We start from the raw sequence: 72089 nt of genomic DNA on the forward strand, positions 1-72089 counted from the left end.
CTAATCAAATTATATTTAGTTTTATATTAAGAATAACTATATTTATTATTTAATTAAGATTATGTTTATGATATATTTTATATGTGGTCGATTATAATAAACGTAAACGTTTGTTAAGGACTAAGTCCAGTTTAATGTTTCAAGGCTAAGCCTTGTTGTACTGACCAGAGTAGGTACAGTACCTAACCTAGCTAACATTGCCAAAGTCAGCTTATTTATACAATTCAGTATTCACTACAACAATTTGATTGGTTGAAAATGATAATGTATATACCATGCAATAAGTAAGAAAGATAGTAACTCATAACTTATAGATTAACTGTTAACTTAGATTACCGTAAATACCCATCCTATTACAATTCTAATATAATGCATTTGTTTAATTTGTATCATAAACAAAACTGACCGAACATTTTATTCGCCAACACATTGTAATCAAACTATATATACTAATATGTAGTAGAAACCTCATATTATTTAAAGTCAAACGATGTTCTAAGATAACCATCGTCAAATTTTCTATAATACCATGCCAATACAATAATTAAACAATGATGATAACAGAAACGTTAGTTTATCAACAGTAAGGCATTGTATTTACTTTTGCTACTGAAATATGCAGGCTACAAATCATGATATTTATTTGTGGGAAGTTAGCTTGTACGGAGATACATCAAACATAACGGCCCGAGAGACACATAACAGTGTTTGTATACGTCAGCTATAGTTAAATGGTGATGAGTGACCCGATTACGAAAAGATTAAGAATAGACGTAAAATCGTGAACGTGAAATAATATGTAAATTGTATACTGTTTGTGATATTACAATATATTTACTAATTATTTGTCTGACAAATCAATGATCTGACAACAACAGCGAAAGGGGTTCATAATATTATCTTTTTCTTACTTGGTTACTTTTTTGTTATTTAGAAGAAATTAAAATATCTCGAATTCTTTTATAAGGATATGAAAGCTAACTTCCTAAATTTTTGCTACTATTTATCGTAAGATGAACATCAGACAAAACTAGATAAATATGATCATCAAAAGTAAAAAGGCCATTACCAAAAATTATACACGACTGAAAACAAGCCAAATTATGAGCCGGTAATAGAAAATACTTGCCAAATGACTATACAGATCATGAGGAATACTTGCTACAAAATTATTTTTACTGTAAAAATGTAGACCTTAGATTAATATTTGAGGGAATGATTAACAGCAGTTGTATATGAGACAGATATACCAAGAATAATGCCTATTGAAAACATGATTGCCGGCTACAAAAATGTTGCTCACTATTGTCGTGAAGATGAAAATGATTTATAATAAATAAACCATATATATATATACACGTACTTACAACAAGCATCATATCTATCAAAGTCCATTAGATATTAAACTACAATTCATCCGCTAGTTTAGGCACAGGGTCATCAAATATTATGGAATATGTAATAGAATTTGAGAAAAAACTTGATAAATGATCATTCAGATCTATACAATTTTCTAGTTATGATATTGATTTGCTGTAAACAGTAGAGAAATGGACATATTTGCTATTGTGAAAGTAGATTCAGACACAGGAAAATCACAGCATTTAATCCGATTCAATCATGGATTGATTAATGTTGGGAATTCACTAAAACTAACAAGTAACATATGATAATCAATCAACTACCGCAGAGAAATTTGCCACCTTTGTCATTTTATGATATACTGTACTAGAAAATAATACACATTTTAAAGGTCTATGAATTTCAAGTTTGTGGTCAGTATTTCAATTCGTTGTATATCAGACTATTTCAGATTCATGTAGATCTTTCAGCACAATTCCGTTGCCGTATTGTTTGAGGTATCTTTAGTTCTTGCAATACAACTTTTCCTCGTTGGATGGTTTAAGTAAAACTTTCTGAATATAAATAAATCACTTTATGGTTTCAAATTTATATTATGGCAACTGTGGTGAGTAAACCGTGTTATTCATGATCCTCATCCCCTCTAAAACATAATTAAAATACTTCCGCTTATTGTTGTCTTGTTTAAGGCCCATGTTTTCTTTTACTTCGGGACCATTCGCCGCGTTTAATTGAATAACACAAAAATGTCGATGCAATAAAGGTTGCATGATTTAAAACATGCGCATGCATATAAGTTATAAAACATAAAACAATTTTCATTTAAGATATTGAGCTCTGCGAATGGCGTGGACTCTAGCCTCAATTTACCTTTGTAGACAATGCACATGTTCAATGCTCATTTTGCCATGTCATCCGAACTTTAAGGATTTCATTTATGACAATTTAAATCATAATTCAATATTTTCCGAAACGTGTACATTGATTGCAACTGCACGTTTGTCGTCCTTTTGTGTTTTATTATAAGCAAGGAAAACGCGGAAGAGTTGGGGGATATTGCTATAGCAATTGATTAGCTTTCAAAAAATGATGTGACTTGGAAACCGGTAATTCTGACCCAATGACATTTACATGAATAATGTTAAACAAAAAAATGGAAGAAAAGATACAATGATAAAATGAATCGAAATAAATTGGTTTGATAAAAGTAGTGCCAAATTTGGAACCAAATAATTTAACATTGAATATACATTTTGTAACCTTTGCAGAAGCTACTACATTAAGATTTAAAACAACTATAAATAGACCTCGGTAAATGAACATATCATTTAATATGAATGTTAGTCATGTCAGTCATCTACTATTACAAAACTAGCACGTACGTGTTATGTTAGCTTTATTGTCGAAAAACATTATCAGCTTTCTCGTAGAATAATTATCTTATACAGTTAAAAAGTATGTTTTTGATATAAGTATTTTAAAAAATCGCAGCTATCTTTTAAATACAATACATTAGAATATTATCTTATCATTGTAAAGCCATTTGACACCTTATTATGTTGACCGTGAAAATATATCCTCTATCAAGTACATGCCTAAATGAACTATTTATACTGAGAAAGAATATCGTAATGAAACAAGTAGAATTTATACATAAATGTTAATTTCCCTAGAATGATTTCCAATAAAATAAGATTGATTAGGCTTTCTGTTATACAAAGATGACACAGAATAAAAGAAGAAGTGGATAACTTTAAGAACGGATCATGGTACGCTCAAATATACGTAACTGTAAAGTTATCAAGTAATAACTTGGACAGATCAAAAACCTTAATGGGAAAATCCTATTTTAAAGATAGTAATAAATTCTACAATAAAAGTTCTTCTCTTATCATCAAAGAATGTCAGAAATTATTCTGATTTTTTAGAATATAATGCCCAAAAATATACCGTATGAGATAACTTTTGCACACAATATAACTTGACATGTTCTTGAGTTTTGAACATGGTAAGTGCTAAATCTTGTGTCATGCAGTTTTAATAGTAGGTAGTTTAATTAGGCAAAATAACAATAACGTGATATATGGTAGCTTGTAAAGCTACATGTTGGTGTCTCAGCAAATACAAAGATGCTGCAACTTCACATAATTAGTTATGGGATAGACAAGTACTTAAAACTATAAAAAAAGTATCTAATATGCTATTATTTCATTCTGATCGCAAAGCGCTTGATATAAAATGTTAATCACGCATAATCCTGCTACAAAACAGGGGAAAAAACAAAGCTGTTCAAAAAAATATTTATTCATATTAGCCAAAACTGTGGAAAAAGTGATAAACGTTTGCAATGATGTATCTGACATTTTTTAATTTTAAACTGTAATAACGCATTTCTATTCATTCATTTTTAAAAGTGTTACCTGTGTACATTTGCTTGACCGTGCATGTCGGCATTCTGGTTAACACAATATGACAGACACAATATTGATTGAATTTATATTGTGCACATACTTTCTTTTGAAACAAACTTTCTGAAGAAAAAATCTGGCATAAATTCAAAAAGGTATTTATCCTTTAAGTGTCTGTCTTTTCAACATGTATTTCCTCAAATTCTGTCAGTTTCCGTATAGATCTACATGTATTTAAAAGTATATGAGACCATGCATCATGATCAATACTCAAACCTAATTAGTGTTGAGGTATAAAATTTTGAAACAGCACAAGGTAGCCCCCTTTTGATATCACAACATAACTCAAACTTACCTCAGTTTACTCGAAACTGACTTTTATAATCTGACTGTCTTGACCGTTAGGCCAATTATATGGATTTACCGATTCTGAATCGGGCCATAGTCCCACTACTATTTTGAAAATTACCTCCCCCCTCTGGTTTCTAACGCGCAAATACTTAACGGTACCCATACATGAAAACTCGACATCTTGCTTTGTTAAAAAAAATCCCAAAATATCCTTAGGATTCTTTCTCCTTAGAGTTCACAAAGTTCGATTAGTATTTTTAGTTTTTAATATTCTTCAATTGGTATTGTTTTTCACCTAATTAAGGAAGGTGGAATGTATGATTTCCCATTTAAAGTGTGGACCATGATACAGATTACAATTTTAAATTGTTGTGGCAATAAAATAAAGAAGACAAGTCCTACATCATTTTTTGGCTTATGAGATTTAACAAATATGACACACGAAGTACGTTGTCACGTTTCAAAAACATTTAGAGGGAATGATTTGTCTCCCTGATATGTGATTTAAGTCTATTAAAACACTTAGATAGTGGTAGTTTTTTAAAAATACAATTTTTAAAAATGACCTTTAAGTAGTAATAAAATGCATATTTATTTTTTAAGCCATTAAATAAAATTATTTGTGGATTGTCCTTAACAAGTAAACACTAAAACTGTTGCAAAACCTACATTCTACCCCAAATTATATTTTATGGGAGGGAAAAACTATAAACTAGGATCTGAAATGCGTAAAGTATTTTAATTATGCATGATCGCGTTGTCTTCGCAAAATGTTTATGCACTGATCCGACATAAAGAACCTCATTTTAAAACAAATAATTCATGTTTGACGAGATAGTGGAATAAAATATTATTATTTCCAAACTATTACGTGTATAAATTCTTAATGTGAATAGGGCTCTCTTATGTAACATCCATAGTATTTGAAATTATTCCCATTTGTAAAAAACAAAAAGTTTAAAGGGTGCAAATTATTCATTTTAAGATATGATTTAAGTTAATGTTAAAGTAAAATTGTACAAAAACGGATTGTTTTATGCCAAGCTATTACTCGTATATAATGATTTATACTGTATTTTAATTGTCAGCGTTTTATTAAAAATAAGAGAAATAACTCTTTCAAATGTACACAAAAACATTGAAAGCAAAACATTCGAATCGGATAAAAGTCAGTTCAAGGGTAAGTTTTGTTCTTACTTGTCACATTTCTCAATTAAATCAAGGTTACATTTTTTCGTTTCCCAATTCAGTTAATGTTCCAAGTTTGATATACATTTCTCAATGAAAAATTATAAACGTATATTAAATCATAATAAGATGTTATTTTTCCATTCCTCAATTAAATCAGCACTCTATTTATTAGAATAATAAGTAAGTTCATAATAAATATATCGTTTCTACTTATTTTCATTCAGCGTCAATAAATAGTTTATTATCGGAAAGAAATACGTACTCACAATCGGTTTTGCCAACAAGAAAAAATCCAATATTATAAGACAAGTTCTGCGTCTGCTGACTCCAAGATTACGGATAAGCTAATGTATAAATCCTGACCAATTACTATCACAAGATTATCTAAAGCGGCTTTTTCATATATCATACTATATTTTTGTTACATGTATTACTATTTAAAATTTGTTTTAAATATATCATCTTCATTTTTAAATGACGGTGGTTAACAAATTTTTCCCCACATGTAAAACTGTATGATAAAAAATGTTGATCTTTTTTGATATGCAACATATATGTACAAGAATATCAACGCTGTAATTTTTATACAATCATTCCATGCAGAAAAGTGTTTTTAAACAAGAATAAAGTTGTAGACTATCATTGTGAGACAGGGTATTGATTGTACCCCTTTGCTACTGTAACAGTTAAATAGTGATGATTTGTCCAAATAGTAAAAATGACATCGACTTTAGTTTTTTGTGAACAAAATCATTTTCTTATAGTTTGTAGGATAATCGGTATAATATGATATACTTGTATTTACTTAAATAAAGGTAAAAATGAATTAATATGATTGTGGCAGGTAGTGGCATGCAAACCTTATATATTACAATGATCTGACAAAACATAAACAAACAAAAAAGCTTTCCTTTGCCGCACTGTTAGGACTATCGTATTCTTACGTAAACGATTTTCTCGCCTTTCAATTCTCATTTAAAACTATATATATTTATAAATAAATACAAAAAGAATCATCAGCTGATTTAGGCTATAATTATCAAATGAATGTATATGCATCGTGTTATGTAAAACTTATTAATGTGTTAAACAATCATATGAAACTATCATCCCGGATCTATACATGTATACAAAATTGATTCGCTGCCAACATACCAAGTTAAGTTGCAGGTAAACACTAGAGAAATGGACATACTAATCATTGTAGTATTGTAAAAGTAGATTCTTATACCAGGAAATTGTACCAGGAAATCACGGCATCTAATCCGATTAAATCATGAATTAATTAGAGTCGGTACTTCAGTCCAACTGATGAGGGAATTATTCACATGTATATGTTAATCAATCATCTACCGTAGAGATTTCACAAAACTGTCAGACAAGTAGCATTCTATGCCATATTATTGTTTCTAGGTTCTAGAATTATTCAAGTGTACATTATATATCCACTAAATGCGATCAGAAAAAAGTAATAGAAATTCACAAAGAAGAAACGAAAGAATTATTAATTATGTGCAAAAACGTTTTTATTGCATTTGGTAGATTGAAAATTGTATTCTCGCCATTTGAAGTACATATTAAAACCAGACAAGCACTGCGCTTGTCTTGCTCACAACGAGGATTAAAGCAAAAAAGGGTATATCTTCGTTTCTATGAAGACTTTCAGATAATAATTTACGCAGAAGTCTTGTGGGCATCTGTTTTAGTTTAGAATGCACAAAATTTCACCAGAATCGACGTGTTCAATGTTAAATTTGGTCCGGAGAGAAGTTGTCTCTGGACAGTTTTCCAGCTACCCCGAGTGACTGCGTCGCACGGTATTTCTATCAAATTGTCCACCAACAGGCAATAATTTTACATGTGCATACTCGGAAAACACATCGCTAGCTAACTGCATTCCGATATTTTTACATAAATGCCTGTTATCTTCAAAAATTATGAAAAACTCACCTTGTTTATCGTGTCATACGTCATAGATGGGTGCTCACAACGAGGAACGGAAGACTCATTAATTCTCGGAAACATTTTTGTTAGTTTCCATAATTTATTACGATTAACTAATTGATTTTTAATCATAGGAATATTGTCGATATTTTATTTTATACTAACGTCCCGATGGCCTAGTGGTAAGGATCACAGCATAGCAATCGCGAAAGTGCAAGTTCGAATCCTCGACAAACTTTTTTCAGACGTCTGAATTTTTTTCTAATTGTAAACAGCATTAATGGATGAATCATTTCTTTACTTTCTTTTGTCCTTTCTTAAAACTTAAAAGAAATCATAATTTTGATACAGAATAAAAAAAAGTTTCATAATTTCAATTTGTACAGTCGTACAACGGGTGATTGGCAGGCAGTAGTCAAGTTCCGCAAATTTAAATATAATTTGAAAAAGCATAAAAAAAATTAAGATTCGAACCTACAACCTTCATTTTGAAACTAAGAGTCTTAACTCCTTATCACCGAGGCTAGTTAGACAGGTGAAGTGCCGGTAACTTTAAGTTCTAGTATACATAAACCATGTGAACCGTTATGCCATACTTTAAAATTCGTACGATTTACTTCAGAATCCGACAATTACCGACAGAGGGTCATTGAATATTCAAATGTCTCAGGTCAATATTGCCAAACAATACGATAGCAATAAAGGAACTTATTATGAATGGCTACATCCTTCTGCATTACTATCATATTATACTAGTTTTGTATTACTTCCCAATAATTTATTGATATACATTATAGATTCTACATTTACTTTTGTCAGCAAATGCAACTTTTCATTTACTCATCATGAAGTCTTTGTGAATAAAGTAACACCTTTACGTTAAAAAAGTATTATAATTAATAAGCTTCTCTTTGTTTGTGTTTGTTTTTCATTAGTATAGTCATACATGGTCAAAGGAATGATTAAAATGAGTTGTCAGTCCGTCTGTGTCGTATCTTTGAACTGGTTGTTAAGTTGAAAAGAAACTGCATGATTTTAATATAATATTAAAATTAGAACAAAAATGATGCACATCAAATGCCCCCGATATCCACATTTCAGTTATTCTTCTGTGTACTATAATAACATAAAAACAAACATTTTCTATACGAAAGAGGTTATTCCCTCACTTCGTTTTTCCAGAATCATTATTATTGTGCAAAATAACCCAAAAACAGAAAAGCGTTGCAACACTTTTCTTTCAAATTGCACAAAAAACAATTTTCAATTTAGTTCCGAGTCTATCATTTTAAGCATGCATCTACAGGATTTTTTTTTTCAAAATTACTTTTCTCCCGAAGGCGTATTTTAAAGGAGCCGATTTGATTACAATACAACTGGCATGATTTTGTATATGTATAATGGACGAGAGCATGGTCGTATGTAACATAACTCAAACAATTCTTTAACCCGTTATTGACGTACGATCCGTTATTTTTAAATATATACTTTGACATAAAAACTTCGCTTATTTATTTGAAACGAACCTACCATTCTGATGTGTCACTTCAATAAAAAAAAAGTCAGATACGGCTAAGTAGTGTTTTTTATAAGGTGTGATAAAAAAATTCTCGGCCCGATATACTTCTAGCCACTACACGTACTGATATTTACACACGGTACGTCCTTACAGATATCTTATTGGAGATTACTGACCGAGTTACACGCGATTTTACACATATTAAGTAACATAAAACACACTTTGATCACTTGGGAAGGAATCCCCTCCCTATAGCACTGTGAAAAGATGGGCTGCTGAATTTAAGAGGGGCAGGGAGAGCATTGGAGATGATGGGGGGTCTGGGCGGCCAAAAGAGGCCACCAACTATGAAACTGCTGAAGCTGTGCACAATCTTGTCATGTGCGACAGAAGGCGAGACCTGCGAAGCATTGCTATGGAAGTGGGTATAAGCTTTGGTTCAGTTCAGGCAATTCTGACTGATGTTTATGGCATGTCAAAGGTTTCCGCTAGATGGGTCCCCAGAAAGTTGACTGACGACCAGAAACGAACCAGGCTTGACATTTCAAGATATCTTTTGTCTCGCTACGAGGATGAACCATATTTTATCTACAGGATCGTAACTCAGGATGAAACATGGGCCCATCACTTCGATCCAGAAAACAGAGCATGCAGTAGAAGCACCATGGCTCACCCCCTCCGAATAAATTCAAGAGGGTGCCATCAGCAGGGAAGATGATGGCTTCAATTTTGTGGAAAAGTCAGGGGATAATCATGATTGACTATCCTGAGCAAGGTCATACCATAAACGGTACGTATTATGCAGTCAAATTGAGACGTCTGCGTCAAGAAATCGCGCGTAAAAGGAGGTGCAAACTGACTCAAGCGTTCTGCTCCTCCACGCTAATGCGCCAGCTCACACATCCAAAGTTGCGATGGCTGCTGCAACTGATTGCAGCTTTGAAATTCGTTCCCATCCCCCATATTCTCCGGACTTGCCACCCTCTGACTTCTACCGGTTTCCGAAACTGAAAACAAAGCTGCTTCGTGGTAGTCGTTTTGGAAGCAATGAAGACGTCATGGAGGCGGTCAATGAGTTCTTTGAGGACCAAAATAGAGTTTTATTTTAAAGGGATAAACAAATTGAAGCACAGGTGGGCATTGATGTAGAAGGCGATTATATTGAAAAGTAAGACCATTAGTTGGGTTCTCTGACTACCGTAAGTACATCGGGCCAAGAACTTTTTGATCAATCCTTGTAAGTGTGTTTTATAACTCACAGGGTATGCCTAATTTAAATTAGAATCATACTTTTTCAGCGATCAAGTGTAACAAGAGAGAGATGAAACTAATATATGCAATCATGATACAGACATAATAATAGGGGTCTGAATAAATGTTAGAAAAGACAGAATAATAAACAATTCTATGATTAAAGTCATTTTAATATGTAAAAAAATATATATTGCTGTATACAAAGTTACAATTATGATTGATGTATACAAATAAATCAAATGTTCACATAAAAATGGAATGTAGAAAACAACCTGTACATTAAATGTACAACCAGCATTATGATATATTAATACAAATGTAATAACTTGATATGTATACATTAATTTCATGAGCACTTCAAATGTAATTAACATTGACTATTTGCTACGATTTTTTCAAGCTTTGTCCAAAAATATCTGGTTGTGGTATGCAGAAAAATGATGAAAAGGAAAACCATTGATAGATACAATATTTGTTCTGTTTAATAAGTGAAAATTTTAACCATATGCACTTAAAAATCTGAAACAATGAATGTATTGTTTTTCATCCTAAAAAAATATTCTTCAATTTCAGGAAGTAACGTTTTCTATATAATTATGTCCAGCTTTAAAGTGACATTATGTTCATCTAATAAAATTATATTTCCAATTTCATTTTCTTCTTTTAATGAATATTCAATAGCCCACGTGACACTCAGAAATTTCCATTAATATCCTTCAGAATGTATAGGTAACACTGTGTTGGTGAAAATAGTGGGACAGTCTTTACATATAGGCAGTTTTTGTCCTTAACATTAAAATTTTGTAATTATCAATTGTTGGTCAATTACTATTAAAATAGATGATCTTTTGAATTATAATTCCCTTTAACTGAGGATAATGTCATTTTAAGAATGCAATATTAATTCTATGTATTTTGCTGACAAATAAGACAGTTTACACTTTTGACCTTCAAGACAACAATGATTACAACTCTAGTTAGTGACTCCACTAGTTGACTCATCTTACAACACCATCAAACAGAAAGTAGTATCATTATGAGGCTCAGGTAAAGTGTTCAGGTAAAAATGTCAAATTTTAGTATGATAAATAAACATGTCTTTGATAAAAAAATTCTAACAATATTTATGTCTAATTACATAAGTGTAAAAATAGACTATGTACATAATTATAAAGAAGTTATATAAAAAAATCTATATACAAGGAAAATGATATCATGTCATTTACACATGAACTATTTACATAAATATATAAACATCACTAATTGTTTTAGCTCTGTCAAGTGATCAAATCTGTTCAACGGTTTGTGGATATTACTTACAGGAAACATATAACTCTGAAATCTCATAATTTTAGTTTCTTATAGTTATAATTTTCAATCATTTTTTCCAACTTCTGATAAAACTTGAATCTAATACATAGATATGTAATAACAACAATTCTGAAAGTTTTAAATTATAAATATAACAAATAACATCTATTGTTATTCACATGATTCACATTTCTAATTGAAAAAAAAAATTTCAAGCATAATTTTTACAAAAATTTACATAAAAGCTAAATATATCAACAGAGTACATGTTGAGCTTACTGTGTACTAAATTACAACCATCCTACACTATCACAAGGAGAGAAAGATACAAACAGTCAGATAATCCCTGGATATAAGCACTAATAAATGATATGTAAATTTACACATGATATGTTTTAGTATAGCAACAACAAATTTCATAGAGAAACTTAGATCATCAATCAATACATCATTTAATATAACAGTTTATCACATACCCTTGCCACTTTTGCAACTCTGTGAAAATGGTATTGCACAGATGTGCATATATTTTGATCTGACGTCATATGCATTATATCAGGGCTAAATATTAGCGTTTCACTATAGATGTGTCAATGAAATATTTTTTACTTTAGACAGTCTTTGTTTTTTGGGTATGTGATAAATAGAATATTATATTTGTGTAGGTTTAATACAGAATTTATTGAACTCATTGAATGAAATAATATTGTACTCGCCAGAGACTGGAGTATATATAATTTTATTCAACTTGTTCAGTAAATTCTGTACTGAACTTAAACTCATTCAATATCCTTTATATGGTATCATTGACACACTTTGTTTAAAGATTTTCTTTAGAAAAGGTTATCAGTGCCAGGGTTAGATAGTTTCATTTTTTTCTTTCACTTTTCTGCTTACATGCAGCCGAGTAAAGTTGGTGATAGAACGAGTGAAATTTTGCAAACATAAGTATGAAATTTACAAGTTTTAAAACAAACGCTTATATCACTAATATCTTTGTCATATGATATAAATAAACAAGTTTGTTAATATTCTTAATTCGGCAATTGGTGTTTGCATCAAAAATCAAAATTGTAACTGGAATTTAAGTTTGCATTTACTATAATTGCTTTATTTCCAATATTCTAGTAACAAACACAAAATTTACAATTTTCTAAGAACAAGGCAGTATTCACTAAAGGTGAGTACTTCTTTTTTTGGTCACTTGTCCTGCAAGGCTTGTAGTAGTATCCTTTTCGAAACATTTTTATGAACCACTGAGCACTGTAAAGCTATTGTAAGATACAAATCAAGTACAGTACTGCTGATGAAGGAAGAATGATATGTGTAAAGAATGTCAAATAATTATGTGTAGTTTTTACATGATAAATTACAGTAGAATGTTCAAGAATGTCACAACCAGCACAATGACCAATGACATGTGCCATGCAGGGTGCTTGAACTGCAACGGGACACACTGATACTCGTTTAGGTTCTCTATTTGATTGATGAAGTCCCAACCGAGATAAGATTCAAAGTTCTGCTCTTCTGGTAATAGAGGTACAAGTCTGACAGCCTCGTCTGAGAAGATCAGGTCAGAGTAGAACATCCCCGAGTGAAACATGTGGAAATCACCATCACTGTGGATAAAAATAATGAGAACAGTTCAGAATAGAATGAACAAGTCTGAAAAGGGAACATCCAAATTTTTTAAATAATGGATCGTTTTCAGAAAGAACATTGCAAATAACAAGCAATATGTACATTCAAAAAGTTACTAAACAAATTTTATCAAAGTAAAGAAAAAATCCTTTACAAGATCATTTTTCATACTTCTATAGAATTTTTCACAATCTTAGAAGAGGTAAAATATTATGTACATTATACATGTATCTTACTTCATGTTTAAACGAAGAGAACATTTATATTTGTTGAAATGAATCAAAAGTTTAACAACAAGAGTCATTCAAATAAATCACAAATGAGTTCTAACAAGAATTCAACACATTGGTCTTGTCAAAGATTGGTTTGTGACTCTATTGGTTTGGTTTGGTTCTAAGATGTAATATATCAAAACCATCACCAATATTGTCCTTTCAAATCATTAACAGGACTAATATTCAGACTAGTATCTCCCTTTTCTCCTTTTATCAATTACAATAATATAAATTCATATTGGTACAGAAAGTACTACAAATATAAGTACATTTACTTACATATCTGATGAGAAAAACTGTTGCCCATAGCTGAAAATATTCCAGTAAATATCACGTTTTGATTCCGGCACATAGCCACCAGTTACTATAGCAGCACCTGGTACTGTACCAAGGTAACAGTTTTCCCAGTTCTCTATAGCAGCTCGGGTACCATCCTTACATAACAACTCATAATCATCTGATCGCCGGTTCCTGGCCCAGATAGCCTGGTTCCTACCATCAGTGTTATCACCTACTGTTAAGTGATGTACAAATGCAACATCTCCTGCCACTGTTAAAATGAGAAAAAAATAATTTTCTATTATATAGTAATAGTTACCTGGATTTGAATACCAACAAAAAATGTTTAATATCAGTACATGTTAAACATTACCGGTCTAGTTTGATTTGTTTCCTGTGAAATAATGTAAGCAAGAAATTTTTACATTTGCGCACATATATTTATCTTTAGAAATAAAATTAAGGTGGTATCTAAAAATTATTGAGATATATCTTTAGACTGAAATAAAATTAAGGCGGTATCTTAAAACTATTGAGATTATGTCCCCCTTTAGAAATAAAACTGAGGTGGTATCTCAAACAAGAGGGCATGATGGCCTGAGGTCGCTCACCTGTTATATAGCCCCCCCCCCCCCCCCCGGCCCAATTTTTACCCAAGGGCTTTTATTTTGTTTATTTGAACAGACTTGGTAGACACCCATAAGAAGATGTTTCATGCAAAACATCTAAGTTCTAGCTCATTAGGTTTTTTAAAAGAAGAATTTTTAAAGTTTTTACTATACACATATAGTGACACCCCTCGGGCAGGGCCAGTTTTGACCCCTGGGCTTTTATTTGAACAAACTTTGTAGATATTTTACTTAAAGATGTTTCATGCTTAATAATCTAAACCTAGCTATTTGGGTTTTTTTCAAAGAAGATTTTTAAGTTTTTGCTAATACACATATAAGGAAAATCAATGACCCCGGGGCAGGGCCATTTTTTGACCCCAGGGCTTTTATTTGAACATACTTGGTAGACACCCATTAGAAACATGTCTCATGCTAAATATCTTAGCTCTAGCTCTTTGGGTTCTTTAAAAGAAGATTTTTTAAGTTTTTACTTTATGCATATAGGGAAAATCAATGACCCCCTTGGGCGGGCCAATTTTGACCCCAGGGCTTTTATTTGAACAAACTTGGTAGACACTCACTAGAAGATGTTCCATGCCAAATATCTTAGCTCTAGCTCTTACGGTTCTTTAAAAGAAGATTCTTTAAGTTTTTACTATATGCATATAGGGAAAATCAATGACCCCCCGGGGCGGGCCAATTTTGACCCCAGGGCTTTTATTTGAACAAACTTGGTAGACACTCATTAGAAGATGTTTCATGCCAAATATCTAAGCTCTAGCTCTTAGGGTTGTTTAAAAGAAGATATTTAAAGATTTTTCTTTCGGTTGCCATGGCAACCAGAGTTCTGCATGGAATTAATTTCTTTGAACAATTTTTAAAGGTGACCACCAAAGGAACATTCCTGTGAAGTTTGGATGAAATTGGCTCAGTGGTTTATGAGGAGATGTCATTTAAAGCAAAAGTTTACGGACGGACGACGGACGGACAGACGACGGACGGACGACGGACGGACGGACGCCGGACGAAAAGCGATCACAAAAGCTCACCCTGTCACTTTGTGACAGGTGAGCTAAAAATTATGTGGTCAGATTTCATGTGTTTTTCAAATATCATAACAATCCATTCCATTATTCAATTTCGGTATAGTTTTTTTTTCTTATATTATCAATATAAATGAACAACGTTTATAACCTACTATCAAAATAAGTAAATAATTGAACATATCAAATATATACATTCATTTATAAGTTTAGCATTCCTATTAGTAGTTCTGATACACAATAATTCCACAAGATAGTGGATATCAGTGTACAGTCATAAAAGAATGTACTTACTTTCTACGAGACATCGGAAAGCTCCTGTCGCACCATAATAAAGTTCCTCGCTATTTCTCTGGCATTTTCTGTAGCCTCCACCTTGACAGCCCTCACACAGATTGATCGGTTTCTGGCTAGGGTTATAGTCCTTGTCTAGAGCTCCTGGGATACAACTTCTCGAAAATAACTGACCTGTATATACATATAGACTTTTTTAAAAAACATATTGGTAATCAAATTCTTACAATTTTAAATAAATTGATATATGTAGAAATGCAGACACATTTAAAGAATTAATTAACCCAATTTCTAATTATAACTAAAGACAATTACTTTATTCAATTACATGTTATAACTAAAGACATACTTTATTCAAACATTGAGAAATAATCACACTCTAATAAATTACATTGATATGGCAATTATTTTTCTTTTAAATTAATTTTGATTAATTTCAAATAACACTGACACTGAAGTTATATGACAACTTTACAGGTTTATAAGTATAAAAAAAAGAGTTGTAAATGCAATTTTCACTTAAATTTTTATAAAGTTCACATAAACTAAACAAAAATAAAAAATATTCATAAATATTGACAAAGTCTAAGCATGTACCTACCAATATTTTCAAAGATGGTACATTGTTGAGGTATAAACTGCTGTGTCTCTATGTATATGTTTAGAGGAACTATCCAACCATCACCTCTACCTATACCTGAATGACAAGCCCTGTAACCTGAAAATATATCATAATATTTAAATGTTATACAACCCATCACTGTCTCGGAAGGTATTAAGAATATAAGAGCTATAGGTAAGACAGTGCGCAGGGCTATTCACAGTGCTTGATAGTTAAACAAAAGACTGGATAATGTAAATTTCCAAGTTCAAAAAGGGCAATTATTCAGTCAAAATCTATGTCAGAGTTAAAGACCTTAGTGAGTAGACTCCTAATATGCTGTCAAATAAGTGTGTGAATTTTCAAACTATTCCATTCAGTAGTTACGGAGATACCAACTTGCACGTTATAACTACCAAAAGGTGAAGCTGATGCCTGAGTGAGTACAATAGCTCTCCTTATTCTTCAAATAGTTCAGATAAAAACCAGTATACAGTTTCTCCTTGATCTATCAATTGATATGACAATACAAAAATCTTCCTGATAATATAATAATTAATTACAATAGTAAGTCTGTAACAGACATAAGAATTTCATTACATTACTGTAAATGGAAAATGCACTGTCTATCCTAAACTTCATGTATTAAGTTTCTGTAAAGTCAGTCGCATGTACAGTCATACAACAACTTTTAATTAAATATTACCTGCTAAAACATTAAGACTTTTAAGAAGTGTTCATTCAATATGCCACCATAACATGGAAATCCTGTGATATTTTTCTTTACTCACTTGTTATTCTCTTAAACAACTTTTAATCCCTCATAAAACTTTGAGGGGACAAAACCTAGTTCTAACAAATTTCAACTGTATGTTGTATTTACCTCCATTGGTTAGTTTGAAAACTTATGTCTATAAATAACGTATTCATGTTAAATTAAATATCAATATTACATTCTGTTGACAATATGAACTATTGATAGATATTAAGATTTCAGATATTCTCAAATCCCAATATGCATAATATCAATTGCCTTTGTAGACAGATGAGTTTACCTAAAACACATTTTATCGCTTGCTCTTAAAGAATCAAAAGTAATGTACAAATAATCCATGTAATAACTTCATCAAAACTGTGTCAAGCGTGTTTTTCAGAATACCATTGGATATAATTTTGAAAGAGGTTATGTGCAACTTACACAATAATTATGGAAAAGTAAACTGAACAAGAGGGCCATGATGGCCCTGAAGTGGCTCACCTGTATATAGGCCCCCCAGAGTGGGGCCAGTTTAAACCCCAGGGCTTTTATTCGAACAAACTTGGTAGACACCCGTTAGAAGATGTTTCATGCTAAACATGTAAGGTCTAGCTCGTTGGGTTTTTTAAAAGAAGATTTTTTAAGTTTTTTCTTTACATATATATTTAAAAACAATGACACCCCTGGGGCAGGGCCAGTTTTGACCCCAGGGCTTTTATTTGAACAATCTTTGTAGACACTTACTAGAAGATGTTTCATGCTTAATATCTAAACTCTAGCTATTCGGTTTTTTTTCGAAGAAGATTTTTAAGTATTTGCTATACACATTTAAGGAAAATCATTGTCCCCCAGGGCTGGGCCAATTTTGACCCTAGGGCTCTTATTTGAACAAACTTGGTAGACATCTATTAGAACATGTTTCATGCTAAATATCTTAGCTCTAGCTCTTTGGGTTCTTTGAAAGAAGATTTTTAAGTTTTCACTATATTCATATAGGAAAAATCAATGACCCCCTGGGGCGGGGCCAATTTTGACCCTAGGGCTCTTATTTGAACAAACTTGGTAGACATCCATTACAACATGTTTCATGCTAAATATCTTAGCTCAAGCACTTTTGGTTCTTTAAAAGAAGATTTTTAAGTTTTTACTATATGCATATAGGAAAAATCAATGACCCCCTGGGGCGGGGCCAATTTTGACCCCAGGGCTTTTATTTGAACAAACTTGGTAGACACCCATTAGAAGATGTTTCATGCTAAATATCTTAGCTCTAGCTCTTTGGGTTCTTTAAAAGAAGATTTTTTAAGTTTTTACTATATACATATAGAGAAAATCAATGACCCCCTGGGGCAGGGCCAATTTTGACCCCAGGGCTTTTATTTAAACAAACTTGGTAGACACCTTCTAGAAGATGTTTCATGCCAAATATCTAAGCTCTAGCTCTTTGGGTTTTTTAGTAGAAGATATTTAAAGTTTTTTCTTTTGGTTGCCATGGCAACCAGAGTTCTGCATGGAATTAAATTCTTTGAACAATTTTCAAAGGTGACCACCAAAGGAACATTCCTGTGAAGTTTGGATGAAATTGGCTTAGTGGTTTATGAGGAGATGTCATTTAAAGTAAAAGTTTACGGACGACGGCCGGACGCCGGACGAAAAGCGATCACAAAAGCTCACCCTGTCACAAAGTGACAGGTGAGCTAAAAATCATCAAGATTTCCAGCAACCTTTGTTTTAATATTAACTTACATACAATTGTGATAGGACACTTTGCTACATTTTCTTTAACATTCAAAACTCCAAACATTATTAACATGATTTACATTACATATCAAGGCTAACAATGGGGAATTCTTACTTTTCAGGTTAAACAATGTCATATAGAGGTCACGTTTTCTGGCAGCAGCAACAACTTTAACAGTATGTGACATATCACCATAATCTTCAGCAGCAATAGGCACTAAACCATATTGTCTAAAAATAGAACAACATAATTATTATCTATATAGACAATACCCAAGCTCATTAAAGGGACTCCACTTATATTTGGACATGACAGGACTTTCAATAATTTTTCTAGATTACTGTTAAATTCTAACACTCCTCGTGATTTTGTCACTATAGACAAAGAAGAAAGAAAAAACAGTGTTAAACTGCCAATAAACACTGATTAGGAACTACTTGTATATACGGCTGTTGTGTTTTTTCCCTCAATTATATAGTTTACAAAGCCCTTTAAAACAACAATAAAAAGCATTTTTATTGTTATTTTCAGCTTTCATAATGTTTTCTTTTTATACAATACTGAAATAATATCTCACATACACTAACATCACAGATTTGATCCATATCAGTTAATAAATATTTTGACAATACGGCGCTATCCGTAAGCAGCGTAACAAATTCAGCAAATTAAGGAGATGGTCCATTTCAAATTTGAGGCGGCCAAAAATGCATTTGAGTCATTTTGGCCAACAGCAACGTCTTAATGACAACCCTGATAAATCTGTCACAGCACTCTATAAATGTCATATGGACATATTGTTCTCAATCTTAAACAGCAAATATATAATCAGGAAGGGGGCAAAATCAATAGTTTGTATCCCCAATTTGCCCAAAAACCTGTCCGGACAAGTAGAAATTTTTAAGAATTTACTATATAAATAAATGGATGAGTTAAGAAATGCTTCAGATAAAAATGTACATTTGAGTCAAAATCAGATTTTGCTGAGCCCAAGAATTGTTTTTTGCTTATCTTTAATAATAGCCAATATTCAGGCCATATTCCCAACTGAAAATAGTATATTATTTTCTCAATACACAGGAAGAATCCACAATTGTAAGTTACAAATTAGATATATTGAATAAAAAGTTATAAAAATCTTTGTTAATTAGGACTTCCTCACTGTTATAGTGCTTAAATGTTTGTAGATGCCATCCAAGACAGTGATTGTTTGCCTTCATTAAATCAAGATGCCATCCTAGACAGTGACTGTTTGCATTTATTAATCACAATGCATTTTTTCCCAATTTTCAACAAACCATTGCTGAAAATCCCGATTCCATCGGAGTGTCTCTTTCTCATGTTTAATGTCATGAAATATAAACTTTCCTATCAAAAGCTGGTAGTTTGCAATACGCAAAATTTTGATTTTTATACCTTAATTCTGAATTTCATGCTAAACACAAATCTATTGCCGCCAGCATGCTGAGTGTTAATAATGACTACACTATGTGTGTCATTTTTTAAATGGTTACTCCCTGAAATTAGAAGCTGATTACCTTAAAATGTTAAAACTGTTAAATGATCATAATATCCACTTACTTTCCACCTATGTACACATCTCCTGGATCAAGGATAGTGATATCGGCATCACCATTGGCAACAAGCTTCATACACGCCTTAGTATTTTGTGCCATGAGACAATCCAGGTTAGGTTTGATATCTTTTCCTCGGAACACTTCAACCATACGTTCACATTTCTCCCTCTCGGCATCGGATATCACACACAGACGTACTACATCAATTGGACACTGGTTCAGATTGTTTAATGCAGCACGGAAGCTGTCATCTGTTAACATAATTTATTATTATCATTTTACTATATAATAATTATTTTAAGAAAATTGCAACGATAATGGTAAAATCAACTTTAAACATTCATTAAATTATGAATTCTAACTCTGAAACTGTAGAATATAAACCCTTAAAAACTTTAGTTAACCTTAAACATTATTTTTGTAGCTATGTTGTCTTTTACTGTTCTAATTGATCATATTTTAGCATAAAGTAACAATTAATGTCTAATTAAAAGCAAATCAATTAATTATACATTTAACAAAACTCTTCCTTTGGAGACTTTCACAAAACATATATAACATATTATTACATAATAATAATTGAAACTATTGCCGAATACAATTAACAACTGTATACCACATGAGAAGAGCATCACATGCAGTGTTAACACTTATCTGTTAAAAAAAAAAACACTTTTGACAAAAACATCAAGTTAAAAAAGTATGGATTTCAGAATTATGCCCCTTGTCTAACAACCGCACATTGTCAATATAAGCATGAACTGAAAGTCTCATATTGATAACTTTTAAGACGTTGAATTTGGGGCTACACACGACCGCACAACCCAGCAATCCACTTTTTTCTTTGAAATAGGCTAAATTTTCAAAATAATATGATTATGGCAGTCTCAAGTAATATATTTAGGAAGAGGTGATAATAGACTCCATAGCATACTTACCAACCCAGGTATAATATCTGTCTCTATCCGACCCAATGGCCACTAATGATTTAGTAGCATCATTAAACAAGATGTTCTTCCTCTCAGTATGTTCATAGCCTTGAGAGCTGAATATTCTAAACTCGTTCTCATATGGTTTTTGTGGTCCAAACCAGTCTGACAGCTGTAGTAGCAGGTTCTTGTATTTTTGTACTGTCTCCTCATCTTTCATATTTGACGTCATTACAACATCATTAGGTACTTTACCATAGTAACAGTTTTCATACTGATCAACAGGTCGTGAGCTGGAGTCTGGACAGATCAGTTCATATTCCTGTAACAATGAAAGATAGCAATAAAATAAATGCAATCATTTTCCATACGAAATTAGAAAGGTTATTACAGTGAATAATTAATGCAAAATAGATATGAGGTAGATATTTTTAAACAGATTTCATTCACAATGGTTAATTTTGACTGACACAATTCCAATTAATACATCATAAAACCAAAGTAGTCGAAAAATTATAATCAGGATAACGGTTCATTTGAAATTTTGTTTCATACAAACATAGGCCAGCTTAAGAATGTTACAAAGTTTGGTTTATATATGGTTTATACAGAATTTATTTTAGTTCAATTGTGTAGGAAGCTATAAGCTTATAGACACACTTTCGAATCCGTTACAAAGTTTAATGATTGACCTTGATTTGTGTTGGCCATTTACTGTCTCATTTGATATGAATACCAACATTTAATACATTTTTACATTGGATGTCTTTAAATCAAATAAAGAAGTATTTTATATAATCTAAACATAGACACCTACAGCATTATGATATTTTTTGTTTGGAAGAACCAACAATTGCTTTTTCTCACATGTATTATACACATAATCACATATTACTTATCAGTTGTAAAATGAAGAAAAAGGTAGTCACTAGTCAAACCAAAAGGCCATTTTTGTTTACAGGGTTTAAGATGTCACTAATTCATTATTATGCAAAATGATATAAAAGAAAAAATTATTCAAAATTTGCGAACATTTCATTGTCTCAATTTAGAAGTGTCTTAATAGTTTACACTAAAGTCTGTCTGGTTTACATCATAAATTTACTAAACCTAAAATAATTTTCCTATTTTTTCTTTGTACAGAAAATATAATATTTGTACAATACAGATATCTTACATCAGAACGGTCTGCCCCTGTGTTTATATCATAAGTTGACATTCGAACAGTGTCGTCACGTAAGAATGCAAAGTCTCCGGCTGCATCTAGACATTTGAAGGCACCATCGAAGCCGGCATGTGGATCACTAGATGTACACTTCTGTTCACCGGAACCTCGACACAACTCACATACACTTGTTGGATTATTTCCTGTAGATATACAACATCAATAAAGAACCCTTACAATTTAAAATCATTATCAATCTTAATCAAACTTTTTTTAGGACAACTAAAGACTATAATTATAAATCATATGCTTGTTGGGAAGTTATTGTAACTTATAAAGCATAAAGAAGGAGATACAATTGTTTTGCAGTAAGCAATCACAATGAAATATTTGCCTGGTATCAGTAATGTTTCATAAAGATATGGGAAGAGTAAAGATAGACAAACCGTTAAGGCCATGACTGCATGTAGCAAATTTTAAGATTTTCTAAAAGCGGAATACACCAGCTTGTTAAAATAATACCAGAGATGTCAAGATTAACATATAACCTGCTTTTATCCAAAGTGATTAGAGTATGCCAACAGTAAACTATATACCCAGGGCAGTATGCACATCTGACCAAACTCTATACTGTGTGTAGGTCAATTATTGTATTATACTATTGAAAACTTTTTAAATCCAAACTGACTTACAAATTCAAAGGAGGGAAAATCCATTTAACAAATTTAGATGGTTACAAGTTCATCAACTAGATTTTATAGGCAACTGATTTACTCAGATATCTGTGGTGCTGATTTAATACTGTATAATGACACTGTGAACAAGATGAGAAAATTTTCCAAAAATAAAGACATTCCAAAAAATAAAGCAGGACAAGAAGCAGACATCATTTGCTAGGACATTTAGGCAAGATGTTAGAAGAAAATTACAATGTGCTTCTAAATTTAAACAATTCAAATTGATGGAGAACTCATTCATTTAACTTTTAATAAGTTGGTTCCTAGGTGAACTGTTTATCTTTAATACAAGATTTTCCAAAACTTAAAAACATGTCTTCCACATAAATCATTTAAAAACTGAAAGGAACCTTTAAATTCATCACTGAGACTTTAAACATATGATTTTAACTTGATTTTGTTTTGTTTGGTTGGATTTACAGCGCACAAAAACAGTAAAGGTCATATGGTGCTGAAACAGGAAAGATGATTTTGGATAACCTTTGGAGTTACAAACTTAAAGCAACACCAGGGGTCAAAACCAACCAAAACCCCAAAATCAATAGGGGTCATCTGCTGGCCATGACCAATCACCATACCAAGTTTGAAGTTCCTAGGTCTAAGGGTTCTTTAGTTAATTGATCGGAAACCGTTTTTACCTACAAGGTCAATGTGACCAACTCACTTGCTGCAGCTAAGTGATGCAGTGATTCAAACCCATTTAATTGCATCTTACTATTACAAAAAAATAAATGGTGACTGCAATTCTTATGTCTGGCAACCCTCAGCCACACATTGCAACTTGGACTAAACAAATGTAGAAAATGATCAAGCAGGGATAAACGGTGGCTGCAATTCTGATGCATCAACACTTTGATGGCAACCTGTCAGCAACAAAAGGATAATTTTTAAGTTGAACTAACCAAATGGATTGTAGAATGAATTCAATGCTCCTGGAAGACACATCTGGCTAAAAAATTCTGTCACTGTTTTGACAACAGCATTACACTGGGACACAGTGATCTTCTTAGTCTGTAACATGTATGATATAGGATATACCCAACCTGCACCACTACCAATCCCTGAAAATATAAAACATTATATGTTACAGATAGTGTCAAATCACATAAGAAGCTTTAAATGATTATAACTATACTAATAGACTAATTCATATTGAAAAGGTACATTCAAATTTCATCTTCAACACAAATAATAATATACTACACAGTGTTTAACAAGATCTCTGCTGAGGTTGGGTGATAATAAGCCCAATGGCAAGTTTACAAGAAGGTATCATGGATTAAAATTAACTTAAACAAAGCTATTGTAGTAAATGGCTCAAACAAGAGCCGGTTGAACCGGGTGATGCTCCCCGCATAGGTTTTGGACACAGGAAGGTAAACCTTTTGTAGTTTCAGAGTTATGTCACAGACAAAGTTCAAAGTGTAAAAACAACCCAAATGTTGTGCACGACACATTGTCTCAATATGGTGATTATTTCTGTGAAATAGTTGTAAAATCTGACTTCAAATAACGAAGTTATGGGCCGGACATGATTTTGCTGCAAGGTCATGCTGTAGGGGTCATCTGCTGGCCATGACCAATCACCATACCAAGTTTGACGTTCCTAGGCCTAAGGGTTCTTTAGTAATTGATCAAAAACCGTTTTTACCTGCAAGGTCAATGTGACCTTGACATTTGACCCCAAAATCAATAGGGGTCATCTGCTGGCCATGACCAATCACCATACCAAGTTTGAAGTTCCTAGGCCTAAGGGTTCTTTAGTTATTGATCGGAAGACCGTTTTTACCTGCAAGGTCAATGTGGCCTTGACCTTTGACCCCTTGACCCCAAAATCATTAGGGGTCATCTGCTGGCCATGACCAATCACCATACCAAGTTTAAAGTTCCTAGGCCTAAGGGTTCTTTAGTTATCGATCGGAAACCAATTAGGGACGTATGTATGGACGGATGGACGTACCAACTTTTGATATTTAAGAGGCAAATCAGCTCATAAACTACACCTGGACGTAAGTCCATAAGCAAAATTAGCTCATAAAAACAAAAAAATAGCTCTTAATTTGAATTTTATGAGTTTTTGCTCTTTATTTAACTACAGAATGAAGCTCATAAATATCAAATGTTTGCTGGGACAGACGGACGGACAACCCGGCGACTATATGCTCCCCCGAATTTGTTCGGGGAGCATAATAATTATGACATTTCCATCAAATGTAATATAAAGATGTCAAATTGACACATATGCCCGCCTCTTCCATACCTTTAACGATAACCAGTATGAAAGGCACATTGTGTCAAAGAAGCTGATTATGAAATGATATGTGTCTATGAACAAGAGGGCCATGATGGCCCTGAGGTCGCTCACCTGTATATAGGCCTCCCCCCAGGGCCAATTTTAACCCAAGGGCTTTTATTTGAACAAACTTGGTAGACACCAATAAGAAGATGTTTCATGCTAAACATCTAAGCTCTAGCTCATTGGGTTTTTTCAAAGATTTTTTAAGTTTTTACTATACACATATAGTTAAAAACAATGACACCCCTGGGGCCGGGCCAATTTTGACCCCAGGGCTTTTATTTGGACAAACTTTGTAGACACTTACTAGAAGATGTTTCATGCTTAATATCTAAACTCTAGCTATTTGGGTTTTTTCAAAGAAGATTTTTAAGTTTTTGCTATACAATTATAACGAAAATCAATGACCCCCCGGGTGGGGCCAATTTTGACCCCAGGGCTTTTATTTGAACAAACTTTGTAGACACTCACTAGAAGATGTTTCATGCTTAATATCTAGACTGTAGCTATTTGGGTTTTTTCAAAGAAGATTTTTAAGTTTTTGCTATACACATATAAGGAAAATCAATGACCCCCGGGGCGGGGCCAATTTTGACCCCAGGGCTTTTATTTGAACAAACTTTGTAGACACTCACTAGAAGATGTTTCATGCTTAATATCTAGACTCTAGCTATTTGGGTTTTTTCGAAGAAGATTTTTTAAGTTTTTGCTATACACAATATTAGGAAAATCAATGACCCCCTGGGCCGGGCCAATTTTGACCCCAGGGCTTTTATTTGAACAAACTTGGTAGACAACCATTAGAACATGTTTCATGCTAAATATCTTAGCTCTAGCTCTTTGGGTTCTTTAAAAGAAGATTTTCAAAGTTTTTACTATATGCATATAGGGTCAAAATCAATGACCCCCTGGGGCGGGGCCAATTTTGACCCCAGGGCTTTTATTTGAACAAACTTGGTAGACAACCATTAGAACATGTTTCATGCTAAATATCTTAGCTCTAGCTCTTTGGGTTCTTTAAAAGAAGATTTTCAAAGTTTTTACTATATGCATATAGGGAAAATCAATGACCCCCTGGGGCGGGGCCAATTTTGACCCCAGGGCTTATATTTGAACAAACTTGGTAGACACTCACTAGAAGATGTTTCATGCCAAATATCTAAGCTCTAGCTCTTACGGTTTTTTAAAAGAAGATATTTTAAGTTTTTTCTTTCGGTTGCCATGGCAACCAGAGTTCTGCATGGAATTAAATTCTTTGAACAATTTTTAAAGGTGACCACCAAAGGAACATTCCTGTGAAGTTTGGATGAAATTGGCTTAGTGGTTTATGAGGAGATGTCATTTAAAGTAAAAGTTTACGGACGGACGGACGACGGACGGACGCCGGACGAAAAGCGATCACAAAAGCTCACCCTGTCACTTTGTGACAGGTGAGCTAATAAGGAAAGAAAAGTACAAAATCAACTTTTAACAAGGTCAATGTGACCTTGAACTATGAGCCCTAGACTCATAACTCAGTGTGTCATCTACTGCCAAAATATAAACACAATTATTGGAATTGGAATCTTTCAAAAGCTATGCTGTGGAAACAGTTGCTTACAGACAGAAGGATATGCAATCAGATAGGGGGCTATTTCTTGTTATTTTCTTTTAAAAGAGGGCCCTTGACCCCTTACTCTATTGTTACAAAATAAACTCTTTTGTTCGCTTCTGGCCCCTATCCCTTTTTCTGTTGTGCAGACAGGCAGACTGAAGTACAATGGCAAACCATAATACATCCTGAAAGTTTTAGGGCATATAGTAACAAAGATTACACAATAAATAACTGAAGTTCCTATTCAAATAAAATAATAAATTTGTTTTCAACGTACCTGGAATACAAGCTCTCTTCTGTTGTAGATTATTTATAGTAACAGGATTGCCCCTTCTCTTCACTGCCACTGCATAGTATTCTAATGGAGTATTTGGAACTGAAATAAACATGTTTGTAAATTAAATGAAATATATTCAACAAGACAAAGTAAATGAAACAGCAATGAGATTATACTTTTACCAGAAATCATAGCAAGATCCATATTGTCTAACCAAGGAATTAAGAGTAAAAATAAATTGGGCAGAAAACCTGCCAGTTTATGAAATGCATTCTTATTTTAAAATTAACAAATATTCAAAGGTTGAAGTGATTAAGTGATTATCTTTGAGAAATTGACATAGCAGGAAAGAAAAAGCCATGAAAGGGCCATAACTTTGCACAAATATTTTTAAAGTGAAGATTTATATTCAATTGGAAATGAATAGCTTTGATTGTTTCTGACAAAACTGGACCAGAAATTATTTTCGAGGTTAATGTTCCTTTTGATGTAAGAAAGTTAGAGATCATTAACTTGTGGTCAAACTACCTCTCTGTTTTTTTTCTGAAAAATTATTCTAATTTTGAAAAATGATTCACAATTGAAAAGATTTTGATCTATTTTTGGGTATAATTCTTAATTATCTTTTGCATATGCGTCTGTTTCAAGTGCTCAAGCTGTTCTGTGTAAGAAATTCAAATTTTATGTCTTTAGACTTTTGAACTTCTGAGTGTAGATTCTTTCACAAAAAGGTTAAACAGGCTAAAAAAAATAAATTTTAGGATTATCTTCCTTTTTAAATGGCATCCTTTTATGACAATATGGTTGTAAACAGAGTTTACAGTGAATAGCTTTTTTTAGTTTCTGAGAAACAAAACCTAACTGCAAATGTTTACAAACGCCCATGCAGATGAGAGGGACCTGACAATAGCACAACTGTTTTTCAATGAAAAGTGGAGCTAAAAATGATATCAATACAAAGTTGCTGAAACATAAGCTCTTGGTTGTGTTGAAAAAAAATCTTTAACAAGTCATAAGGTATTGGCATATATATTTCTGTATCTGCCACTTACTGGTATCATATTTCTCTGCAACAATTGGTCTCATAGAGTGGTATCTACCAGCAAAATATCCCTGCCCTGCCTCAAGAGTGATCAAATCTACCTCATCTTGTTCAAACAACTCCATACAGGCAAAACTGAAAGAAAGGTAGAGAATAACATTTCTTATTAACAATTTTTCTAATTTTAATCATGAACAATATGTTAACAAAATATGTTAACTGAAATCCTCTTAACAAAGAATGGACATCCTTATTCAAAGCAGAACAGATCCATTTTATAAGTTATATGTAAGGTAAAAGTTAACATTTTGTACACTTTTTTTTTTAATTAATGCACTTGATGGATGTAAAAAGATATACAATTATAATATAAAAGGCATTAGTGTATATAGTGCCAGTGAATACTTTCAATGGTTAAAGAGAGATACAAAATACAATCAAAATTTTACTTAAGTGTTATGCCGACTCAGGGACATGTATACTCACTACTATTTTCCTATTTTTTGAATACCAGTAATAAATAATCAAGAAATGAAGAGAAGCATGCATAAAATGTGATTTGTTGTTAAAATTTAAAATACAAAGATTAAATAGCATCAATTCCGCCCTTGTTATTGCACTTGCAATATACAACAGCAACTATTAAAGTTAAATTTGCCAAATGCATGGTTTTAATTAGAAAAACTATTTTATATTTTCTTATGAACAAATTGCACAAATTAAAATTCATTATCATTAAAAATAAATAATTTACTTTGCCACTTGTTACATACTTCAAATGATACTTGCATGAATAAAAAAATTCTTCAATGTCTTTTTCATATATTTTACACAACAAGAGGGCCATGATGGCCCTGAAGTCGCTCACCTGTATATAGGCCCCCAGAGCGGGGCCAGTTTAAACCCCAGGGCTTTTATTTGAACAAACTTGGTAGACACCCAGTAGAAGATGTTTCATGCTAAACATCTAAGGTCTAGCTTGTTGGGTTTTTTAAAAGAAGATTTTTTTCAAGTTTTTTCTTTACACATATAGTTAAAAACAATGACACTCCTGGGGCAGGGCCAGTTTTGACCCCAGGGCTTTTATTTAAACAATCTTTGTAGACACTTACTACAAAACGTTTCATGCTTAATATCTAAACTCTAGCTATTCGGGTTTTTTCAAAGAAGATTTTTAAGATTTTGCTATACACATAAAAAAATTATAAGGAAAATCAATGTCCCCCGGGGCGGGGCCAATTTTGATCCCAGGGCTTTTATTTGAACAAACTTTGTAGACACTCACTAGAAGATGCTTCGTGCTTAATATCTAAACTCTAGCGATTTGAGTTTTTTCAAAGAAAATTTTTTAAGTTTTTGCTATACACATATAAGGAAAATCAATGACCCCTGGGGCGGGGCCAATTTTGTCCCCAGGGCTCTTTTTTTAACAAACTTGGTAGACACCCATTAGAAGATGTTTCATGCTAAATATCTTAGCTCTAGCTCTTTGGGTTCTTTAAAAGAAGATTTTTTAAGTTTTTACTATATGCATATAAGGAAAATCAATGACCCCCTGGGGCGGGGCCAATTTTGACCCCAGGGCTTTTATTTGAACAAACTTGGTAGACACTCACTAGCAGATGTTTCATGCCAAACATCTAAGCTCTAGCTTTTTGGGTCTTTTAGAAGAAGATATTTAAAGTTTTTTCTTTTGGTTGCCATGGCAACCAGAGTTCTGCATGGAATTAAATTCTTTGAACAATTTACAACGGTGACCACCAAAGGAACATTCCTGTGAAGTTTGGATGAAATTGGCCTAGTGGTTTATGAGGAGATGTCATTTAAAGTAAAAGTTTACGGACGACGGCCGGACGCCGGACGAAAAGCGATCACAAAAGCTCACCCTGTCACTTTGTGACAGGTGAGCTAAAAATGGTAAAAATACACCTTCAGACTAGAAAAGCATAAAATTTGAAATTTTTGTTTTGCAATACACAAAGCAATCATAAACAGAATGAACAATAATGCCAGTTTATTTCTAAATTTAACTTTAAGTAACTTACACATCTGCTGCTCTTACACATGACACCTTTGTCATGTTGGTAAAGTCATTCAGGTTACCCTTATCTTTATAATAGGGATGAACATTCTCAGCAGAGACGCCTAAATCTTTCACTTTGTCTATGGCTCTCACAAGATTTCCACACTTCTCTTCTTCTGCTAATGTTGTCACACACCATCTTGCCAAAGATTCTGTTGAAAAAAAATGAGTTATTTTGTTGTTTTTTTTATTTCATACAGGTCCAATTGACATCTTGAAGACATTTCATCCTACTGATACTTATTATTATTATACTGTTATTCATTGGAATATAAATATGATTATTACAAACTAGTAGCTTCAATTTTCTACTTGTCCTGCATGCTACACTATTCGTCTTGCATTTTGTGCATGACTTTCAAGACAAACTTTGCTGATGCAAATGACCGCTAGAATTCTTATAATCAGTTTGTTTATATTTAACGATGGAAAACCAGAAACAAAGCTTGTGTTTTAGATTATGTATAATTTATGCACTTTATAGAGCTTTGTCGGCGTAGACTGGTGTGCTGCTCATTTCTATAGGAACCATAATAGGACAGGGAACCAGAATAAACGGAAGCAGTGAAAACGATTATTTTATACTATTTCTCGGTAAAGTAAATTGAGCTGGCTTAAAGGCTATGCTTTTATCATATAATATTTTCAAAAAAGGTCCTAAAAATGTCTAAATTATATATTATAAAGCGTTTTTCCAGCTATCAATATAATAATAATTCTACATGTTGAATATTATAAATTTGATTTAAATATGACTTCATTGCACAGACTTGCCACCTTTGGTTATGAGCACAGGTGCTTGAAATAAACTTTTTTTAAGTTTTATATCGGCAATATACTATAATAAGGTATAAGGTCTCCAACAGAACAAAATTTTACATCAATCTGAACAAACAAGAACTCTGCTGCAAGAAATGATCAGATCATGGTTATCTCTTTTTGTTCGCCATTTGGAAGGATCAATCCAAGCGTTAACGCTTTTTATTTTATTAAAATTCTTCAAATAGCAAAAAAATGAGTAAAATTTTCACAAAATGCCAATATTTTCAATCCATATCGTTTTCGACCTCCAATTTATTCATGTATACAATCACGATTTCTGGTCGATTCCTACAAAATATACAGAAAAGGACTAAAATTTCCTTATAAATTTCCTTAACAAACTCTTTTCCTATCGATCTGCAAAGTCAAAACTGAACGAAAGCCCTCTATGTACGTAAGTATTTTAAAAATATTAGTCATGGAAGCGGAGGTCAAGCAAAGTTCGCCATTTTGATTTTGAAGTGACAGGTGAATGAAGCAAAGAAATAGTATATATAATATGATTGCATGGTCAATAGTATTCCGATTATTATCTTAACCAATCAAATCCTTGTATAATATTCAGAGCGAAACAGAATACATTGCCAGGGCTCACACTGGCTCAAATAAAATAATAACCAATAATTTCACAACTGTCACAAGCGAGATCCTTTTGTATTTTTTAAAAGAATTATGAATGTAGAGGGACGAGAAATCGTGTTTTATACATAACTTTTGGTCGTCGAAAACGTAAGAAAAATAATAAAAGGGAAAATTTTTCGAAACTTTTTCCCCAAATTCTTTGCCCCATTGAGGGGTTTTTTATGAAAAAAAAAAGCGGTTTCACTTTGGGTTATTTTCAAAAGGGGACCCCAAAGAATAAACCCGGGGCGGGCGCTTTTAGAGTGTTTCATATGTTTTTGTTTTGTTTGGGGGTTATATAAAAGGCCTTTTTAAAATAGATTTTGGACACGCCGTTATATAAATTTAAAAATCACTCTTGAAAATTTGTGTTGGTACCCAATTTAAAAAACACTTTCATATCGGCCCCACCAAAGGGTTTCTGCCCAAAAGTATAATCAAAATTTTGCATCTTTTTTTAGCCCATTTTTTTTAAGGGACCAAAACCTTGTATTTTTTTTTTAAAAAGTAAATGTGACCCCATTTTTAGAAAAAAAAAACCCTTTTTCTAAGAAAATAAGATTTTTCCTTTTAATGGGAAAAAAAACAATACAAAAAACAACTTTTTATACAAATTTTAGGAAAAATAATAACAAAAAGTTACAATAAAAATGGAAAAAATTTTAAACCAACATAATTTAATGCAGAGATAATAAGTTTATAATGTATTTTTATTAATCTAAAATTTTTTAGATAGTAAACCATGCTAAAAAGGTTTTTAAAATTAGATGAATTTTATTATTTAAATGTTCCCTTTTTAAAAGAGCAAACTTTTTCAAATTTGTTTTTCTTAGCTGGGAGTTAAAATTTTATATAAAATTTTGTGTTTTTCATTCCCCCAGAGGAAAAAAATTTTTTTGTGAAAAAATAAAAATTAAAATTAACATTGTTTAATTAGGGGGTTCCCATTTTCTTGAAAATCGAAAAAAATTAAAAAACCCAAAAACGGAAAAACGATTCCTTTTTTAAAAAACAATTATTTTAATGTTTTAAACCCACGTGAATTTCTTAATAATTTTTTCCCTGCGTCCAAAAAAAATTTCCCAAAACCCAATCCTTTAACCAGACAATCCCCAAGGGCTTTTTTTATTTAAAACATTATAATTTAAAATGGTTTAAAACTACTTTAGAAAAAATTTTGGGGGGTAGTAAACCTTTAAAATTTAAAATTATATATTACTGTTTGTTAAAATTTTGTGGGTATAATTCATTTTATATTTTGACCTTTTTTGGGTGCCATAAAAAATTGTTTTACAAAAATTACTTCCCCAAAAAATAAGGTTTTGTTTTTGGGTTTTTAATTTAAAGAAAGGATTAAAACTTGGGGAAAAAAGTTTTTTTATTCCAAAAAAGTGGTCACCGTTAAAAAAACATAAAGGAGGCCCCAAAAAAAAAACCATAATTGTGCAAAATCGATTATACTACGGGAGAAATTTATATTTGGGGGGCCATTATCGATAAATTTATTTTGGAAATCCGAACCCAAAATTTCTGTAAGTAAAAAAATGCCAAAGGGGAAAAAAAATTCGCTTTGTGTTCATTCAACAAAATTCAAATTTCCCCAAAATTACAAAACCCCGTTTTTTTTGTATTTCTTTTTGGGGTAAAAGGCCAAAAAAAAAAACTTTAGGATGCTGGAATTTAAAATGATTTTGGGCGGAAAAATTCATTTTACCACTGAAAAAAGGCCCCATCAATTCACGGGGGTAGGACAATTTAAAAAAAATCAAATTTAAAAAGATTCGTTTTCGCCGAATTTTTGGGTTCCCATTAGTTTTAAAAGGGTTTTTAGAGACAATTGGGAAAAAACTACTTAAGATAATTTCCCAAAAGTTTTAACCCAAACATAGCAAAATAGTCATTATGCTCATTAAACCCTTTTAAAAAATTTTTTTGACTGGATCAATTTTAAAAAAGGAAGTATATTAAAAAAAGGAAGTCGAAAAAACTAAATTTATGCCCGGGGATTCCCCACAAAAATCAAATTATTTAAAACCCTTTTTTTAATTTCGCCCTCATCAAAATTTTAATGTTTCACATCAATATTGCCCTCAACAAATCATAAAATTCCCTCATGTTTTAAAAATTTGAAAAACCCTTAAATTTTAAAGGGTTTATATGGATTTCCGAAATTTTCCCTTTTTTGTTGAAGAAAAGTAGTTCCCCACATTTAAAAACTAACCCTTTAAAATTTAACAATTTTTTTATATTGGGCCATTTTTTATTACAAAGTTTTAACAGACCATTAAATTTAAAAGAAAATAAATTTAAACAGGGAAAAGGCGAAAACCCAAAAACGGGTAACTATTAATCGGTACCCTTACCACAACCATTTTCACAAAGCATCGTATGCATGATATTTAAAGGATAAAGGCAAAAAATTATTTAATAGTAAAAATTTGGTTTAAAAATTTTGATAATTAAAAAAATTTTTCATACATTTCCCTTTTAAACTTAAAAAGGGGGTATAAATTTGGAAAAAATTTAACATGCCCAGTGTAATTGTTTTTCCCCAGCGGGAAGAAGGGGGTTCCCCCCGAATTAAAAATTAAAAAAGGGGAGTTAAAAACGGCACAGGGGAAAGGGATTTTAAAATTTAGACTTTTTATACGTACTGCCCAACTAAATTTAATTTTTTCTCGTTAGTATGCTTTAAATTTTAAAGGGAATTTTTTGGGGAAAAGCAGTAAAAAATCAAAACGTTTTAAAAAAAAAATAAAGGGGACTTTCCCGGGAAGGGAAATGGGGTCGCATGCCCGAGGGGCCGAAAAATTTGGAGGGAAAAAACGTCCCGCTACAAAAGTCCCCTTACCCGGAGAAGCGATATAATAAAACATTTTTTTCCTTAAAACTTCCATAGATTCAAAAGCCATTTTTTCGAAAATGAAAATTTTAAGTTTCAAAATTTACCCGTAATTTGGCACACCGAGCAGGGAGAAATGTTTTTTAAACAAATTTTCAAATTTTAAAACTAAACATTTCCCATTCAGTTTAAATTACCTTTTTTGTGCTTCGACCAAAAACTAGACAAAAGCAACAAAATGGGAAAGGGAAAAAAGGGTTTATTTTTTTTAATATTTACATTTAATTTTTAAAAAAATGTTTAAAAATTTTCAGGGATGAATATGCCCGCCAAACGAAACCTCGTTTTAAAAAGAATTTTTCATATAAATACGAAACGTGTTCTAAACACGAACGGCGTTATAAGTACACTTAAAAAGAATAAACGGAAATGTATACGCAAAAAATACGCAAATCTTTTGGACATAATGACTACAAATTGCATTTTCCATGATACAAGTACGTAGAATGTTTTTTTCTACTTTCAAATAATTAGGTTAAGAAACTGCATATTTATGGAAAAGTGCGACACATTCTCTTTTAAATACGAAACGGACATTTAAACCGGAATTTTTATCATTATTTAGGGTACCAATGCTAAAAGTCTCACTTCTCATGCCACGAATCTGCTTTGAAATTATTGGAAAAAATTAAACAAAATTGCTGCCAATTGGGTGTGTGATTTTCACTCAAAATCTTCGTTCGAAAACGTCAGGCCCTGTTCACAAAGATTTAAGCATCAGACAAGAGATCAGATCAAAATTTAAAACCCTATATTTTTCATTGTTTTTCCTCTAAAAAAAATATCTGGGTTTTAAAATTTTTAAAAAATGGATTGAAAATTTGCAATTATATAAAAATTTTTTGAATAAATTAAATTTTTAATTTTTTCAAAAATAAAGGGCAATTTTTCAGTTTAAACCAAATAAAATTTATTTCCGGGCCTAAAAATTTATCCTTATTTTGGAACCAAAAATTTTTTTGTTTTGTTTTTAATTTTTGGGTTTTTTTCCCAAAATTTGTTTTTTTTTTGTTGCGGATCAGGGGATATTTTTTCTTTTTTAATATTTACAATTAATTCAACCCAAAAACAAATAAAATTTAATTCCCAAAAACAAAATACTTTTATAACATTAAAAAAGAAAAAAAAAACAGGATACTTGTTTCCGGGCCTATTTTTTTAGAACACGGGGCCCCGGATGAGCGATCAAGGTACCTTAAGCACAATTAAAGAATTCAGCACATATTTAACACGTATGTGGTCATTTTTTGACCACACTCGAGAATGCACGAGACAAACAACGTTTGATCGGGCTATTGTTAGGAAGGTACATTTTGGCTACAATAGAATATTATGTATAAACTGCCCTATCAAGGAGTACTGCCAGCCACTGCCGTAAACTCAATATGAAGTTGGCGGAGCGTAATACTCATTGGACCTGTGGAATCATTCATTGTTTGCAGCAACAGAAAATCTATAAAGAAGTAAATTTTAATTTCTAGCCGTCTTTGAGTATTATTCTGCAAAAATACAGAATCTCTAAAGAAAAAATAAAAACACACCTCCAAACTTGGTGACGGTAGTTCTGTGAGGATTTGATCGGAATCCTTCGAGAAAGGTAGGGATGTCATAAGAAGAAGTATTAAACCCTTTTTAAAGATTAATTTTTCAGGGGTGGCGCGCGGAAAAATAACCATAAAGTATATTTCATTGGGGCTGAAAATTTTTTGAAATTCGGGAAAATTTAAAACCCCCCCGATTGTTTTAAAAAACAAATCATAAAAAAAAGCAAGAGATTTAATTGAAAAGAAATTTAAAATTTTTTTCTGCGAAACAGACTTTTTTATTAAAAAGGGTTTTTTTGCGGTGAAAACTTCGTATTTTTTTTTGATTTTTTTTTGTAACATTAAAAAAAAATTTTTTTATTTTTTCTATTAAATTAATTCATTTCCCCTTTTCCCTTTGAACCCCTAAAATTTTAAAAACCCTAAATTTAAATTTAAAGGGGAAACTATGATTTTTTTGTTCATTATTTTTTTTATAAAGCCCTTTTCATTTTCTATTTTTTAAAAATTTTTTTTTAATTAATTTTCCCCTTCGATTTATTTAATTTAAATAAAAATTTTTTAAAAATTTTTTCCCCGAAAATACTTAAATGGGAAAAAACAAGAATTTTATATAAAACCCAACCCTTTAAATCAAAAAAATAAAACATATTTTGATTTACCCCAAGGAAGGGCCCCCCAAAAAATTGTTAGATAAAAAGGGTTTTTTTATTTAAAACATTTGGGGTTTTTTTAAAAAGAAAATTTATATTTTGTTTTAAAGAAATTGTTTCACATTATCAAAAACAAAGGACATTTAAAGCCCCAAAATAATAATTTTTAATTATAAAAAAGTAAACTGTTTAATATAAATTTAAAAATTTTTGGGGTTGGGGCTGTAAAAATTAAAAATGAAGCAAAACGCAGTAATGCAGTAATTTGTGGTATTAAGGATCAAAAGGGAAACAAATTTGTATTTTATGAATTAATTTTGGTTTCACGTACGTTTTTTTTAAATTTGGAAAAAGAAAATTAAAAATAAAACCCTTTACATTTTTAAAAACTTTTGAAAATTTTGGGTTATGAAAAAGAAAAGTTTTGGAAAAAATATAAATTTTTAAATATAAAAAAAAACTGATTAATTTTGGGGAAGAGGTAACTATTAAATGAACAAAATACGTAAATAAACGGTTTATCTTGTATTAAGTTTTGAAATTACACTAAATTTAATGACTTTATGTATTTTTGTTTTTAAAAAATGAGAATGTTTTATCCCCCAGCTGACAATGGGGGTGGGGGTTTGGGAACAGTGTCAATTTCCCTCCCCTCCCTCATAATCCAAAATTTTTTCCCTTTTCTAAGTCATAATTTTGGGCTTTCCCTTTTGTGGGGTGGGGTAGCTAAAAAGTACTTGAAGCAAGCAAAAACCTTTAAAGTTTAATGTTGTCTAAGCAATATGTTGTTGTCATTTTGGGATTTCACTTGTAAATTTGATTAGCGCTGTCATAGTTATAGTCCTAGGCTAAGATAATTCTTAGTAAAAGGTGGGTAGAGGGGGCATATGTGTCCTATGGTTATAACAAAATAAATTGCCATGTTTTAGATTAATTTTCGACTTTTTTAAGTATTAAATTTCTCGATGTTATAATTATGTTTTACTAAAACTCTTAAATTCATATTCAAATCAATAATTATAAATATCCAAAATAATCTTCGCTGCAAACCACTATAATTTTACAGTGGTGCACACGAGAGGAGATCTATAAATGGCGTTCTACTCCCTCCACATGTATCAACTTGCTCCTTAAATGTTATGTTATGCCTAAAATCATCATGGTTATTTTCAAAATGACGACTGCTCTAGCAAGATGTGATTTTTCCTGATGAATCACAAAGTATGGATGAACAAATGAAAGGGAGTGTTAACCTAAGGCTAAGGGGTTTGGGTTCTTTTAACCCCAGAATTGTAGGTTTCGGGGCCCCCTTTGGGGGAAAGACTTTGTTTTTTTCATTTTAACCAGTATTTTTTAGGGAAGCGGACTCTTTAAGAATTTAATATAAGTTGATAAAAAAACATAAATAAAATTTTTAAAATGTTTGCGTGTAGATTTATTAAGGGGTGGAAAATTTTTTTTCAAGCCCGGGAAAGAAAAAAAACAAAATATTTTTGTGGGAAAAACGAAAATATATTTTTTGTTTAAAATGATATTGCAGTATATACTGAAGAAAAAATGGGTTTTCGCTTTTTTTTTGGGGAAATATTTGTTTATTAAAACCTGTCCCCGATGAGAAAAAGGGTGCTGCTGATAATTTAAAGGGTTTTAAAAAAAGGGGGTTTGGGTTTTTTACGATTTTCCTCATTTATTTTTTGTTTTTTTCAAAAAGGTTTTTTTAATTGATAAAAAATCTGTGAGTATTTTTTGGTATTTTATTTAATTTTTATGCGCATTTTTTGGGAATATAAATTCGTTTGGGGGAGCATAGAAAAAAGCAATCCAACCCAATATGGGACATTTTATGTTCCCTTTTTGGGGCCCTGAATTTTGTCATATTCAACCGAAAAGCAACATGTGTGACACAAAATTTGAACCCAATTTTTTTTCAAACGCGTGGGTATATTCCGGGGGCGGGGCACAAGAAGGATAACTCTACTTTTATTGTTTCTTCCCTTTGTGTGTATATTTTTTCCAAAAAATAAATAATATTTTGTTATTTTCATGCTTAAAATTTTACTTTGAGAATTTGATATTTTAAATTAAAACTTCATTAAGACGTAAACAGATATAACTAAGGAGCACGATCTCATTGTGGAGGAGTGCAATGCACAATAGTGATAACTTTACCCATTCTAATCTTTAATGTTATTTCCCTTAGTTTGATTTTCATTGTATTTTTTGTCCAAAGTATTTTAGATATCATCATGAAATTTGATCGGTAGTTAGATCTTATTAAGAAAGAATGCCTTTCATGATATTTAAGATATTGCTCTTTGCTTTTTTTGCTTATATTAAGTTTGGTCCGGATTATAACTCATTATAACTCGAAGAGCTTGAAACTTTATACTTTAGATTTTATAGACGAGGAGTGTACTGTACACGTTTAATAACTTTTCAATTCATTCTTTTTAAAATTTTTTCTTCTGTGTCTTTTTTCTCGCAAGATTTAAGTCAAGACCATAGCTCAGAAAGATGTAATGTAATTCAAAAACTTCGTTAGAGGATAAATCACATTAAAAGGGGAAAGGGAGGTTTTACAAAAAATTTAAAATACCGGCCCTTTATAATTTTGTTGCCTTTTGTTTTTTATTTTTATAAAAAAATTTACTTTAAAATTCTCATTTCCCTTTTTTTACTTTTTTGGGGTTTTTCCAAATTTTATTGATTTTATTTTAATGTAAAAATTTGCAAGTAATGTGCTTTTTTTAACTTTTTGGTTTTTTCAACGGTTTGGGAGGTTTTGTGACGTTTTTTTTTCTTTTTTCGGGGAAAACCCGGGCGGGTTTTCAGGTTTTACTCCCGTGAAAAATTTAAAAGGGTAGATAAATATTTAAAAAAAATTTCCCAAAGGCATTTAGGGATTTTAAAAAGAAACGGGGGAATCCATTGGCCATTTTTAAATAAAAAGAAAGGGAATTTTTACAATTCTAAAATAAAATATAAAGGATAGTTCTTACCATTCTAAAATTAAATTTTAAGGATAGCTCTATATGATAAAATATAAGGGATATTTTTGCTACTATAAAGTAAAATGAAGGGGATAGTTCTAAAATAAAATTTACAGGAATGAGGATAGTTTTTTTTAATTTTTTAGGTTTTTTTTGGTTTAAAAGATACAAACCCCAAAAAAGTCAAAAGGGGAAAACAATTAAGTGAAAGGGACCCTTAAAATTTAATCATCAAGCCATAAATTTTGGGAAAAAAAATTCTAGTTGTAAAGAAGGGGAAAGGGTCGCGAGAGCAAAATGTGGGATAGGTTGAACATTCCCTTAAACAAATAAAATAACCTTTTTTACCAAAAAAAAAAAACGAAAAAATGTTAAAAAATTTTTTTACGAAAAATAAAACGGATTGTTTAAAATATTAAAACAGGATGTTTTGGCCCCACTATTTTGCATTTTATTGGTAAAAAAAAATATCAGTTTTTAGTTTTAAACCGTCTTAAAGTATTTTCAACAATTTGCTTTTTTAAACAAAATTTTTTTTCGCAAGGGAAAAAATAAAATTAGAACAAAGCAAAGGCCCTTTTATCTACAATATTGTAACATTATAGACATTTTCTTTCCAATACATTTCATTCTGGTAACGCCCATTTTCTATGGACGGAGGAGCGACACCACAGTAAAATTTGCTAAAACAAGCACGATGATGGGTTTGTAAGACATTTCTGTCTCATAATCTGCTTTGCACATCCGATATGTTCGCAATTTATTGCCACCCCTATACACTATTCTGTGAATGAAGCCATTCAGATATATGCTTTTCTTGCAGCTTGGTTGTAACAACAATTACAATAAAATGCTTTGTAATAGAATGTCACGATGTTGCGCACTATAATATGTTAATATTTTATTTACATAGGAAAAGCGGTCTGTGCAGCAGAAGAAGTATAAAGTGCAACCCGTTATTCGCTCTATTAACGCACATATTGGAAATCTAACCCACAGCAAATATAAAAGGATTTCCACTTTCTGATCTCAGGGGCATCCATCCCACGTGTTTATTATCTAAAGCCCCATTAAAAAGAAAACGGCGTTGATGGGATGGGTTAAAATTCGAGCTACAATCTTTCCCTGAAATGAAATGTTTCTTGGGAGCAACATTTTCCAAAAGTTTTTAAAAACATAATATCTATAAAAATATTAAGGATAAATAAAAATAATTTTAAAAACAACCGGGATAATTTTTTTAATGGTTTTTTTTTGTTTGGATTCAAACCCAACAAATTAAAATGGCCGAAATTTCCCGACCCTGATGCGTTAATTTCAAATGCCGAAGTAGTTCCCCCTTTTTTTTAAGCGGTTTCTTCCCCTTTAAAATTTTCTTTAAACCCCCAAAAAATTTAGGGGAGATCACTGGGTAAAAAAATGGTTTAAAGGGAAGGGGCATTAATTTTCAAACAAAAAATTTCCCAATGGGCAAAAAATTTTAAAATTGTTTTATTTTTTAAATTTTACATTGGGGTTTTTAGTAAACCCCCTGATTTTTTTAAACTGTGTTAAATTTTTAAATAAAAAAGGGGTTACAAACCCCAATTTTGAAAAAATTGGGTTTTTTAAAGGCCCTTAACATTTTAACTTCACCCAGGCCGAGGGTTTTTCGCGCTGGGTTAGGGAAGCAAGGGAACCTTTTTTTTTTAAAAATTTTTAAGTCCCAAAAAAACATTGAAAGAATAAACAGTGTTGCAATTGCTAATAGCCAAAATTTTCACAAATTAAAAACGCCGGAAAAAATTGGTGGACTTTACAAGAAGAAATTGGTTTTTAGTCTCAATAACCTTCCCCCTTTCTGACATTTTTTGAACCCAAAAAAAAAATTTAAACCCCTTCTGGCCCTTTTAATTTTTTATTTTTTCACAATGTTTGGTGTTATTTTTTATACACATATTTTATATATCTTTATGTTTGCCTACTAAACTAGGAATACAGTCTTCTTCATATAATTGTTTTTTTCAATCACTTTAGAAAACGGTGAGTCATTAAAAGAATATTGCTTATTTCTAAATAATCGGTATTTAATACATTGTAAATTATAAAATGCAGTTGAACTTAAGTTATTTTGTAGAGGTCACTACGTTCATGTCATGTATAATTTGCATATAAGTATGTATATATATATGTAAAAAATAAATTGGTTTGAATGAAATATAATCTATGCAAGACTTGATTATACTCGTAACCTCAGTATCAACGTAAAGCACTAATAGTGGACACATAACAATAAATCATTGTTTCGAAATATGAATATTGCCATTGTTTAATACAAGACAGGTCGGATTTGTTTTATTCTTTTATTCCGTAACTCTATACACGACCGTAATTAAGCCAGTCCTCTGACACTTATAGGACATTACAAGAACATTTTTCCTAACGAGGAATTGCTGATAATTTACACTAATGTGTGATTTGGGATTTTTTATCTTTATTTTTCTAAAAGAACATTACAGTATCCTTAATGTTCTTGTCTGTGATAATGGCTTAAATAACAGAACGTTTGTAATGAACACAAAAAAGATCAATGATTACTTCGCATTAATCACTTTCTGTATAGAAATACCAATTTAATAACTAAATGCCAGACAAGAAATAGAAATTGTATGATTACATTTATTTTAAAGAATAACTCGCATTCTGTGCGTGAAAAATCATGTTATAATTTCTTTCTTAATTTTTGTACAAATAATCCTAGCCTCTTAAATTTGTCTATGGTCTATAGAAGGTGCACCGCATGCCTTGTTAATCTTCGTCTGTTAAACATTCTAAGTAAAAAAGGCACATAACTCTAAATATATAGCTTTAACTCTAACAACTGCATGTTGTCATTATGAACGCCTATTCTAAGTTTAATGTGACATTTTAAAATGTTTGAATAATGGGCTGTTTTAAAGTGTTTTTTTTAATTCACTGTCGTGCTGCAGCGATCACTCGAAACAGGCGAATAAGAGATAGGCCTAATTAACAAACTATTCAATGACATGACGGCACTTATGGGACTTAGATTCCTTATGAATACAAAGTCATTATTTTCTAGTCCAGTCTTCATTATACGAAGTAATATGAATTTATCTATAGGTGGATATGAGGATGAACCAGAAAAACATAAGTGAAATATATTTCAACCATATGATAATAAAATGTATGTGTACAAAGAGGCGTTGAATGATTAAATATATGTTATGTTATATTATTATCAAAAACTCTTTTCTTATAGCATCCATGTTGCATTACCGGAAAAGAGGATATCCGTTTGAAATATGAGTGAAAAGAAATGTTTAGACATATAAATTGACAAAAATAAAACTTTGTTTTCTGTTTACGCCCGTGTAGGACACAAAAAAGAGCTTTCGCTGTTTAGTGCAGGACTCGGACATGTCACCAGTCATGATTTTGAAGTACAAAGTGGTGAAAATTTATCTACATGCAATTTCCACGGAATATTAGCCAAATATATGAATTTTGAGCCAAACGTAGGAAACTATACAGCGGCCAATGAGAACCTAAATGTACAGTAACCGATGACAAAATCAAAAGGATTTATCCATGAAAAGGGATGTTAATCAAGCAAGAGGCTTGTCTTTCAAACCGTCATTCTCTATGCTAGGTGCTCACGCGCCAGAGTAAATTGTCCTCCATTTTCCTTGTCGTCCCTGCGCATACTTTGTAGGATCACTTCCCTAGGCATAAGTCAGGACACCGACAGCTGGTCCGCAGGTACAAATTCTGGTCTTTGTTTACTTATCGCCATCACGAGTTCTTCAAATATTCTGCCGATGCCTCGTGCTTTCTCTGCGTCATGCACGTTCCGAGGGGAAGAGAGAAGACAAAAAAAAACGAGATTTGCAAACGTGTATTTTCACTACGATAATGCGAAAAGAAATAAATATTCTAGAGGTCCTTTTGATAATTGAATATAGAATTAACAAGAATAAAGATTATTCTGAAGAAAACTAAAAAAGGTGATTAACACAAATTACTTGATTATATAACGAAACTACCGGTATTGATCTACACAATGTGAGGTAATAAAATAAACGAAGGCACCCATTTATGTTGTAGAAAATATGATTGACTTTTATGATAAAAATCATCATCATCATATCATCATCCTCATCATCATCATCACCATCATCACAGCTACCAAAGGTTTTGCTTTACTTCAAGCTATACACTATATTAAACGATTTCCGGCATGGTATATATGTACATCAAACTCAAAGAGTCAAATTTGACTTTATCTGTAATGATTATCCTATACGAAATAATGTGTATGTATCTTTATATACAGATGATAATATCAAATCACCTGTAACCAAGTTCTATTGAAACTGTTTGGTACATGCTATCATTAAACAGCATACAAGTACCTTTTACATCGTAAACTATAAAATGTATTGCTAATTGTTGTTAATTAGTTGGCAATCAGATTGAGGCATTAATTAGATATTTACTAACCGTTATTTTCACACATACATGATTCTAGCTCTGTTAATTATCTTTCCCCCCCTCGGGTAACGTACACATCTCTCTTAGAAATATTAAAAATGAACTTGGCATTAATTGTATGAAAACCAGTAATAAGTAGAATAAATTGCCTGAATGATTGACTGACTGACTGATTAAGGCGCCTTGGTTATATTGTATTAAAGAGAAACACCGATTAAGTTGGGTACTGTTACATAAAGATAAATATACGTTTATGCTATCAATTTCTCCAGAATTTTATTTACGTAGTTTTAATATGAACAATTTATTGTAAAAACATCTGATACTTTATGCCATATTGCTATGTTTAATTAAAAACAATATTAAATTGAATTTTACTGCTGGTATGTAGCGTAAATAATTGAAAACTATTCAATAATTTTACAAAAACGACATTAAGATTAATTTTTGTTTCAGTGGAAAATCGAAATACATTTCACATAATGAAAATTATTTGCAAATATTTTCATGAGTGGCGTAGCTGCAGTTCATAAGCAGACTATAATCGGATCACAATTCAGGTAAACAAACAAAAATGGTTTAATATTTGATTTATCCGCTAGAGGATTAAATCTTTTATTCAAATCTTACAACTTAACATTTTTAATATAATACCCAAGTAGGGCCTCAAAAAGAGTTGTCAGGGGAGACAACTTACACTGGATTATGTCATATATAAGGCAGAAAAAATTCTGGGAACGGTCTTTCAATCGTGGCTCACCATAGAAGAGGTAGACTAGTTTATCGTTAAAAAATCTAAATTCAAAAATCAAATATTGAATGAATCAATATTATTTAATCTCACAGGAAATTAGATATATTTTAGATATTCTGTTATTATTTGTTTTATTATTTGGGGTTTGAACTTGAACAGATAAGAACTTTGACCAGATCTAATGACCACGTGGTGATGACCATGTTTTTCTCGTTAAGGACAGTAGTCTAAAAAATCAATTTGGATGCTTTGATTACACAAAATATATGTCAAAGTTAATAGGTTTCTTTGAAATATTAAGTAAATAAATAAAAAATGGGATCTAGATCTTGAGTTTAAACCTGTATATTTATATGATGTTTGAGCACGTGATCTTTACTTAAAATATAGATTATTATCATTATCTTATGAATGAATAAATAAATGAGCATAGCTATAAAACGGTTAAAATACAATATTATTTTATATACAACTCGATTATGACGGGTCATGTTTTCCAACGGGAAAATTATCAGTCTCATTGAAATCCACGCGCATGACATCATACCAATGACGTCATTTCATCTAGGCTAAGAAAATAAAGATAAGAGTAAATAGAGTCTAAATATATAAAGTATGAAATAAATAAAATACATCAAATAAAAATTTAATAATAATAATTTATTAAGATCTACACAAATTTATTTATTTAATTTATTTATTAGGGTGAGCTTTTAGGATCGATGATTGTCCGTCGTCCGTCCGTCGTCCGTTCACATTTAGTTGTTAACACTCTAGCGGTCGCATTTTTGCCTCAATCATCATCAAACTTGGTCAGGATGCTTATCTAGTTGATAGCTCGGATGAGTTCGAACATGGGTCATCTCGGATGAGAAACTAGGTCACAAGAGCTAAAAATAGAAAAACCTTGTTAACACTCTAGAGGTCACATTTTTGCCTCAATCATCATCAAACTTGGTCAGGATGTTTGTCTAGGTGATAGCTCGGATGAGTTCGAACATGGGTCATCTCGGATGAAAAAGTAGGTCACCGGAGCTAAAAATAGAAAAACCTTGTTAACACTCTAGCGGTCACATTTTTGCATCAATCATCACCAAACTTGGTCAGAATGCTTATCTAGTTGATAGCTCGGAAGAGTTCGAACATGGGTCATCTCGGATGAAAAAGTAGGTCACCGGAGCTAAAAATAGAAAAACCTTGTTAACACTCTAGCGGTCACATTTTTGCATCAATCATCATCAAACTTGGTCAAGATGCTTGTCTAGGTGATAGCTCAGATGAGTTCGAACATGGGTTATCTCGGATGAAAAAGTATGTCACTGGAGCTAAAAATAGAAAAACCTTGTTAACACTCTAGCGGTCACATTTTTGCATCAATCATCATCAAACTTGGTCAGGATGCTTATCTAGTTGATAGCTCGGATGAGTTTAAACATGGGTCATCTCGGATGAAAAAGTATGTCACTGGAGCTAAAAATAGAAAAACCTTGTTAACACTCAAGCGGTCACATTTTTGCATCAATCATCATCAAACGTGGTCAAGATGCTTGTCTAGGTGATAGCTCCGATGAGTTTGAACATGGGTCATCTCAGATGAAAAAGTAGGTCACCGGAGCTAAAAATAGAAAAACCTTGTTAACACTCTAGAGGTCACATTTTTGCATCAGTCATCATCAAACTTGGTCAAGATGCTTGTCTAGGTGAACGCTCGGATGAGTTTGAACATGGGTCATCTCGGATAAAGAACTAGGTCACCGGAGCTAAAAATAGAAAAACCATGTTAACACTCTAGAGGTCACAATTTTGACTCAATCATCATCAAACTTGGTCAGGATGTTTGTCTAGGTGATAGCTCGGATGAGTTTGAACATGGGTCATCTCGGATGAAAAAGTAGGTCACCGGAGCTAAAAATTAGAAAAACCTTGTTAACACTCTAGCGGTCACATTTTTGCATCAATCATCATCAAACTTGATCAAGATGCTTGTCTAGGTGATAGCTCGGATGAGTTCGAACATGGGTCATCTCGGATGAAAAACTAGGTCACAGGAGCTAAAAATAGAAAAACCTTGTTAACACTCTAGCGGTCACAATTTTGACTCAATTGTCATCAAACTTGGTCAGGAAACTTGTCTATGTCATTGCTGGGAATAAATCGAACATGGGTCATCTCGGATGAAAAACTAGGTCACAGGAGCTAAAAATAGAAAAATCATGTTAACACTCTAGTGGCTACTGTTGTGATCCAAATATTCTGTTAATTGGTCTGAAAGTTTGTTTTGATGATTTCTAAGTCAAGATCGAACATGGGTCATCTTGGATGAAAAACTAGGTCACACCGTCCAAATATGGTAAAACCTTGTTAACATTCTAGTGGTCACATTTTCGACTCAATTATCATCAAACTTGGTCAGGATGCTTGTCTAGGTAATTGCTTGGATGAGTTCGAAATCGCATGTGAAACTAGGTCACCGGAGCAAAAAATAGAAAAATCTTGTTAACACTCTAGTTGCTACTGTTTTGATCCAAGTATCCTGGAAATTGGTCTGAAAGTTTGTTTTGATGATTTCTAGGTCAAGTTTGAATATGTGTCACCTGGGTAAAAAACTAGGTCGCACTGCTCAAATATGGATAATCCTTGTTAACACTGTAGTGGTCACATTTTTGACTCACCTGTCATGAGACTTGGTCAGAATGCTTGTCTAGGTAATTGTTTGGATGAGTTTGATAAGTCAGGTGAGCGATCTAGGGCCATCATGGCCCTCTTGTTTATATTTTCAGATAACGCTATTAACACGTCATGGCTGGAACAGAAAGATACAGAAACAGGAGAATGCTCATAATTCTCAGCGACCGTTATCGGAGCTGATCAATTTGTAAAACAGACATGTAAAGTGATTTCATCACCTGTTCCTGTGTACCTTGAGTTGAAGCATGTGCTACCACGTTTTTGCAACCGTTGCCGGGGCAAAAACAGTTATAGTAAAGACATTTAGTAGTTTTAACTCGAAACACATAGACATTTCAATAGGTTAAATAATTAAAATGCTTTTATCCAGCCATGGCCGTTTTCACGCCAACACGTTTTTATTAATAAATACTAGTACGTTTTTTAAACTGATTTCTCTTTTCCTTTATTCCCAAGTTGTAATGTTTGAATAATTTACTTTTATTTTATTCATTTTTTTCCTAACTTTTACTATGTTACAATAATGTGCTCTCCTGAATTAATGTCATCAAATTGGATGTTGCAATGTATAAAATTGAAAAATAATACAATTTGATTTGTAAATTGATATATTCTAATAATATAGTTTTACCAATGAGCTCGCATATGACTATGTGCTTATCATATACATACTTTCCCCGGTTAAATTGGAAATTGCACTGGTTTATATGGCAAATTGCCAATCAGAGATCTAAGAAAAAAAGACCCATAAAACCCATATATTGATAAATTTGTCCATTTATCGCGTGTTTCCCTGTCCATTTACCTTGATGTATATCTAGCTATCTGTCCGTCCGTCTCTCTTTGCAAAAATTTAAATATGACAATTTTGATTATAACTAAGTTTTGAGATATAATAATAATAAGTTAAACCTTGAGAGAACATATATCTATTTCTTTGTCTGTCTCTTAGTCCTAATCTTATTCCATGAAAATTATGACCGAAATGAGCAGGTAATTTCTACTGTTTTGAGAGGAGTGTGACAAATTAATATGATTACTTAATAGTTTATTTTGATAAATAACACATGCAGTGGTGATTTTAAATAATTAACTTAAACAATTTCGCGTTTACGCATTCAGGGTCTTTCAAATTTTAAAGATTCGATTCAGACAGAAGAACATTGCATATACAAACATTTAAATTCAACCATCTCTTGTATTTAAGTGTGCTGAAATGCATCGCTTGGATATAATTTTATCTTCCTCGAAAATACTCCTTTTGGGTGCACGGACGTTTACTAGTGTCATTATTACAGCACTGAACTCCTAAATTAGAAGTCGTGAATGCGAAATCTATTGGGAATATTCTCTTTCTATTCTCATAATTAAACGCTTTAATAAACGTGATCACCCGAAAAAGATTATGTTTGTAATAACTTAAAACGGGAAGTACGTTAAACGTGATTTAATATTCATTACATTTATATTTATAACAGATATAAAACAAATATGCGGAACATTTCTATGTAGGGCGATGATCTTTAGCCCTACGCAAAGTCCGCATGCACGAGAAAATACTACATGCGGCAAGGAACCGCGTCGTAAAATGGTCTATTGCCTACTGTTGTTCTGCTTAAGTTAATATATGTCAAAAACAGGTTCCGGTGTTATTTATATAATATCATTTTTATCACGAGGAACTTACCTTCTTTGCGCGTGAAGTGTACCGCAATTAAGCGAATAGAGCTTGACTTAAAAATGATGCATATATGGTGTGTGACGGTGTGTGACATGGCAATTGCCGCAGTGGTATATTCAGCCGCAGCCATAGGGTTAAGATTGTCACTAATTGGAAGCTGATTACGTCAAGAATATTATAAAACAATGATTATATTGAAAGATAATTAATTTATCAAGCATATTTATTATTCAACAATTTGTTTCAAGACTACGATATCGTGGTCACAATATGAATACACTATAAAGTTAAAAAATAGTAAGGCAATCATACAAAACATTTAAAAATAGTTATTTCAAGATTAAAATGGTGCAAAAACAACAAAAAATGCAGACTATTGTGCTGGTGTCACAATGCTTAATTACCACGGATACCCCATAATGATATAGATAATTTCAAATTCTATAGCATAAAATAAACCAAAGACGAGTACTTTATGAATCTCTTAGAAAGGTACTGTAGACAGACCTATAAAGATACTAAAAAACTTCATAACGAATTCATTATCTTAAATAATTGCTTTCCTTGAGAAATATAAAGCTATAACAAATACATCACACACGTCGTGTATATAGAAATTGGAATCGTCAAGATTGCGCATGAAAATCGACTTATTTTTAAAGCTACAGTATTAAATATTAATTTTCTTTACTTGCTGATAACTGATATTTATTCAGATATATTATTTGTGATAATTTCGATACGTATACGTTAACCATTTCCTTTATGATATCAAAGCCTTTATTATACCATAATAGTTTATTCATTGTTACATTTTCAAACTATTTTTGATGAGGTACTTAATGAAAACCGTTAGGTCTACAGACGTTGGCGAGTTTGAACTCTCGATATAATTGGCGATTTGAAACCATTGTTTGGGTCACGATGACGATATGGTTGGCGATTACGAACTCTTGTCAGGCACGATCAAATCAATATCGGGGTAAGATCGAACCATTGGCTGAGCACAATGACGGAATGGTTGACGACCTCAAATGATTTATGTGATTTCTTTAACACACATGTACTAATTTGTTCAGAACAACGCCATTTTCAACATATGTTTCATAAAAAAATGTATGCTATTCCCAAAAATATCATTCTAATCTATTTTTATTTAAATGTAACTCATCTTCGCTATCAGAAAAAATACATACTTCACATTTTTGCTCATTTCCTTAAATTTTTAACCCCATTTAGTCTAGATTCTGTAATATAATATATGAATTTTATTACAACTTAACTAAGGTAGCTTTAGTTTAAACATACTTTATTTCAAACAAGTATACATATTTACAATTTACAAACGAAACTTTACAACGTATGGAATAAAAAAAGGATCGGATCCGAAAGCTGACGAAGGCCTTATCCTATTATTTGTTTGCTAAAGATTGGCCGTGTGTATATGTATGTACATGGATATGTTTAGAAGTACAAATAGCAAACTTTTGTTAAGAAGACATTTTATGCTATATACAAAATATAGTTATGAGCAAGAAGTTTTTTGGTAGAGGGTTTGAAAATTATATGATGTAAAAAACAAACAACAACAAAAACAATAATAACAATAAAAACAACGTAACCTTCAAGAATTAGAAAAAGAGAGGTAAATGAATTTTATGCAGTAAAATATTTTATGGACGAAATGGTCTCTTTTTTAAGTTAGTGATGTACAACAGCCGTTGTCCGTATTCATCTTTATCAGTTGCGCAGCGTGATTTGCCTCCGCGTGCTGTCCCTGCGCATGCGCTCTTATTAGCGTCACTGTTGTAAACAAAAGAATTCATATACTTTTGTCAGCTTTAATTTCACGATTTTCATCGTAGCATTGCTTTTATATCTAAAACAAATTTAATCATATTGCAAAGATTTGTGTTTTCTGACATTTTACTTGATAAAAGTGTGACAGTATTTCCGGATTTCGTCGATTTTGGGATCACAAATAATTTTCTTTGTTCGGCTGAATAGTGACCACGTGGGTGGGGAAATTGATTGATTGCTGCAGCTGAGATTATTTCATACGTTGACGCTCATAAGCAGTTAAGTATTTTCGTTTTTGCTTGTCGTTGCATCTACAGTAATGCTGTTGCGTTTTCAAACTTTTTCTCGGCTGGACTCCGAGCTTTGTGATCACCAAAACATCATTAACAAGGATCCTATACTATATAGTGGTTTTTATTGTTAAATTATATACATGTTAAATACATGGGTGCAAGTTTCAGGCATATGACTGAAGCTCAGGTTTTTTGTGACATATTTCATCATGTTCTACCTTTAGATTATGTAGGAAAATGATAACGAATTGAAGTTTTCAGGTTATTTCAAATTTTTGATTGCACCTATGCATGTATACTGTACGGAATCCATATAATAATATGATTATGGTCGAGTTGTAACATTTCATGTATATATTGGAGACTGTTGACTGCCTGAGGCTTCATTTAGGATGATTTCCAACCCAATATTCCTCTAGTTTGTTATAATAAATATTGTGAAACTTACATATATAACCTCTTGGTTAGTTCTAATCAAAGTTGTGGTGAGCAGATTATTTAAAAAAAAAAAAAAAAAAAAAAAAAAAAAAAAAAGATGCTTTTATTTATAATTTCCAGACTTGAACCTGAGTTTCCGGACTAGTATCCGAGATTTATTTTTAAATATCCAGGCTTGCACCTGAGTTTCCGGACTAGTATCCGAGATTTATTTTTAAATATCCAGGCTTGCACCTGAGTTTCCGGACTGGTATCCGAGTCTTATTTTAAATTTCCAGGCTTGCACCTGAGTTTCCGGACTGGTATCCGAGATTTATTTTTAAATATCCAGGCTTGCACCTGAGTTTCCGGACTGGTATCCGAGATTTATTTTTAATATCCAGGCTTGCACCGGAGTTTCCGGACTAGTATCCGAGATTTATTTTTTAAATATCCAGGCTTGCACCTGAGTTTCCGGACTGGTATCCGAGATTTATTTTAATTTTCCAGGCTTTGGCCTGAATATTTTGGACTTGTATAGATTTATGTTTTATTTTTTAAATTTCATGGCAGGCACCCGAATTTTCGGACTAGTATCCGAGTTATAATTTTTAAATTGACTGTTTATACTTATTAACCAGTCTAGTACGGGAGTGCCTAGTCAAGTGCACAAACATATTTTACAGTCCAAAACACCTGCTATAGAACTATTTGTAAATTTATTAATTCCAGGCTATGTCCTGAGGTTCCGGACAAGTATCCCAGGTTTTATTTCCTATTTATTTTGCTATATTTCCAGATATGCCAGGAAAGAGGAAAGCTGCTTCGTCAACAAAGGCGAAATGTACCGCTTCGTGTTGCGTGGAAGCACCGGTGGCTGGAGGGAGCAGCCCAAACGATGTACACCACATTAACAGAACAAAGCGCCAGGGTATAATTAATAACAATCCTTCTGTTCCTGAAGTTCAACCAGAAATAACGGCATCCCCATCAGATGATTCTGATGATTCCAACCTGAACGATGTCACAGTAAATAATGTTAACTTGACAGAAAAGGAAGACCGGGGGCGTAGGAGAACAAAATCACAGACGAAGACAAACTCTTCTCGTAAAAAGAGGTCCCTTTCTCCAACCAGGCACAGGCACAGTGTGAACACTGACACATCCAGCGGGGAAGATGAAATAACAGACTCTTCTTCATCAGACAGCGATGATAGTCTCTTGGATGGAGTTTTAGCTAAACAGGCTAAAAAACTTAAAGGTGATAAAAGACAGTCGTTTTCCCCTCTTGAATCCCCTATTTCTACTCAAGTTCCCTATAAGCTCCAAAAGAAAATTTGGAGACATAAATTTGTGGATTTTGGGGCCTTACTGCCTATCACTTTTGGTCATGACCAAGAAGAAATGCCATACCAGTTCTCAGTTAACCAAACAAATGGTAATTTCCATCTTGTCCCATCTATAAAAAAACAAAAAATCCACAACATTGAGCAGTGGACCACCGCATTTATGCGTTTTGTGGCAATATATGCCACAAAATACCCTTTAGAAACACCAGCCCTTATGAAATATGGTGAACTGGTAAGGGACCTGGCGTCTAAACATAGTACAAATGCCTGGGCCCGTTACGACTTCCAATTCAGAACCCTTCGGGAACAAGTTCAAATCCCATGGGACCAGTTACACACGGAATACTGGGTCCGAGCGACAACTGTGCCCTCGTCAACAGGTCATCCCTTTCGCCAGTACCGCCACGGTGGCGGCTCGTACAATAATGCATTCCGTTCCTTTCGTAAAAACAAGTCAAACTCATCCGGGGAATTCCTTCCAAACACATGCTGGTCATTTAATAGACGAGGTTTCTGTCCATTGGTCAATTGCTTCCCCCACACATGCGGTTACTGTCGAGGCCAGCACTCCGCTAAATCTTGTCCCATTGGACAAAAGCAAGAGTCAAGCTCCAGTCAGCAGCCCACACAGCCCCAGTCAAACCAAAACATTACCAGAGTTTTCAACAAGTCAAAATAATACAGTCAATACTCCACTTATTACCCCAATTAAACTTGGTCCTTTCTCTTACTGGATCAGGGGTTACCAGTTTGAAAATTACTTGATATCTGGTTTTGAAAAAGGTTTCCATTTAGGTTTTGTAGGTAACAGATGTGCCTACATAACAAAAAACTTAAAATCTTGCTCAGAGTTACCAGAAGTAGTGGTTAGAAAATTACAAAAAGAAATTACATTAGGTAGAGTTGCTGGCCCTTTTGTTCATCCTCCTTTCCCGTCATTTAGGGTTAGTCCAATAGGTGTAGTACCTAAAAAGGAACCAAACACTTTCAGGTTAATTCACCACTTAAGCTATCCATATGGCAATTCCGTTAATGATTTTATAGATCCAAATTTAGCAACAGTTCAATATTCTACCTTTGACCAAGCTATTACAATGGTAAAGCACCTAGGTCCCGGTTGTTTAATGGCAAAAACAGATATAGACTCTGCCTATCGTATCATTCCAGTCCACCCGGATGACTATCCACTCTTAGGTTTTCGTTTCAATAATCTTTTCTATTACGACCGCTCCCTTCCTATGGGGGCTAGCTCATCATGTGCAATATTTGATCGATTTAGTTCAGGTCTTAAATGGATAGCTCAAACAAAACTGTCCATTTCAAACATTCTACATATTTTGGATGATTTTCTTATAATGGGCCCAAAAAACTCCAATAAATGCGAATCTGATTTGAGGGTTTTTCTTGATTTATGTAAAGCTGTGGGAGTACCCATAAAACAGGAGAAAACTGTTTCTGCGACATCAGTCATAGTTTTCATGGGTTTAGAAATTGATTCAATCAAGATGGAGGCTAGGTTACCCAAAGATAACCTTTCAAAACTTCATAAGTTACTAGTTCTTCATAAATCGCGCAGGAAAATTCAATTACGCGATTTACAGTCCCTGATAGGTCTCCTTAATTTTTGCTGCCAAGTAGTGCTGCCAGGAAGAGCTTTTCTAAGGCGTCTTATTGATCTTACTAAAAATATAACAAAACCTCATCATAGAGTTACGTTATCTAAAGAACCTAGGCGGGATTTGGCAGCTTGGCTTTTATTCATTGAACACTTTAATGGCAAACATATTTTACTCGATCAGAAATGGTTAACAAACGAGGCTGTACATTTATTTACAGACTCTTCAGGTTCCTTGGGTTATGGGGCCATTTGGGAGAAACATTGGTTCTATGGCCCGTGGCCTTTACAGATTGTAGACACAAACATTACTTACAAGGAATTGTTTCCAATCACACTAGCAATTGAAATTTGGGGTTGCCAGCTGGCAAATCAATGTATTGTTTTACACTCTGATAATGAGGCTGTAGTCCATATAATAAATAAACAGTCTAGTAAAGAACCAAACATCATGCATTTAATACGGCGTCTAGTTGTTGCTTGTATGAAATATAATATACTGATACGTTCTGAACATGTGCCGGGAAAGCAAAACAATCTAGCAGATATGCTTTCTCGTTTTCAGATACAAGAGTTTCTCAAGACTGCTCCCTATGCAGACAGGGTAGCAACTCAAGTACCAAGTGCTCTTCTCGAACACCTTTAAGACGTATTGTCAGTTCTCTACTTGAGGGTTCTCTGGCTCAAAGCACGAGACGCTCTTATAGCAATGCATATAAACATTTCAGTTCTTTTCATAATAATCATTATGGAAGACATCCACACGGCAGGATTTCTACAAGTAAACTAACTACATATGTAGCATTTTGTCACTCGACAGGTATGAAATATTCAAGCATATGCTCCAGAGTGTCTGCCCTCAATTATATAAATAGATTGCTTGGTGCAAAGTCTTCAAAACACAGTTTCTTAGTACAAAGAGTGCTTTTGGGTTGTAAAAAATTTTCTTCGAATCCTGACAAAAGACAACCCATTACTAAATATCTGTTGAAAAAGCTAGTTTCCATACTACCCAGTTTATTCACGTCTTTATATAATGTTACACTAATTCGGGCTATGTTCACAATGGCTTTTTTCGCATTTCTAAGGGTAGGTGAATTCACAAAGTCTAGTACTGCCAACCATACTATCTCCAACAGCGATATATCTGTTAATACAAAGAATTGCAAACCTGTCAGTATTTCTGTCTCGTTGAGTCATTTTAAACATTCAGTTGCCCCATTCACCATGATTTTACAGCGTTTCAAAAACAAGCGAATATGTCCAGTTCTTGCAATTGACACATTTTCCAGAATGCGTCCAAAAGTTTTGGGTCCATTTTTCCTTAATGAATCGGGAACCCCAGTTACTACGAAACAATTCAATAAGATTTTGAAAAAATGTATTTGTAAGATTGGGTGCGACCCAAAATTTTTATACATCACATAGTTTTCGAATTGGAGCTGCTACGTTCGCCCACAGCAAAAAGTACTCAGATTCTCAAATACGCAAATTAGGCAGGTGGCGGTCTAACGCTTTTCAGTCATATTTGCGCCCTTCTTCCCTGATGTTTTGATTAACGACTGTCTTATTATTACACTTTACTCAGATATAATTATTCTGATAAAGAACATGTGCAGATTTGTTTCATTGACTGACTGAGGCAGCAATGAAGCTAATTTTGATAACGGGTCATACAATAGTCCCAAAGACTTATATTTATAGTGAAATAAACCATACTGGACATTTAGCGAAACTACCTTATTATTGGCACGAAGCTGACTACGTTTTTTATGATATTAAATGGATGAATTGATATTGTTTTTAATATTAAACATTTGATTCTACTGGTTTTAACTGGTTTTCATAGTAGGGAATTGATATATACATGTATTACTGTTTTGAATAGTCTGCAGAAAGCTACTTTTTCCTACCAAGCATTAATTTTGTTGTTGATGTACATCTCTTTATCATGTAATTAGGAAATGTATGTATTTTGTTGTATTTCATTTAACATTTATAGTGAAATCTATTTTATGCTGAAATCCTTATTGAATGAAATTTTGACTGTCTGAGGCGGCAAATTTTTATAATTGGCTATATAGTTTTTACATGTTATTAAGAAATTTATGTATTTTGTTGTATTTCATGAAACATATGTAGTGAAATCTATTTCATGCTGAAATCTTTATTTAATGAAATTTTGACTGTTTGAGGCGGCAAATTTTCATTAATATTATTTTATAATTGGCTATTTAGTTTTTACATGTAATTAAGAAATTTATGTATTTTGTTGTATTTCATGAAACATATACAGTGAAATCTATTTCATGCTGAAATCTTTATTTAATGAAATTTTGACTGTTTGAGGCGGCAAATTTTCATTAATATTATTTTATAATTGACTATTTAGTTTCTACAAAAATTTTGTTATTGTTGTGTCCCATAATTTTATAAACTCATGTCATGCTAACTTGAAGTAGCTCAAATGATATTATTAAGCATGGATGTCAAATATGTCGTATGTACTAGTCAGCACTGTTTTTAAAAAATTTGACATAATTTTTATACAACAATGTATTATTCTCATTATACATGTATATAATTTGGCCCCATGATACTAGATGCTCTTTTGTAAATGAAATTTGCTTCACTCAACAAAATCCAATTGATCTACAGGTTCTAGAATTTGCTTGTCTGGGCGGGTATAAAGTTCTGAATTCTCAGATCTTTATCCTATGGCGTATTTTTATGCCCAGATAAAACATAATAACATTTTATTGTGTACTATTTCTAGTCATAACAAAATCTAAAGGTGCACTGTATAATTTATATACCGGCTTTAATAAAAGCCCAATTACAACTTACTCATTTGTTTGTTTTTATTTATTATGTTTAACAAGCTTCGCAAATTCTAGAACCTCGTTTTATTGGACCACTTGCTGGCCATAAATGAATTTTATGCAGTAAAATATTTTATGGACGAAATGGTCTCTTTTTTAAGTTAGTGATGTACAACAGCCGTTGTCCGTATTCATCTTTATCAGTTGCGCAGCGTGATTTGCCTCCGCGTGCTTTCCCTGCGCATGCGCTCTTATTAGCGTCACTGTTGTAAACAAAAGAATTCATATACTTTTGTCAGCTTTAATTTCACGATTTTCATCGTAGCATTGCTTTTACCTCCTCCTCCCATTTCCTCCACCCAATAACTAGTGTAGATTATTTTCAATGTCTAAATTTTATTCTTCATGTTAATTTTGGCATAATCAAATATTTTACTTGTGACATAATCAAATATTTATTGTTAATGTATGTTTTGTGATTCTAGTCTTATGCAAGTCGTATTTTTATGCCCAGATAAAACATAATAACATTTTATTGTGTACTATTTCTAGTCATAACAAAATCTAAAGGTGCACTGTATAATTTATATACCGGCTTTAATAAAAGCCCAAAGAAGGAAACATATAGTTAAGGAAGGAAAATGTTTTCAGACGGCACGATCAGCATAGCCTTGATAAAAGAGGAATAGCGTTTTGTGGAAACCTCTTGCATTTGTTGATGTTATCTTGAACAGCAAGAGAAATAATTACAATTTGTTTTATCACTCATATGCTACAGTCGCCATATAGTAATGTTTGCAGCGATACAGTACAGTGGTTTGATATGGTGTTCATGAAACACTCTCTTATTTAAGAAATAATATATCCCAAACTGTGATTTTATTGCTAAATAACATCACTGTGTGGAGTTCGGATGCGAGGAATTATATCGCGAGGGCGTAGCCCGAGTGATATGATGATGTGCATCCGAACGACAAACAGTGATGTTATCAAGCAATAAAATCACCGATTTGGATATATTATTTCGATTCTAACACGACATCAACCAGTGGCGTAGCGCGGCCAAAAGTAATTATACGCCTTGGGGGTGGGTTAAGGGAGGGGGTGGCCCCCTCCCTTTTTAAATGGCAGGGGGTTCGGGGGTATTCCCCCGAGAAAATTTGGATTTAAAGATGCAAAATAACGCAATCTGGAGACATTTGAAAACATATTCAATTCCCTTCTTATCTAATAAATAGAGGATATTGAAAGAGTGTAAGTTTAATACTAAATTTATTTAATGAGTTGAATAAAATCATATATTATGTGAGCCTCTGGCGGGTAAAGGGAGGGGGTGTCCCCCTCCCTTTGTAAATGGAAGGGGGTTCTGGGGATTTCCCCCGAGAAAATTTGAATTTATAGATGCAAAATAACGCAATCTGGAGACATTTGACAACATATTTAATTCCCTTCTTATCTAATAAATAGAGGATATTGAAAGAGAGTAAGTTTAATACTAAATTTATTTAATTAGTTGAATAAAATCATGTATTATGTGAGCCTCTGGCGAGTTAAGGGAGGGGGTATCATCCTCCCTTTGTAAATGGAAGGGGGTTCGGGGGACTTCCCCCGAGAAAATTTGGATTTATAGATGCAAAATAACGCAATCTGGAGACATTTGACAACATATTTAATTTCTTTCTTATGTAATAAATAAAGGATATTGAAAGAGTGTAAGTTTAATACTGAATTTATTTAACGAGTTGAATAAAATGATATTATGTGAGCCTCTGGCTAGCATAATAATATTTTATTCAACACGTTCAATAAATTAAGCAATAAACTTACACGCATTTAATATTCTATTTATCACACAGCAAAAACAAAGACCGTTTGAAGTGATAGAGAAACATTTTTCATTGAAGCGCCTATAGAATAACACTAACATTTAGCGCGTCTTAGCGTTATGTTTATGTAACGCAAATGATGTCTTGTCAAAATATAATTATGCCAGTGCAATACCATTTTTACGGAGTCGCAAAATCGGCACGGGTATGTGATATCTATGCAGATATGGTTATTCTCTGAAGACAAATGCAAGGCGGTGTTGTTTTCTTGCAGCAAATTTGTCAACTATGTACTCAGAATAATTTTTCATGTCTCTGTAAATATTCATTAGGCCAAGCCCAGACAGCCGCTCTGTAGTCATGGTAGATCTCTTCATGGTGCTGAATGATCGTTCAGCTGTAGCCGTAGACACTGGCATAGTGAGCAGTACTAACAAACAACGACGGACATTGGGATAGTACTGCTCATTAGCCAGTGGTAATGTTCCTAGAAGTGTATCAGGAGCTTGTGGACGGTCCAACGCAAGTGCTCCATCTGTCCACCATGTAACCAACTTTCTCACTTCCCTGGTAAAGGTAGCTTCGTCCGTACGCCCTAGACAACGTTTAAAAATGACTTTATATTTCAGTTTTATTATAGATCTAGTTAAAAATAAAATAGAATAATATTTGATGTAATTTGAAAGAAAAAAATACATTTGAATATGATTTAATGATAAATTGCATTATTTTACCTACTTTAAATTTCTTGATCTGCATAAACTTACCTCGATTTAAATGCATATTTATGGACATCAGGCCTATCTGACTTTAATAAAGTGACTTTCAACTCATCGTTTAAAATGGTGCAGTTGAAAATATCAACATAAGGAGGCTCATGTTCTTCGGACGTTTTACGTTGGGACGCCATTTGATTTTTCCCGCTAGTATAACTTCTTATGTAAACAACATTCGGAATATAATAGGATTCTACGATAAGAGATACAAACAAGTCAATACGCATGACACTGTCTTATAGTACTAGATCTACCTAGGTACTAGTTTGCAACAAAAATACCGATACACTATTTAAATCGCTTAATAACAAAATATTTTTTGTCAGCAAATCCTTTTTTCTCCATCAAAACTCACGGCGGTGCCTAACACGGGTTAGGGTACTGATTTGGACTACTGTTTTCAACATTTAAGACTTTTTGATTTTTTTTAATTCATTTTCGTTTAGTACGCCTACGGCGTACTGGCGTATGCCCGGCTACGCTACTGTCAACAAATAAATGCTGCCGTACCTGATATTTAGCTAAATTGCGCCTGATTTGTTTCCGTACTTATTGTCAGCGCGTCACATTTTTAGTGGTTACGTCACGTGTATTATGATTACGTCACATGTCTAAATATAGAACGTCAAACAGTGATTTTATAGCATAATAGCACACACTTTCGGTTCTTCTATGTTCAATAGGGAAAAATGCGAGTCGTATAAAGTGGAAAAAGAAAAAGAAATGATGCATAATTTCATTAAGAACACAGAAACAAAGTTCCGACTAAGAAAGGTTCTTTCTGAAACAATGGTTAATAAGAAAACTACAATTAGTGCATAGCCTTGTGAGTATAACTTACAGTTTTTTATTCCCAATGTAGAAATCAGCAGACATTTTCACAAAAAATCTTAATCGTAAGTTAAATCTTAAGTCATTTTCACAAAGCCACTCGTAAGTTAAAATTTTATCTTAAGATAAAAAATTCACTTACGACAAATCTTACGACAAAAACATCCCTAGCAACGTTCATTTGATAGTGATGTGCATGCTCTTTATTTGATTCCGGTTTTAAAATCAAGTAATCAAGAGCTTGAAATATCTATTGAACACAATCAAATTTCATTAAGAACAAAAAAATGATTCAAACTGATATAATTTATATCTTGATTGAAGATAATTATATATATCTAAAAGATTCAGAAAGAAGGTCTACTATGTTATAAATAAAAAGGTACCACTAGTACATGCTGGCAATGAAATCAAACTCACCAATTGTACAAATTATAAGTTTTCAATAATACTAGTCTTCAGTATAGTTCACATTATTTTAAACTATTCATAACCCTCTCCATCGTGACGTCATCAAGTCATGACGTCACAAATGTATATGTTGAAAAATAATTATACCTCAATTTGTGTTATTTATAGCATACTGTTTGCTTAATATTGTTGTCCTCCAACTTTTTGTTTGTTTTTATTCAGTTTAGGTAAGAGATACATGATATTTTACCCTTAAGAGAGAAAAAAATTACACTTACGAACGGGGAAGACCTATCGTAAAGTTACGACAGATTTTGCACTTAAGATTTTCTTAAGATTTTTTGTGAAAAGGAGATTTATCGTAAGATTTCTCTTACGACAAAAAATTGTCGTAAGATTTTTTGTGAAAATGTCTGCAGGCGGACATTTTAGAATATCTTAAAGTATGTTTCAGTTTGCATTTGAAAGATGAAAGTGATAAAGAATTTCGAATACATTCCATTCCAGTATTACGGACGGCAGAAACGAATTTTTAATAAAGCGTTGTTATATTTAAAAGTATTGCCTACTGATAGTGGGTCTATAGCAGAATGATAGTTTGGTGTTAGTTGAAAAAAAGTGTTAGTTTGTGTTTTTTTTTATTTTAGTGTGGAGAGTTTCTCAGGGCACTTTCGTTCGAAGTTCATTGAAAGAGACAAGTTTTATAGCACACGAAACTATTCGAGCTGCTTCGTTTTGGATTTTGTTTAGTTATGTTTTTTTTTCATTTTGAGTATAATTGTCATGTAATACGCCTGCATACTTAAGGTCTATTGAATTTTCAAAGGATTTTCTAGCTAGCTTAAATTTAATGATCTCATAATATAAATTCTCTTTCAAGCTCGTTCTAGAATTGATATGTACATTTGTGCATGTCAAGATCCGCCAATACCGATAGAAATGGAGACATCAAGTTGTTCGTAATAGGGTACTGACGATATCGGAGTACCATTCGTAAATACGACGTAATTGTCGATGTAACGGTTATTGAGACTTTCGGGAAATGAATACAGTTTCAGATTTTTTTGATTTAAGGTAACTGGCCATCGAGAAGCCCAAACAGAAACTTTACCAATGTCTGATTGCAAAATTTCGGCACATGACTGTGGATAGTCTAAGATGATATGAAAAATTGTATCATCAGCAAATGAATGAACATCTGAACCTAGCTTATTGGCAATGTCGTTAATGTACATTTAAAGAAACAAGGGGCCCAATATGGAACATTGATGAACCCTGGTATTGACGAACAATTTAACCATGTACCATGAAGAGTAACAACTTGACGACGATCTAAGAAATAGTCTTTAATCTATACAAGAAGATGTCCATCCAGAACAGGAGTTTTTAATTTGAAAATGAGACCTTTGTGCCAAACTTTATAGAAAGTTTTGCTAATTTAAAAAAATTCCCACACAAAGTCTTTCCAGTTCTATAACCCATCATCAAGAGTTTTACAATATGTATTATTTAGGGACGTTAGCTGGCTGACAGATGAGTCCCCTGGTGTGAAACCGGACTGTAAGGAGGAGATAATGTTGTTGTCCCGAAATAAATTATATAAGTGTTAAAATACGAGTTTACAAGCCTTTTCATGACAGCATAGTAGCGATATTGGTTGAATAAAACACAAACATGGGCTTCCTTCCAAGACAAAAGAACCGTGCTACATTGAAGAAAAGAAATGAAAAGAGAAAATAGTGGAATTTTCAGTTTCCATGCTGTAATTCCGCAAAATATGGTTACTAGTAACTTCATCAAGACCGGTGACTTTGTGGATGTCCGGGGATTTCAAGGCATCTTCTACGTCTTGTGGTGTTATGTTTATAATTACGAGTTTGTTTTGTGGTTTGTCAAAGTTAATTATTGGCAATGCTTTATTAGTGTTACTAACTGTAGGTTGACATGCAGCTCTTATATTCAATATTGTTGTTCTATAATAAATATTGTTGCTCTCCAAAGTATATCCCAATTCCCGAGTTGAGTTCAGCTTACATAGATTACATAGACTGTACAATAATGTTTGTACATTACTTATTACTTTAGTAATAGTGTTTCCCGCTAAACAAAAACCAAAATTACACGCAAATTGACATTCTGTCTGCAGTACCCTACCATACGTTACGGTGCGAAATGACATTTTCTCCACATTCAGTTAGACCGAAAACGCGCTTCAGGAATCTTTCCTGTTAAAATTTGCGAAAAACGATTAAACCCATCATTAGATCATTTATGTCCACTTTCACCAAAATCGTATGCCACCACTCTGTCTAAATACCTAAACTATCGTCTTTACAAAATTAACTGTCAAATACCATTGGTTACAATAATCGGTTACAATAATGTGTCACAATTATAATATGAAGTCGGGAAAGTATTGTCTGACAATTTCGACTTTACACCGATAAATATTTTAGTTCGCTTCCTGGAATTATGATCCCAACATTTGTTTTGATGATTGCCTTCTAATTGAAATCAAGTGGCTAGCACAGCGGCCTTGTTTTAAACCGAGGTTTTAATCCGAGGTTTAATTCTCAAAAATACTCTACACAAATATTTGGGAAAAATTATAATACTTCTCACTAATATTTGTTTTTTTCACCGTATATGAATCGATATATCCTTATTTCATTTTCATCATATCATATCAATTAAGAATTTCTATGAAATCTAATAATTTGAAGTTTGTTTTGTATTTCAAATATCATGCAAAAAAGTAAGATTTTAATAGACTAGCTGAGCTACGTTTACATTTTTCATGCCATACTTTTAATAGGTTTAACTTTGAAAATCGACAAAATCCAAGAACATTTTACCGAATGAAATACTTCAGGTCAATATTGCCAAACAATAGATATACCCGTTAAACATTAACTAAAAGAAATAAAAGACAAGAAAACAAAGACATACTTAAAAGAAAAGAACATAAGCTATATTGTATGTTCCATAACATTTATATCATATTTTCTGCTGTTGTCTTTGCCTTTATCTTTATCATTCCAATGTATGTTGGCACTTTTAAGCTGCAGTGGTACGTAACCTTGACTAAAATCAGTAAGGCGATGTTGTTGAGTTTCCGGTGTAAATACAAGTCTAACAACAAGCAAAGGGTTTTTGTTTTCTTCTGTTTCATCGCACAATTCCTTCTTATCCTGTAATTCTAAAAAAGGCAGAACATAATTATTTCCGTACATAAGATACTTAATTATTTCCAATAGACATTTTCTGTTTAAAGGAAATTTTGCAATTTTACCGACATTTACCGTAAATATGATAGATCTAACAAGAGATTTTCTTATGATCATATCTTAAGATAGTTTTAGCAAAATTTGTCTATGTAACTTTAGGCAGTATTTCACCAAAAAGAATATAATTAAGTTTCTTGACAGAAAGTTTTATGGCTTATTTTAGTATAACGACAATTTTCACACGCACCACATTTATAAGCATCAGTCTTTCAACTATGATACTTTTGTATGAATTTTATGAATAAACAATCAAATATACTCTACAATTTAAATTGACAATTTAGTCTTCGTCCAGGAAATGAACATCACTAGTGTCATATAAGTAGAGTAAATTGTCCTACATTTTCCTTGTCGTCCCTGTGCATACTTTGTAGGGCCACTTCCCTAGGCATAAGTCAGGACACCGACAGCTGTTGGTCTTTGTTTTCTTATCGCCATCACGAGTTCTTCAAATATTCTGCCGATGCCCTGTGCTTCCTCTGCGACGACATGCACGCTCCGAGGGGAAGGGAGAAGACAAAAAAACGAGATTTGCAAACGTGTATTTTCACTACGATAATGCGAAAAGAAATACATATTCTAGAGGTTCTTTTGATAATTGAATATAGAATTAACAAGAATAAAGATTATTCTGAAGAAAACTAAAGAAGGTGATTAACACCAATTACTTGATTTTATAACGAAACCACCGGTATTTATCTACACAATTTGAGGTTATAAAATAAACGAAGACACCCATTTATGTTGTAGAAAATATGATTTACTTTCATGATTGAAACCATCCTCATCATCATCCTCATCATCATCACCATCATCATCACAGCTACCACAATTTATGTTTAGATAGTTTTGCTTTACTTCAAGCTATATATTAAACGATTTCCGGCATGGTATATATGTACATCAAACTCAAGGAGTCAAATTTGACTTTATCTGTGATGATTATCTTATACAAAATAATGTGTAGAGATGATAATATTAAATCACCTGTAATCAAGTTGTATTAAACCTGTTTGGTACATTCTATCACTAAACAATACACATGTACCTTTAACATCGTGTTTATTGTTGTTAATTAGTTGGCAATCAGATTGAGGCATTAAATATTTACTTCTCGTTATTTTCACACGCACATGATTCTTGCTCTGTTAATTATCTTTTTTCCCCTCGGGTAACGTACATATCTCTCTTAGAAATATTAAAAATGAACTTGGCATTAATTGTTTGGAAACCAGTAATGAGTAGAATAAATTGCCTGACTGATTGACTGACGCCTTTGTTATATTGTAAGAGTCAGATATACATTTGTATCTTGATCTTGCCATTGAGGGACATGTTTATAAATACAACCGATACCTATTTACAGCCATTGTATATATATGTTATATTGGCGATGAACCTTAATATGTTTTTTGCCGAGTAAAATGAATTGAATTGAATTGAATTGAATTGGTAACGCGTATTATAAAATTTAAAGCAATATTTAAACATCATTTTTTTGCCGTTGTATATATGTTATATTGGCGATGAACCTTAATATGTTTTTTGCCGAGTAAAATATTGAATTGAATTGAATTGGTAACGCGTATTATAAAATTTATAGCAATATTTAAACATCATTTTTTTTGCCGTTGGCCTATTTATTAGAAAATGGAAACAAAAATCTTATGAAAACACGCAAAAAAGCGTGCAATAGTATGTTTTGAAGTAATTACATTTTTCATCAAAAGAAACACCGATTAAGTTGGGTATTGTTACATAAAGATAAATATAAGTTTATCAATCTTCTATCAATTTCTCCAGAATTATATTTGCATAGTTTTATTATGAACAATTTATTGTAAAATATCTGATACTTTATGCCATTTTGCTATGTTTAGTTAAAAACAATATCAAATTGAATTTTACTGCTGGCATGTAGCGTAAAAAACTAAAAAAACTATTCAATAAGTTTACATAAAAGACATTAAGATTATTTTTTGTTTCAGTGGAAAATCGAAATACATTTCACATAAAAATAATTTACAAATATTTTCATGAGGCGTAGCTGCAGTTCATAAGCAGACTATAATCTGATCATAATTCAAGTAAACTTACACACATGGTTTCATTTATTTTGTTTATTTGGAGAGAACTCCTTCGTTATTGAAACTGCCACAGGTGAGATTTTCTCACTGTACGGTTGCTTGTATTATCTGAAAAATAAGTCGTCCGGTTGCTTGCGAGCTCACTGTACGGTTGCTTGAAATATTATTCGCATTCCTGATCACTAGACGACGATTATTATTATTATTATTAAAAAATAAAAGTGTCCTCTATTAAAGATATTTTTAACATCACGTGAAGCGTAAACAGTTATATATTTGGGAAACGTGTGTCATATACATATATTTCAAAGAACCTGTACAAAATCTTAGTACTTAGTTTAGACGCTCATCTTATAGCAACAAACTTTCCTCATAAATAATCGGAAAAGATATTGCAAGAAACAGTGCAAAACAGTTTAAAGTTATATATAATTAATAAGTATAGATGGTAGGGTCTTCTACCAGGACTATATCAAGAATGTTGATGAATGTTGGCCCTTAAGGGTGGCCAAAGCCAACTTCAGATTATTATTTAAAGCATGTTTCACTAAACGTTAATTCATATTCGTATTTTAGTAACAATAACCTTGAACTCAGTACTATGAGACCCAAATAACATTCCAAAGGAGATCTTTACAGAATGTTATTATACGCCAAGTTTCACTGAAATATCACTTTCCAAAAGTTATTGGAACATTTTTAGTAAGTGACATTGACCTTAAGGGGCCCAATTGCAATAGTAAGCGAGCTCTTCATTAAGCTTACTATACACCACATTGCATTGAAATATCTCATTTCAAACTCTATTTATTGACCGGAAACTGATTTTCTATTTATAATAACAAAGACATTGATCGTATGGGGTTCAAAAGCCATCATAAAAGAGGTTTTCATAAAAGCTTACTATACACCAAGTTTCAATAGAATATTCCATTTTAAACTCTAGTTATTGACCAGGCGACACCAATTTTCTATTTTAGTAACAGTGACTTTGACCCAAAAACCATCCCAAGCGAGTTCTTTACAAAAGCTTGCTTTACCAAGTTTCATTGAAATATCTTATTCCAAACTCTAGTTATTGAACAGAAACCTAATTTCTATTTTGGTAGTAACAGTGACCTTGAATTTGACCATAGGATGCCTAAAAGCAATCAAAACAAGGTAAATACATAAGTTTGCTATACACCAAGTTTAATTGAAATATTTCATTTCTTACTCTATTTATTGACTGGAAGCAGATGTTCTACTTTAAGTAGCAGTGACCTTGACCTTGACTTCACAAGACCAAAAAGCAGGCGTCGTGCATCAAACTAGATGGTTTCTGTTCAATAGCTATATAAAGTTTGGTACATGTAGTATAGTAATTGTGATTAAAAGAATATTTCATAATATAACATTATATGGAAAAAACAAAGGGCCATAATTAGGTCAAATATTATCCAATCACAAAAACCCAAACAATATGCTCTAGGGCACTTGATGACAAAGCTTCTGTGGAAGTTTGAACAAAATCCCTTGAGAAATGTAGGAGGAGTTGCGCACATTAAAAAACTGTTCACTATATAACTTATATGCGAAAGAAAAGCAAAGGGCCAATGCTAAACAAATATGCAATCACAAAACCCCGACAATATACGTCAAGGCACTTGATGACAAAGCTTCTGTGAAAGTTTGGTTAAAATCCCTTGTAAATGTAGGAGTTGTGCACTGAAGAAATTGTTTACGACCGCCCGCCGATGTACCTCAATCTTATAACCAGTTTTTTTCCTTCGGAAAACCTGGTTAAAAAACATACACGCACACAAACAAAACACACAGTTTGAACACATCAATTTAGACATTCCATAAACAAATGTGAACAGTATATTATAAGCAAAGCTTGAAATCGGTGTTTGAAGTCAACAATAGTGACATTTTTTAAGGAATCGGGGTGAAAAATCGTATTTGTTTTGGAAAATATAGGTTTTACCGTAGGGCTTTGGCCAGAAATAATCTCTTGTATGTAACTCCTAGTTATAAAAGTAATAAATCCTCCATGATTGGTCTTTATTGAACTTATTTATCAATTTTCAGTTCAAATTCAGCGATTTTTCTCGTTTTTCTTGCTCGCAAGCGGAAGTTTAAGCGGACAAGGTGTGTACGCGCTGTGATGCATATACAATCAATTTGATTTCAAACATCTTTTGCATTTTGGTGTGCTGAAATGCATCGCTTGGATATATCTTCCTTAAAAAATACACCTTTTAGGTGTACGGGCGTTTGCTAGTGTCATTACTAAAGCGCTGAACTCCAATTAGTAGTCGTGAATGTGGAATCTATGGGGAATATTCTCTTTCTATTATCATAATAAAACGCTTTAATAAACGTGATCACCCGAAAAAGATTATGTTTGGCATAACTTAAAACGGTAAGTACGTTAAATGTGATTTAATATTTATAACATTTAATATTTATAACATTTAATATTTATAACAGATATAAAAACAAATATGCGGAACAGGGCGATGATCTTTAGCCCTACGCAAAGTCCGCATGCACGAGAAAATACTACATGCGGCAAGGAACCTCGTCGTAAAATGGTCTATTGCCTACTGTTGTTCTGCTTAAGTTAATATATGTCATACAAAAACAGGTTCCGGTGTAATTTATATCATATCATTTTAATCACGAGGACCTTACCTTCTTTGCGCGTGAAGTGTACCACAGTTAAGCGAATAGAGCTTGACTTTATTATTCTCTTAAAAATGATACATATAGGGTGAGTGACGGAGTGTGACATGGCAATTGCCGCAGTGGTATTTTCAGCCGCAGCCATAGGGTTAAGATTGTCACTAATTGGAAGCTGCTTACGTCAAGTATATTATAAAACAATATTATAAAACAATGATTATATTGAAAGATATATAATTTATCAAGCATATTTATTATTCAACAATTTGTTTCAAGACTACGATATCGTGGTCACAATATAAATGCACTATAAAGTTAAAAAATAGTAAGGCAATTATGCAAAAACATTTAAAAACAGTTATATCAAGATAAAAAAGGTGCAAAAACAACAAAAAATGCAGACTATTATGCTGGTGTCACAATGCTTAATTACCACGGATACCCCATGATGATATAGATAATTTCAAATTCAATAGCATGCAATAAACCAAAGACTTTTTTTGCTTTATGAATCTCTTAGAAAGGTACTGTAGACAACCCTATAAAGATAGTAGAAATCTTCATAACAAATTCATTATCTTAAAAAATTGCTTTCTTTGAGTAATATAAAGCTATAACAAACACATCACATCCGTCGTGTATAAAGAAATTGGAATCGTCACGATTGCCCATGAAAATCAACTTATTAACCAGGTTTTCCGAAGGAAAAAACTGGTTATTAGATTGAGGTATGTCGGCGGGCGGGCGGATGGGCGGCCGGGCGTAAACAATTTCTTCTGTGCGCAACTCCTTCTACATTTCTCAACGGATTTTGACCAAACTTTCACAGAAGCTTTGTCATTAAGTGCCCTGGCGCATATTGTCGGGGTTTTGCGATTGGATCATATTTGACCTAATTATGGCCCTTTGTTTTTTTTCCTTATATAGAATATATAGTGAACAATTTCTTCTTTGCGCAACTCCTCCTACATTTCTCAACGGATTTTTACCAAACTTTCACAGAAGCTTTGTCATTAAGTGCCCTGGCGCATATTGTCGGGGTTTTGCAATTGGATAATATTTGACGTAATTATGGCCCTTTGTTTTTTTTTCCGGATATAGAATATATAGTGAACAATTTCTTCTGTGCGCAACTCCTACATTTCTTAAAGGATTTTGACCAAACTTTCACAGAAGCTTTGTCATCAAGTACCCTTGGGCATATTGTCGGGGTTTTGCGATTGGATAATATTTGACGTAATTATGGCCCTTTGTTTTTTTTCCTTATACAGAATATATTATAAGTGGACAATTTCTACCGTGCGCAACTTCTGTTAAATTTCTCAATGGATTTTTACCAAACTTTCACAGAAGCTTTGTCATTAAGTGTCCTGGCGCATATTGTCGGGGTTTTGCAATTGGATAATATTTGACGTAATTATGGCCCTTTGTTTTTTTTCCTGATATAGAATATATAGTGAACAATTTCTTCTGTGCGCAACTCCTACATTTCTTAAAGGATTTTGACCAAACTTTCACAGAAGCTTTGTCATCAAGTACCCTGTGGCATATTGTCGGGGTTTTGCGATTGGATAATATTTGACCTAATTATGGCCCTTTGTTTTTTTTCCTTATACAGAATATATTTTAAGTGAACAATTTCTACCGTGCGCAACTTCTGTTACATTTCTCAATGGATTTTTACCAAACTTTCACAGAAGCTTTGTCATCAAGTGTCCTGGGGCATATTGTCGGGGTTTTGTGATTGGATAATATTTGGCCTAATTATGGCCCTTTGTTTTTTTTCCTTATACAGAATATATAGTGAACACTTCTTCTGTGGCAATTCCTCCTACATTATTCATGTTTTACATCGCACATAGTTACATTGTTTGTTGCTTGTATTTGTTTTTGAAATACAACATATTTATCTACAATGGTGATAATTGAAAACCTGGTTTCGTGGCATTGCCATGTTTCTTGTTTTTAAAGCTACAGTATTAAATATTAATTTCCTTTACTTGCTGATAACTGTTATTTATTCAGGTATATTATTTGTGATTATTTCGATACGTTTATGTTAACCATTTCCTTTATGATATCAAAGCCTTTATTATACCATAATAGTTTATTCATTGTTACATTTTCAAACTATTTTTGATTAGTACTTAATGAAAACCGTTAGGTCTACAGACGTTGGCGAGTTCGACCTCTTGTCGATATAATTGGCGATTTGAAACCATTGTTTGGGTCACGATGACGATATGGTTGGCGATTACGAACTCTTGTCAGGCACGATCAAATCAATATCGGGGTAAGATCGAACCATTGGCTGAGCACAATGACGGAATGGTTGACGACCTCAAATGATTTATGTGATTTTTTTAACACATATGTACTAATTTGTTTAGAACAACGCCATTTTCAACATATGTTTCATAAAAAAATGTATGCTATTCCCAAAAATATCATTCTAATCTATTTTTATTTAAATG

The 72089-nt window shown here is 32.5% G+C and overlaps 2 protein-coding genes across 2 annotated transcripts; one reads left to right on the forward strand and one right to left on the reverse strand.

Moving 5' to 3' along the window:
• Nucleotides 1-10178: 10178 nt before the first annotated feature.
• On the reverse strand, nucleotides 10179-30465 carry LOC132728941 (melanotransferrin-like). Its single transcript, XM_060714667.1, has 12 exons — nucleotides 30245-30465; nucleotides 28210-28334; nucleotides 27158-27256; nucleotides 23893-24051; nucleotides 22266-22456; nucleotides 21098-21410; nucleotides 20164-20410; nucleotides 18697-18812; nucleotides 16085-16201; nucleotides 15484-15657; nucleotides 13536-13806; nucleotides 10179-12959 (listed from the first exon to the last, which is right to left on the reverse strand). Exons 1-12 carry the CDS (start codon nucleotides 30277-30279, stop codon nucleotides 12710-12712), a joined length of 2097 nt encoding a protein of 698 aa, XP_060570650.1. The 5' UTR covers nucleotides 30280-30465; the 3' UTR covers nucleotides 10179-12709.
• A 20749-nt stretch (nucleotides 30466-51214) lies between these two features.
• LOC132728948 (uncharacterized) lies at nucleotides 51215-56468 on the forward strand. Its single transcript, XM_060714680.1, has 2 exons — nucleotides 51215-53202; nucleotides 55471-56468. The coding sequence occupies exons 1-2, from the start codon at nucleotides 52743-52745 to the stop codon at nucleotides 56331-56333; spliced, it is 1323 nt and encodes a 440-aa protein (XP_060570663.1). The 5' UTR covers nucleotides 51215-52742; the 3' UTR covers nucleotides 56334-56468.
• The last annotated feature ends 15621 nt before the right edge of the window (nucleotides 56469-72089 follow it).

This window comes from Ruditapes philippinarum, unplaced genomic scaffold, assembly GCF_026571515.1.
Source record: "Ruditapes philippinarum isolate M1 unplaced genomic scaffold, ASM2657151v2 ctg989_1_1_1_1, whole genome shotgun sequence".
NCBI lineage: Eukaryota > Metazoa > Mollusca > Bivalvia > Venerida > Veneridae > Ruditapes > Ruditapes philippinarum.

What these genes read in the sequence shown, in the direction of transcription:
- LOC132728948 (XM_060714680.1), top strand. Translation starts at nt 52,743, where the DNA reads ATGCCAGGAAAGAGGAAAGCTGCTTCGTCAACAAAGGCGAAATGTACC. An exon ending in ACAGGCTAAAAAACTTAAAG is followed by an intron (nt 53,203 to 55,470) that starts GTGATAAAAGAC and finishes TCTCGTTTTCAG; the next exon opens with ATACAAGAGTTTCTCAAGAC.
- LOC132728941 (XM_060714667.1), bottom strand. Translation starts at nt 30,279, where the DNA reads ATGACAAAGGTGTCATGTGTAAGAGCAGCAGATGT. An exon ending in TGCAGAGAAATATGATACCA is followed by an intron (nt 27,257 to 28,209) that starts GTAAGTGGCAGA and finishes TGTTTATTTCAG; the next exon opens with TTCCAAATACTCCATTAGAA. An exon ending in GACATTGTTTAACCTGAAAA is followed by an intron (nt 16,202 to 18,696) that starts GTAAGAATTCCC and finishes ATATATTTTCAG; the next exon opens with GTTACAGGGCTTGTCATTCA.